Source organism: Helianthus annuus, chromosome 9 (genome assembly GCF_002127325.2).
Source record: "Helianthus annuus cultivar XRQ/B chromosome 9, HanXRQr2.0-SUNRISE, whole genome shotgun sequence".
NCBI classification, from domain to species: Eukaryota; Viridiplantae; Streptophyta; class Magnoliopsida; order Asterales; family Asteraceae; genus Helianthus; species Helianthus annuus.
This window is the reverse complement of record NC_035441.2, coordinates 180,056,384-180,128,472: the sequence shown is the minus strand read 5'-3', so window position 1 is coordinate 180,128,472 and position 72,089 is coordinate 180,056,384. Positions and strand designations below refer to the sequence as shown.

The window sequence follows — 72,089 nt, the reverse complement described above, 5'->3', positions numbered from 1 at the left end:
CACCACCCACTCTAGCCACTCCACCCAACCACCACCACACACTCTGATACGCGACACCAATGGTCCTTCACTCGAAACCTCAACATCTCTTCCTCCCCGTTCATTTCGGGTAAGTATTAATTCTCCCCCACACTAAAACGATCCGTTTTCTTGTTCCGTACATCATGTGCCTAAACAAACCCATAGTTTTTGGGTTACTCTGTGTGTTTTTGTCATTTGTGTGCAAAATGTGTGTGTAAATCACCACTCTGTCTCCATCTTTTCACCTTGCTAATATCTTTTTCTCTCTGCATTTGATACAACCCACAGAAAAAACAAAGTTTCTTGAAACAAAATGGCACCAAGAACTCAAGAAGAAGAGGAAGACCACCAAAGGTATCATTTTTAACAATTATTTTAGGGTTTTTTCAAGAGTTTTTAGATTAATAAACTGATCGATGATTACCCATTTGTGTTTCTTGAAATGAGGTTGCAGCCTCGTGATTCTCGAATGGATGCAGCCATTGATGCAATGAAGCCATTTGGGTTAACTAGAGAAGTGGTCACTGCTAAAAAGCGCCAGCTTCTTAAGGTATTATTAGCTATGTTTTTCTTTTCTTTTTTTTGTATGATTTTCAAGTTTTACCTTTTTTAGGGATTTTCAAGATCTTTTTATCTGCAGAAACACCTGAAATTGAGTATGGCTTATCATGATGGTTTGTTTGGGTGGATGAAAATCGATTGTCGAAGAATACGGCTCTGTGTTTTGGAAAGCCTAGAGTTTCTGTGAGGTAGGTTATAATGGAGGATTGAGATGGTGGTGAGGATGAAACTGTGTGAAGATATCGATAGAAGGGGTAATCTTCAATGCTTCAAGGTGGTGGTGGTTGCTGGTGGGGTGGTGGTTTTGTTAGTGGCAGGTGGATGGCGGTGACGGTGGTTGTGGTGGGGGGAGGTGGTGGGAGACGGTGATGCTGGTGGTAGGGAAGTTAGAGAGAGAGAGGGATAGAAATGTGATAAAGAGAAAAAAGTTATGTCTGTATATATGTATAATCTTTTTTAAACATGATTAATGTATTTATTATAAATTATTTTTATTTTTTATGATTATTATTTTAATATTTAGGGTAAAATGACCAAGATACCCTCATGTGGGGTCCAATTGGTCAGACTTAACCATGAAAATTAACTAAGTTAGAGCTAAAGGACATAACGTGTAAAGGTTTGTAAACATAAAGTACCTTTTCTGTAATTATTAAAGACAAAGGACACGGTTTGCAACAAGTGACATTCATAAAGGACGATTTTTGTAATTTACTCATAAAAAAACTATCCAACAGTTCATGATTAAATAACCCATTATATAGCAATTAACAAGCACTATAACAATTAACAACATGAATAATTGAACAAAAGTCAAAAGAAGGTAAACCTGGATAATCGGTTGAAGAACTTAATTTGAAAAACCCAATGATTTTCTATCTTTGAGTGAGGAAGAAGTTTGATCGATGTGGATTGTCAATTGTGGACGCTAAGTTTTACACTTTAACTAAGAAGGTAAATAGTCACCTTTTTAGACAACTAAAAATTGAAAGTTCAAAATTTTGACTAATTGGCCAGGTATGAACTGGTACCTGTATACCGACTTAAACAGGCATGACCAAATTTACCGGCGGTACAACTTCTTTGCCGTCTCCTTAGTAACCGGTATGATTCGTGTCGGCCAAGCATCCAGCATCCGGTTTAACCGTTTCAACCGGCCGGTTTAAACCGGTTTTTAAAACATTGATGGAAAGGATAAAAAATAATATTTTAAAAGTATGGAAATAGAATGAGCGTTTTTTTAATATATCACACCTTTCAGTTGGTCTAGGTCTAGAATAGCTTGGATATTTTTTCTTAAATCATAAATCTTCCCGAGTCAGATGAAGGGGACAACTCACACATTCACTAAATTTAATTATTTATATATTTGTTTGATTTTACATAGGTGATCTAGGATATTTTCATTCAAATTTGATCTGCCAATGATCCATAAATGGTATATTGCTTTCACCCATTCAATAATTTCATCTAGGAGCGTTAAATAGGTGGTACTTACTATTTGATGGATAAAAAACAACACAAACCTAAAATATTTACACAAAGATTAACATGACATAAACACAAAAATCATGTCCAACACATAAATCATGAGTCGCATATTTACACGTTGACATCGAGACGATCGATTTAACTTGATACTTTTAATTGTTTATTTATATATTACTACTATAAGATTATCTGTTCTATATACGCTTAAAAACAAAGGTTGGTGATTATGTGCTTTGTTATTTCTTTTATTCTTTTCAACTTTCTTTGTAGTTTACAACTTGACCCCTCATCTTCTGCATCCTTTTCAGCCTGGCCCCTAAACTTTTAAACTTTCAAGTTTAAATCTTTCAACACAAACCCTCAACATTCTAATATTTAAACTTAACCCCCCGTATTGTATATAGTATATGTCTTAATTTGAGTTTTTTTTTTTGAACGGTCTGTTTTAATTTGAGTTAATTGCCTGGATGGTGTATGTGGTTTGCCATTTTTCACATTTATTCCCTAACTTTTTATAATAGCATGTCTGCTCCCTGTGGTTTGATTTTTGTTACTCGGATAGTGTCCGGAATGGATGACCATTAGCTTATTCAGTTAAGTTTGTGTAAAATGACTTAAATACCCTTTATCATTTAAAACAATAATTAAATCATTAAAAAACATAAAGTGGGACCTATCCACCACCAACTTCATTTCAACCTCCATGAGTCCATCACCTACACCCGACCATCCAGCAACCCTTATGTTACCGGAAAAACGAGTATCACGATCATCATCAAACCACCAACACCACATATGAACATTAAACTTCATGGACAACTAAAATACTATTGCTAACGGCTGGGGAAAGGTTATAAACCCAGAACCCCCTGGTGTAAATTTATGTGATACAACCAGCTATGCTTGACAGAACTAAACCCAGAACATTAAGGGCATGTTTGGGTAAGCTTTTTGAAACAACTTATTGACTTATTGGCTTTCTGAAAAGTCATAAGCTCCAAAATGATGTTTGGCAATGAGGGTGTATGTGAGGGGAAAAGTGATTTTTTCAAAAAGTCATTCCTTGCTGACTTTTCCAAAAAAACCAATAAGTCAATAAGTTGTTTTCAAAAAGCTTAGTCAAACATGCCCTAAACTTTATGGACAACAAAAATACACTTGTTAAATGCACATTTTCAACTAAACTATAAGAAGCAATGTTGCTTTCCAACATAGAAAGACGTGATTAAGGATTGAGAATGAGGTGAGATTAAGGATTGAGAATGAGAATTTCTTGGATAATGAAGTGGTGGAGTTGGTGCAGTTGTGGGAGAAACAAATTGGGGTGGTGATAGATGACGGTGCCGGAAGAGGAAAAGGGGAAAGTTGGAGTTCAGGGTGACGCCGGCGGCGGTGATACCGCGTTGCGAGTCGCCGAGGAAGGGAGGGTGGGGGGAATGGTGATGGTGTTGCAGGTTTTAGAAAAAACGGGGGAAGACGAGGGGGCTAGGGTTGGGTTTAAGAAATTTATTTAATTTGTTTTTTCATATATATGTGGGGCCCATTTAATTATATTTCCTTTTAATTGTTTTAATTTTTTTTTCAATAGTAAGGGGTAGCGGCGCAGCTTTTCGCACGTTTACCAACTATCTCGATATAAATTAAAATGTTTGAAAAAAATAGTAAGGGCATTTATGTAATTTACAAACACTTAACTGAATAATTTAACGCACATCCAGTGTGGGGACTGTCCGAGTAACAAGTAAGCAAACCACAGGGAGCAGACGTGTTATTTTAAAAAGTTAGGTGATGTTTGTTTTTTCTGCGGGAAAAGGTCTACAGTCTGCGAACCACATCTGCAGGCATCTGCAGAAGAAGAGGTGGACCAAATGTCTACAGTCTGCAAGGAGAAGAGGGTTTGTTTTTTTATATAATATAAAACATCTTCTCACACTAAACACACACACAACACACACCATCTCTCTGATCTCTCTCTCTCTCTGCCTCCCTCTACCAGCACAACCACCGTCCACCTCCACCACAACCAACCACCACCACTTCAGCCACCACCACCCCGTCGCAACCACCACCACCTAACACTCACCACCACCATCTCCTCCTTCCTCCCCCACCAACCCCGTCGCAACCACCAAGCACCACCGCCACCACGAAGCCAAACACCACCGCCACCACGAAGCCAAACACCACCACTTCAGCCGCCGTCAACCAACATAAAAACGAAACCCTAATTTCACCATGGCTTCGATTTGGGGGTTTCTGAAGAGAGAGAGAGAGAGAGAGGGAGAAGAGAACGGTGGTGGTTATGATTGACGGCCATGGCTTCGATTTGGGGGTTTCTGAAGAGAGAGAGAGAGAGAGAGAGAGAGAGAGAGAGAGATCGACGGTAGGATTGACGGTGGTGGTTATGATTTCAGAGGTGGAGGTGGTGATTGTTGAAGGTGGAGGTGGAGGTGATGGGTGTCGGAGGTGATGGGTGTCGGAGGTGTGATGGTGGCAGCGGATGGAGGTGTCGGAGGAGGTGGAGGTTGTGGTGGTGCAGGTGGTGGCGGATGGAGGTGGTGTCTGGAGGGAGAAGATGAGAAGGTGAGAAGAGAGAGAAGAGATGTGCAGACCTTAGAAGACAAGGTTCAATGTCTGTTTGAAGCAGAGGTCTCGCAGACCTTTTTTAATGAAAGGTCTGCGAGAAAACAAACAAACTGCAGACCCTTATGTCTGCGCGACGCAGACATAAAAGGTTCTGAAGTGCTTCTAGCAAAAAACAAACACCACCTTAGTGATTAAAGGTGAAAAAATGACAAACCACAGGGACTATTCGGGCAATTAACTCTTTTAATTTTTTACTAAACCTTTGTTCATTAACTTTTTTGTAAAAAGAATAAATAACACCTCTCAAACTTTTGACATGAAACAGTATTAACCATCATTTTTTAGCAAATTATACATTCTCTTCTAACTTTTGGTAATTGAAAAAATGACATGCCAACCTTTTTTACTTAATTACTTGACTAACTTATTTTATTTCAATACTTTTACGACTCTACACCTATGACAAATGCATATTTGTTTTGTGTTGTGTTAAATATTCAAGCCGGTAGTTTTATCCTTAACTAGTACTTACAAACACACAAACATGTACAGTACATACAATACATGAAACATCAAATAAGCACAAGTTACAATCCATTATTGCATAAATGTGTTACAAATTTATAATATATAATATAATATTTGATAATTACATTTTGCACCTTCCATTATCATTACATACTCTTAATCCGCTCTTCTAGTGGGGAGACATCAATGACTCTTCTCTTTGAATTGTGGCCTTACATTTTCTTATTCTCAACTGTCTTTGATTGGTTAACACAAATATCAAGCATTTGCATCTACTTTCTTGCAATGAATATTCATTATTTTTTTTGTGGACACAAATATTTCACCTCATGAGGCCCACGTCAAGATTTTGAAAACCCATCTTGTTCAATCAGCTAGATCTGCTCATACTTAGAAATGATAATTCATATTCCATTTTCCTCCTTTTTCTTATCAATGCCTTATGTTAAAATTATATTATTTTAAGTTTTAGATCAGTTTCAGTTTGTGGTCGTCCATGTTATTTACTAGAGAGATGGAAAATTTATTAACTAAATATTTTGAGTAAATTGCCATTTTAGTCTCTGAGGTTTGTCCAAATTTGCATTTTAGTCAAAATAAATTTTTTTTCTTATCTGGGTCTCTGACTTTTCCCTTTTATTGTCATTTTGATCACATACCTTAACTCCGTCCAAAGACCCCATTTTTAACCAAGGGTATTTTAGAAATTTTCAATTTAAATCTTTCCAGATGCCATTTTGATCAATTAATCCTATGATTATTAAAAAAATAAACAAAATATTAATAATTAATTAATATATATACACACACGTAATTACACACTCTTTCTCATTCTTCCCCCCAACCTCCCCATCTATGCCTCTACCCTCCCCCCCCCCTCTCTCTGCATCTCCCACCCAACACCACCGTGCACCACCACTCACAACCACAACCACAACCACAACCACCACCGTTTCACAACCTCCACACTCTCTCATATCTCTCTCCCTCAACCACCACAACCACTGCCTAATCAAAACCCACCACCACCATCACTTATCCAGTCTACTCTACCGGTCGGATGAAGTTTATATGGGGTGAAGATGTTCTTGAATTCCGACCGGAAAGATGGTTATCCGATGACGGTAAAAAGTTTGAAATGAAAGATCAGTTCCGATTTGCGTCGTTTAATGCAGGGCCCAGGATTTGTTTAGGGAAGGATTTGGCTTACTTGCAGATGAAGTCGATAACGGCGGCGGTGTTGCTGCGCCACCGCTTCTCACTGGTTCCCGGCCATCGTGTTAAGCAGAAGATGTCGTTAACACTGTTTATGAAATATGGGCTTGAGGTGGACCTGCACCCACAGGGTCTGGCGCCCATTGTTGCAATTCTGATTTGGGGATGTTGGGGGTGGTGGGTTTTGATTAGACAGTAGTTGTGGTGGTTGAGTGAGGGAGACATGAGAGGGAGAGTGGGGGTTGTGAAACGGTGGTGGTGCACAGTGGTGTTGGGTGGGAGATGCAGAGAGAGAGAAAGAGAGGTAGAGGTAGAGAGGGGGAGGTTGGGGGAAGAGTGTGTGTAATTATGTGTTTGTATACTATTAACTAATTATTAATATTTTGTATGAGTTAAATGCCATTTTAGTCCCTGTGGTTTGGGGCATTTTGCCAGTTTAGTCCAAGGGTTTGAAATGTTGCCATTATAGTCCAAATAGTTTGAAAGGTTGTCATTTTAGTCCATTGGGTTAACTTCATCTCATTTTTCTGTTAACGAGAAGGGCAATTTGGTCATTTTATATGGCCGAATTGCCCTTCTAATTAGCAGAATTACATAAAAATGACTGAATTGCCCTTCTAGTTAACAGAAAAAAATGGATGAAGTTAACCCAGTAGACTAAAATGGCAACGTTTGAAACTATTTGAACTAAAATAGCAACGTTTCAAACCTTTCGACAAAACTGGAAAAATGGCCCAAACCCAGGGACTAAAATGGCATTTAACTCTATTTTGTTTTATGTTTTTTAATAATCAAAGGGTTTTTTGAATTAGAAATAAAAGAAAAAGAATGGATCAAAATGGCATCTGGAAAGATTTAAATTGAAAACCACTAGTTAAAAATGGAGTTTTTGGACGGAGTTATGGTATGTGATCAAAAAGGCAGGATGGGCATTTTAAAAAAAAAAGTCGGATGGGTAATGGGTCAAGATGGGTTAGAGCATTCACATCCAATCCACTAAAAATATACATACATTTCACTAAAAAACAACTTCTATATCAATATATTTCCACTAAAAACAAATACTTTTTCTCTCTCCTTTTCAATATATATTACATTTTTCTCTCTCTTTCACTCACAACCACTTTCAATATATATTAAAAAATTATAGTGGGTGAACAGTGTCCCCCCAAATATACAGATGAACAGTAATATTTTCTCTCTCCTCCACTCACAACCACTTTTTATACTCTTTACATTTTAAAAACCCCACACACTACATATGATGGACTGGATGGGAATGCTCTTAGGGTTAGGATGGGTTTGGGTTAATATAGGTTTGGGTAAAGATGAGATCAAAAAATAATTTAACAAATATAAAAAATATAAAAATTCTTAAAAAATAAAAAAAACTCTAAAAAATCTTAAAAATTCAAAAAAATTCTAAAAAAATACAAAAAAATCTAAAAACTCAAAAAAAAATCTAAAAAACAAAAAAAAGTAAAAAAAAAAATCTAAAATATCTTAAAAATTATAAAAAGAGTTAATTACATAGTTAGTCCCTGTGGTTTGCACAAAATAACATACTTAGGTACTAATAGTTTAAAATCACATTCTAGGGTATTAACTTTTCATTTTTTAACATTTGGAGGTGTTAAGCTTATTTGTAGGTTTAAAATCACATTCCATTAGTACCTAAGTATGTTATTTTGTACAAACCATAGGGACTAACTATGTTAATACCCTAGAAGTTAATACCTTCAAATGTTACAAAATGAAAAGTTAATACCCTAGAAGGTGATTTTAAACTATTAGTACTTAACTATGTTATTTTGTGCAAACCACAGGGACTAACTATGTAATTAACTCATATAAAAACCTTCTAACAACCAAAAAAATAAAAAAAACAAAACATATAAAAAAGCTAAAATTTCAAAAAAAAATCAAAAAAAAAAATAAAAATCTAAAAATAAAAACAACTAAAAAAACTATAAAAATCAAACATTTCCAAAAAGCCAAAAAAATTCTAAAAATTATTAAAAAATCTAAAAATAAAAAAATTCTAAAAAATAAAAAAAATCTAAAATATCTAAAAAAATCAAAAAAATCTAAAGAAATATATAAACTCTAAAAAATCCTAAAAAATAAAGAAAATCAGAAAAGTTGTAAAAAATTCAAAAAATTCTAAAGAGTAAAAAACATTCTAAAAAATCAAAAACATTCTAAAAAAATTTTACAAAAAATATTAAAAATTATTAAAAAATAAAAAACAATCAAAAAACTAAAAAAAATTCTAAAAAACCAAAAAAGTTCTAAAAAATAAAAAATTGTTAAAATTTCAAAAATTTCAAAAAAATAAAAAAATCTTAAAAAATAAAAAAACAACTAAAAATCAAAAAATTGAAAAAAAATCAGAAATATCTAAAAAGTAAAAAAAAAGAATTCCAGAAAATAAAAAAAATCTAATAATAAAAAAATGTAAAACTTTAAAAAAATCTAAAAAAAATAAAAAACAACTAAAAAATAAAAAAATTCAAAAAATAAAATCAACTATGATTTTTTAGAATTAGTGGTATGAATTTTTTTATTTATTTTTTATTTTTTTTTGAATTTTTAGAGTTTTTTATCTTTTTTATTTTTTAATTATTGTTTATTTTTTTATTTTTAGGTTTTTTTAATTTGTTTTTTATTTTTTTGAAATATTGGATTTTTTTTATTTTTTATATTATTAGAAATTTTTTATATTTTTTACAATTTTTTTATTTTTAATTTTTAATTTTTTTATAATTTTTTATAATTTTATATTTTTATATAATTTTTTATATATTTTAGTTTTTTTTTCAATTTTTTATAGTTTCTTTTTTTGAATTTTTCAAAATTTTTTAATTTTTTTAATTTTTTTTAGAATTTTTAGTATTTTTTATTTTTTTAGATTTTTTTAGATTTTTTATTTTTTATTTTTTAGATTTTTTTGGTTTTTTTAGATATTTGTTTTGAATTTTTAGAAGTTTTTAGATGTTTTATTTATTATTTTTGCAATTTTTGCAATTTTTTAATTTTTTAGATTTTTTAATTATTTTTAATTTTTTTTATTAGAGTTAATTATATAGTTAGTCCCTGTTGTTTTACAAAATAACATACTTAGGTACTAATTGTTTAAAATCACCTTTTAGGGTATTAATTTTTTTATTTTGTAACGTTTGGAGGTATTAACTTCTAGGATATTAACATAGTTAGTCCCTGTGGTTTGCATAAAATAATATACTTAGGTACTAATAGAATGTGATTTTAAACCTACAAATAACGTTAATACCACCAAATGTTACAAAATGAAAAGTTAATACCCTAGAATGTGATTTTAAACTATTAATACATTAGTATGTTACTTTGTTCAAACCACATGGACTAACTATTTAATTAACTCATTTTATTATTTTAAAAATTTTCATTATTTTTAAACGAATAACGACGGGAGAGTACTACGGCGGCGATTGGTGAAGTCACAATTGTGAAGAGATATCTTCGAGTAGCAATTAGTTTAGTGATTTTATGTAATACCTATCCTAACCCGCTTGGATTTTATCTCATACCCATCATAATCTACTCTTTTTTTATCCACCACTTCATAATCCATTCTAACCTAGTGATTAATTTTGTTTGGCCCATCTTAACCCATCTTAAAATAACACAAAATGAAATGGATGCACTTGTTTTGTCAGGTCTAGCTGGTGGTAAAGTGATGTATTTCTTAACTATATGATTACGGGTTTAAATGCTACAAAAGACATGTATGATGTGATTTTAGACATAAAAAAATAAAAACCCTAACTTGCTGGACCCATAGGCTTAATACTAATAAACCCAAGGAATAATCTACATAACTACATTCCAACACTCAAAGCATCCCTTGGAAGGTTGCTAATCATTTTATTGTATCTTACAACTGATACACTTCTTATCTTCTTTCTCAACAGTGCTAACCATTTCCATTGCATAAAACTCTATATATGTGATATTGACCGAATATTTGCTTTTGAATTGTTTGATTTTTATTTGACCCGGATAAAAAACATATATAAAGAGATAAGTAGTTTTCGAATTCAATTTTAGAAAAAAATATTGTGGTAGCTTGAAAAGTAGAAAATGACTTCCATGTAATGAGTTTTATTTAGCAAGAAAAGTTGGTGGAATAAAATGAAAAGTCCTAAAAAGAGCCGAACAACATTAATGGTTACTGTTCTTACAGGTACAAATGTTCTTACAGGTACAAATGATAGAAAAAGAAAGAGAAGACAGGTGAACCACTCACTATCGATAGAATAGATAAATAATGTTTTCTATAAGGAAAAAGAACATAAAAATAGTAAAGTGATCCATTAATGACCCGGGGTGCTGGATATGTTATAGCGGGTATCCCCTACTCACTGTTGGAAATATTAAAGAGGAACATACAAGTTGGTATGTTTCCTTCATCCCATATTGGTGGAGTGAATGAAGTTAGAGTGGTTTATAAGGGATTTCCCCTTATGGGCCTTCATAGTGTTAAATGGGTTGAGAATTGGATGAAGCCCACACGCGCGCCGAGCCGAGCCGCGAGCTCGCGAATGGTCGCGTTTGAGGCGTGAATGGTCGGGTTTGAGGCGTGAATGGTCGGGTTTGAGGCGCACGTACGCATCGTCGCTAGGAGCTTTTATTTTTAGCTAAGGTTCGGTTTCAGGTGGGTCAGATCTGTAAACCGAATGACATGAGATAAGAAGGAGATAGGGATGGATTCGAAAACAGTGGGGGGGTTATCCCATAGTAAATCGAATTCGTATAAGGATAATTATCTAGTAACCGAATTCATATGAGATAGGTAATTCGAATTGGTTATGGATTGTTATCTCACTCCCTAATTTTCTCATTCTCTGGTATAACTAAAACTATAAATAAAAGCTTCCTGAAACCTATTCTACACACATCAAATTCGCAGCTCTCTCTCTCTATTGTGTGATTTTGTTTTCGTTCCAGCTTCTGCGTTTTCTGGTTTCCATTGCTGTTGGAATACCAGATCAGTTATGCATTAAATCCTGGGAGTTTACGCTGCAGCTCACAGCAATACGAGCGCGTAAAATCCTTTAAGGACAGGAGTCATCCGTGCAGTTCAAGTTTTTCGTTTAAGAATCTTCGATCTCAAACGCCAGGTTGGTTTTAATTTTGTATGTTCTTTAAATTCGTCCGACAACGGGACAGTCTCCTTCTACCTTTCTTTAATCAGTTTGCTCAAGTTGGAACAAACTGATTTGGCTGATAACTCAGTAATTAATAAATTAACTGTTTGATTAAATTGTTTTTCAAAAATCTTAAAGGATTTTAATTTGTGTTTTAATCAACAGAATCAATGGACTCTGAACTACCAACAGCCAATCTGAGATTCATGAATCAAGAGTTTGTCAAGTTGGACAGATTCGATGGTCAGAACTATACCCGCTGGGCGGACAAGGTTAAGTTCATGCTAGTTGTGCTGAAACTTTACTATATCCTTGATCCTGACCTGCCTGCAATCCCTGATGACCCTCCTGGTGAAGCAGGAGAGCTCCCAAATGAAGATTTGGCAAGGCAAAGACTTATCCGTAAGGAAGCTGAAGATCTTTGTCTGGGCCACATCAAAAATTCTCTTTCGGATCGTCTCTATGACTTGTACGCGCCAATAAAAAGTGCTAGAGAATTGTGGAAAGCTTTGGAAGATAAGTACAAGGCTCATGAAGAAGGTACTAACAAATACCTTATTGCCAAGTACCTAGACTTCCAAATGGTCGATGACAAGTCAATCTTGGAGCAGGTGCATGAACTCCAAGTTCTTGTTAACAAATTGACTGCACTTTCTATTCCGTTGCCAGAAATATTTCAAGTAGGGGTCATTATTGCAAAATTGCCTCCTGGTTGGAAAGATTTCTCAAAGAGAATGATGCACAAGTCTGAGGACTACTCTTTGGATGAACTGTTGAAGCACCTTCGAATTGAGGAGGAAACGCGCAACAGGGACAAAAGAGGTAAAGTCGGATCGAGTGTGAATCATGTTGCTGGAGGATCTGGTCAAAAGGGAAAAGGGGCATCATCAAAGAATAAGAAGTTTACAGCACCAAAGAAGAAAGAATTCAAGAAGTCACAACACACTAACAACCATCAACCAAAGAGGTCTGGTAAATGTCATGCTTGTGGAGAAATAGGGCATTATGCACGAGGGTGTTCTCAGAGGAAATCTGGATCTACGATTGGTTCTACGAGTGCTATTGATGTTGAGAAAGTCACCAATCTAGTGGCCAATGTGGGTCTTGGTGAAGTTAACATGCTTTCTCAATATACATGCATTGTGGCATGTAGAGGATGGTTTTTGGATTCTGGAGCCACTGTTCATGTTTGTGGGAATCGTGGCTCGTTTCTGACTTATGCTCCTGTTCCTCAAGGAACAGTGGTGGTATGTGCTGATGGACATCGTGTAGAGGTTCGAGGTAAAGGCACGGTGCGGCTAAACTTCAGAGATGGTCAAGTGGTTACTCTTCAGGACGTGTTGCATGTTCCTGGTATCACCAAGGGTCTTGTTTCTGCTGATAAGTTTGATCGGAATGGTTACAAGCTGGTTATCAAGAATCTCCGTGTGAAGTTTTCTCTAAATGACATCTATGTGGGTCAAGCAAAGAACACGGGTTGAATGTATCGTCTTGACTTAGCTGAAGATGGGATTGGTGAAGAAGAAGATTCGGATCAAGGGGGCGTTTCTGTGATTGACGGGTTTGGGAATGAAAGTGATAGTGATAGTGGTGGTAGTGTTAGTTCTAGTATTGGTGAATGTAATGCAATTGGTTTTGATTTGAATGAAATTATGTCTTCTGATTATATCGCTTGTTCAATTTCTTTATGGCATAAACGTTTAGCTCATACAAATATTAAAAACATTGAAAAAATGCAAACTAAAGGTTTATTAAAATTAAATGATAAAGACTTTGAAAAATGCGAAACTTGTGTTAAATCAAAATTCATAAAGAAACCTTTTCCAAGTGTTCATAAACGCAATACATCACTACTAGAACTAATTCATTCAGATATTTGTGAACTGAATGGAGTTCTTACTCGTGGGGGTAAGAGATACTTTATCACTTTCTGTGACGACTCGAGCCGGTACTTATATGTTTATTTGTTGCATTCAAAAGACGAAGCTTTTGAGGCATTCAAAATATATAAGGCTGAGGTTGAAAAACAAAAGGAGAAACGCAATAAAATTCTTCGCTCGGACAGAGGCGAAGAATACTTTAACCGAAAGTTTGATGCATTCTGCGAAAAAGAAGGCATCATACATGAGAGAACTGCACCATATACTCCCCAACAAAATGGTTTGGCTGAGAGAAAGAACCGAACCTTGGTAGAGATGGCTAACTGTATGTTAAACCAATCGGGTCTACCTCGTAATATGTGGGGGGAAGCTGTGTTAACCGCATGTTATGTTCATAATAGGATCACTAGTCGTGTGATACCTACGAGTCCATATGAGTTATGGAAAGGAAGAAAACCAAACCTAGAGCATTTGAGGGTTTGGGGTTGTCTTGCTTACTATCGCGTACCTGATCCAAAGACACTCAAACTGGGAGAACGAGCTTTCAAGAGTGTGTTCATTGGATATGCTTCGCATAGTAAATCTTACCGATTGTTGGATGACGAATCAGGTATAGTTGTAGAATCCAGATGTCACACCCTGGCTTTGCGGAAGCGTGGTTAATTTGTGTGACTTCTTAATACCATAGCTTAATCATAACAAAGCTATATGAATTTAAAAACCATGCAAGTCATCCATTAAGTTTTTGAAAACATCATACAATACCATTGTTTTTAACATGCAACCATAACCTTGTTCAGTAACATTTCAACTTATAACAAAACATAAACGTGATTTAGGGATTGTGTCTTGTCCAGGTAAGAGACACAACCCTAAACCCTGATGACTTCATGACCAGTGCAGCGGAAAACGTTCCATACCGTGCCAGATCCGTTTAATTTCCTGAAATACATGTGAGTTGAAAAATCAACAATAATGTTGAGCGAGTTCATGTGTAAGTAAGTATGTAAAACCTTTGTGAGTATGAAAATAGTTGTGGTATGTAGCAGTGTAAGAGGACTTGTGATCATCAATGGTTTGCAAGGCCACTGACATATGTGAAGTGCAAATAGGGAGACTCAAACCTAGCAGATTTCGCCACGGCAAAGTATGTGGACAAAGTCACCCCACGGTCCGTTTCTAGTTTGGCCGGGGGCTGGGCTCGCTACACCCAGATAGATCTACCGCTCCTGTCCCTCGGTCCCTACATGAGGACTAATGGCCCCATGTTGTTCCTATCCACTCACATGATCGTATAACACCTCCTTACGTTAAACATACCGTTGAAAGTACTCGTAAATCATAGTAACATGTATTTCACCCCCGCAGTTAAGTAAACTGAAAACAGTTAGAGAAAAGGGGGACATGAACTCACAGTGAATGCGTATCTCTACCAAGTAATCCGAATATCCGAAGCTGTGCAACGACCTACAGGTGCTAATTCTATTAGACGGATGGCCGTGCCTTAGCTTTATAACTTATAGTTTTAGGAGACGGTTAGACAACCGTTTCGTGTACATACTTGGTATTTTACTTTCCTTCCCAAGGATGGGGGATTTAAATACATGTGTATTTATACTATCTCATTAAGTCCCACTTAATATATTTTTATTTCTTATTCCCAAATATAATTATTTTTCTCAAAAATAATATATTTTCACTTTACATAATACTTTCCAAAATAATACGTTGACAACATACGTGTCGGTGAATATTTCCGCGTAATGCGTAAGTTACGTTTTAATGATTAGGTGGTAATAGAAATTACCGTTGTAACTTTTATGCTTGTCGTATAAGCGTTGGTATTATTTTGGTTTGACAAGTTAGTAAATATTATTTTTACTCTAAAAATAATATTTATACATTTTCACAAAATAATCATAAACAGTGTTGTGAAAAATATATTTATCGAATAAATATTTATCACGTTTATTTTTGTGAAAATCCCACCTCCGATTATTTATAAATAAAGTTGTAGCGAAATATATTTTTGAAAACATGTCAAAGTAGTCTAACACTTGTAAATAATCCTAAGTGTTAGATTTTTAGAAAATTTCGCCAGAGTTTCCCCTGTAACTGGAGGTGGCCACGCTTTCAAGCGTATCATTTTCTTTTACAAAATCACTTCTTTTATTTCAATCAATCAATTTCCAACATAATAAACAAGTTTCAACACTTCGAATTCGTAGACTAATATGTAAGATCACAATATTACATGAACTTGTAGTTTTTCTAAAACTATTACGTAGATCTCGTTATATTTAGTGGATCTATGTATAAAATAGTTTATTCTTGCAAAAACCCCGTTTTTGGAACAAATCACTCTTTACAACTTCCGACAATTTTTATAAAAGTTGTTATTTTGTCGGATCTTTCATTTCACAAGTGTTTATACACTTGTAGACTATAAAAATCACATTTGTTAACCTGTTATACAACTTTTATAAAACATGATTTTCTCAACACCCGGTCCTACGAATATACCACTTGTACATACGTAGATCGGCTCGTTTTAAATACTATTTTTCATGTTAAGACACTTTTACACAAGTTCATGTTTCCCGTGTGGTGGAGTTTCACCTTTTAACCCTTGTACAAAAGAAACAAGTGTATGTCAAGATACGTGATCCTAACAAAGTCGGGTTAAACGATGATGAGAGCCACCACATCATAGATCGGGCTTTAACAATCAACATATTCAAATACTACAATATTTACACGCGTTATGTGCTTTTATCCAACGATTTTCACTTTTTAGTAGACTTTAAAGATTCATGAAGCGGGTTACCAACATTTAACCGATAAAAATCCTTTTAACCACTTTAAACATGACTAATAACGAGTTTTAAACAATATACCTCTAGCTCGGGGCTAGGGAAGATTCTAGTCGAAAACTGCGTGGATAAAAGCAAATGCTCGAGGTCCTTCAACTTCCGTTTGTTCCAAGCTTTGTCGTACGCGATCCTCAAGATTTGTATGCACTTGGAATGTAGAGACTTGAACCGAAAAACGGATGGGTGGTGGTGGGGGTTCTCGGCCGTGAGGGGGAGCACAAGGGAGAGAGGGAGTGAGTTGGGTGGTGGTGTGTGATATGTGTGAGAGAGTGTGCCTTTTATAGAGAGTTTAAGCGTTATCGTCCAACGGGTCTCGTGCTATCTAGATATTAGACAAAAGTAATAAAATAATAAAAAGAATTCGGCCTTGTCCCCCTTGGTTGGGCCGATTTGGTTAGGGTGGTGGGACCACCCGGTTTGATTCCAACTAAACAGTTAGTGTTTAGTTACGTTAAGTCGGTTACATAAGGGTCTAACCTCGTTAGTTGTTTATTGCGTTATGATACGGGTGTTAGGGTAATCAGGGACCCTAACTGGCTCAGAAAATACTAACAATAATTCTGGCAATATTTTTATGTTCCGGGTATTGTCCGGTTGTTCGGTTGGATAGGAATCCGTTAAAGTGCTTAAGATATCCTTTAAGCGTCGTAAGTAATATTTTTAGCGACACAATTTATTCAGCAAAGTGTCGGGAATAATTCCTTGTATTTTGGCACTTTATTAATTAGCTAGAAGCTAGTGTGTAAATAAAAGTGCTGTGTTCCGTGCTTAAAGTATGTTTTAGGCACATCCAAATCTCTACATCTTATCCCTAGAGACGTAATCATACAACCCTTGTATCCTTACACACACTATGGGTGTAGTAAAATAATTCTGGCTCATTCAGGCCTTTAGAGGCAGTGTCTGCCTGATGCTGGCTATATCAGCATGTTCATTGTGTATCCGTTTAGTGCTACTGTGCTTTTTGTGCATCAAGTTTGTCACTAGAGTTCAGTAAATAAATAATGTAGTGACAGGAAAAATCAAAGTATGATGCAGACATGTACATGTATCAACAATCAAGTAGCAGTTTATCAGAAATCTCAGTTAAGCACAGTAATTAGGCAACAATTAATAGCTAATTAAGTCGTACGGATACCTGGTTTTGTGAGGGTTGTCACACCAGAGATGTGGAATTCTTTGAGAACAAGTTTTCTAGAGATGATGAAAACTCAAATGGCACCACAACTTCTAGTACTTCTTAGAAAAGGGTTCAACCCTCACCAATAGTTGAAGAACCAAGGAAAAGTACTAGAGTTAGAAAAGAGAAAAATTATGGAGATGATTTCTTTTCTTACCTGGTTGAAGGAACTCAAAAGAAAGTGACGAGAGAGGTCATTTTTGCTGTAAATTTGGATGATGATCCTAAAACTTTCAACGAGGCAATGTCATCAAGAGATGCTCCTTTGTGGAAGGAGGCAGTCAATGATGAAATGGATTCCATTATGGGAAATGGAACTTGGGAGTTAGCTGATCTACCCAAGGGAAAGAAACCTATTGGATCCAAATGGATTTTCAAAAGGAAGTATCATCCAGATGGATCCATCTCTGCCTATAAAGCGAGATTAGTCGCTAAAGGGTATAGGCAGAGAGAAGGGATCGACTATTTTGATACCTATGCACCTGTGGCTAGAATAGGTTCTATTAGAACTCTGATAGCGGTGTCTACTTTGAAAGGGCTTTACATCCATCAAATGGATGTAAAGACAGCATTTCTAAATGGGTATCTAAATGAGGAGATTTATTTGGAGCAACCAGAAGGGTTTGTGATGCCTGGACAAGGGAACAAAGTGTGTAGACTTATTAAATCTCTGTATGGTTTGAAGCAAGCTCCTAAACAGTGGCATGAGAGATTTGACACCACTGTGACTGCTTTCGGGTTTCGACACAACAGTGCTGACAGATGTATTTATACTAAATGCGAACCCGGTTATACAGTCGTGATTTGTCTCTATGTTGATGATATGTTGATCATCAGCACTCACCTTGAAGGTATTTCTGAAACTAAGAAATATTTGTCCTTGAACTTTAAGATGAAAGATCTAGGAGAAATTGATACCATTCTTGGGATCAAGGTGAAGAGAACTGGAAGTCAGATTTCTCTTAGTCAATCTCATTACATAGAGAAAATTCTGACTAAGTTTCAACACTTAAATATTAAAGAGTTTAATACTCCGTTTGATCCAAGTGTGAAACTTAATGTGAACTCTGGAAGAGCAGTGGCTCAACTGGAGTATGCGAGTGCTATTGGAAGTATGATGTATGCAACGCATTGCACTCGTCCTGATATTGCTTTTGCTGTAAGCAAACTGAGTCAGTATACTGTTAATCCAGGGACAGAACACTGGAAGGCAGTGGGTAGAGTACTTGGATACCTGAAAAGGACCAGTAACTTAGAACTGACATACACGTCTTCTTCCAGAATACTTGAAGGTTATTCTGATGCAAGCTGGATTGATTGCACCAATGATTCAAAATCTACAAGTGGGTGGATTTTCACTCTAGCAGGAGGAGCAATTTCTTGGGCGAGCAAGAAACAGACATGTATTGCCCACTCAACTATGGAAGCTGAGCTCATAGCGCTGGCTGCGGCTGGTAAGGAAGCAGAGTGGATTAGAGATCTACTTACTGACATCCGTCTGTGGGATGTGCCAATGCCGTCTATTCCCATGTATTGTGATAGTGAGGCCACACTATCTAAAGTGTACAACGCAGTGTATAATGGGGGATCAAGACGCATAGGTCTTCGGCACAATTATGTGAGACAACTGCTTGAAAGTGGTACCATCAAGGTTGTCTATGTCAAGACAAGTAAGAACTTGGCAGATCCATTTACTAAACCTCTGACGAGAGATTTGGTTTTGAATACCGCGAGAGACATGGGTCTAAAACCACAATAGAATCGTTTGTGATGGAAACCCAACTTGAACTTAGTGCTCCTATTTCTCAAGTTTAATGGGTAACAACGAAGTCACTTAACGATAGAAGGTACTATCAAATTTGATAGATCCATGTGAGGTATGATAGTACGTCGTTGCCGAGAACAAGGGTGAGCTTATGCTCTTAACAAAGTTTTGGAGGCATCCAAGTAACGTGGATGATGTAAAACTTTGCCTATATGATCTAGGGGTGGTGCCGCCTCGAGTGAAGATTAGTGGTTTATCTTCTAAAGGGTCATGAAAAGGATTTATAGCGCACGACCATATTCGCGCTCAGTGAGAACGCAAAGTCAGCTGGTGATGTGTGGGGGTAAACCGAAGGGGGCTATCAGGTTAATGGTTTAATTCCATAGGACACTATCTAATCTGTCTCTTCTTGTTTATCAACATAAACTGGGTTTAATCTTCGTGACACCTAGTGACATCATTAGTCTAAGTGAAAGGAAACATTCCAACTTGGTGGGGGATTGTTGGAAATATTAAAGAGGAACATACAAGTTGGTATGTTTCCTCCATCCCACATTGGTGGAGTGAATGAAGTTAGAGTGGTTTATAAGGGATTTCCCCTTATGGGCCTTCATAGTGTTAAATGGGTTGAGAAGTGGGTGAAGCCCACACGCGCGCCGAGCCGAGCCGAGAGCTCGCGAATGGTCGCGTTTGAGGCGCGAATGGGCGCGTTTGAGGCGCACTTTGCACTTCGCACGTACGCATGAGGAGCTTTTATTTTTAGCTAAGGTTCGGTTTCAGGTGGGTCAGATCTGTAAACCGAATGAGATGAGATAAGAAGGAGATAGGGATGGATTCGAAAACAGTGGGGGGGTTATCCCATAGTAAATCGAATTCGTATAAGGATAATTATCTAGTAACCGAATTCGTATGAGATAGGTAATTCGAATTGGTTATGGATTGTTATCTCACTCCCTAATTTTCTCATTCTCTGGTATAACTAAAACTATAAATAAAAGCTTCCTGAAACCTATTATACACACATCAAATTCGCAGCTCTCTCTCTCTCTCTATTGTGTGATTTTGTTTTCGTTCCAGCTTCTGCGTTTTCTGGTTTCCATTGCTGTTGGAATACCAGATCAGTTCTGCATTAAATCCTGGGAGTTTACGCTGCAGCTCACAGCAATACGAGCGCGTAAAATCCTTTAAGGACAGGAGTCATCCTTGCAGTTCAAGTTTTTCGTTTAAGAATCTTCGATCTCAAACGCCAGGTTGGTTTTAATTTTGTATGTTCTTTAAATTCGTCCGACAACGGGACAGTCTCCTTCTACCTTTCTTTAATTAGTTTGCTCAAGTTGGAACAAACTAATTTGGCTGATAACTCAGTAATTAATAAATTAACTGTTTGATTAAATTATTTTTCAAAACTCACGACCCATAGATAAATAATGTTTTATAAATATATTTAAAACCCAACTTAAATACATACAAGTCTCACACCAAATTATAATAACAACTCAAGCATACACTCTCGCATACTCTTATTCATCTTTGTACACTAAAAACAAATGGCAAGGAGACTATAGAACGAAGATGAAGAACTAGCTTTGATCAACTCTTGGTTGCACGTGACCGAAAGTAGACTAAGAGGCATCGAATTTAGAGTAGACTTATTTTAATAATTCAACCAACGTGTAGGCGAAACCGATCACTCTTCGCACCAAGCTTGGGTTAAGTTTCATATTATATTCAAGAAGGTTTGAAATTTCATCAACTCTACAACATTACGGGGGCCAACGGTCACGGTTTAATAGAGGCTCAAAGGATTACCCAGACCCGTCGTGAATTCCTAATTAGATACAACGAAGTATTTACTTACATCGAGCCTTGGCGATTATTAAGAAACCATCCCCGCATGCCACAACATGTGCATCCGGATGCTGACTTTGACGATTCTTCAGGGGTTGATGATTATTATTTTCAATTATCTAGTTTGTGTCTGTTTTATTATCTAGTTTGTGTCCGTTTAATTATGTAGTTTGTTTAAGCTTTATTATCTAGTTTGTGTCCATATAATTATATAGTTTGTTTACGTTTAATTATCTAAAATATACGGTTATAATTTTAATTATGCATTTTGATATTTTTATTTCTGTAAGTTTTATATGAATTGAGAATAAAACCCAAAGATCAAAAAAATCAAAATACCAAAAGGCCAGAAAGATAAATTGAGAAAGAAGAGAAAGAAAGTTAGAGAATATTTGAAGAAGTTTTTGTCCTCGGATTCGACCATGGATTCAGATAATAGTTCTAAAGATTAGTTTTACTCTACAATGAGTGATCAATCAAGTAAAACGAATTTATCTTATACAAATCTGAGGACATGAGAGAGAACGCTGGAGAAGAAAATTGTCCATCAAAGAGTTGACAGACAAAAAATAACCAAGCTTCAAGCAAACGTCTTTTTAGAAGTAGTGGTTGTTCGCGCAGATAATAAAGAGAAGAAAACCCCAACATATCGGTAGTGATTGTAGAATCACAAATACTCAATTACTGTTAAGTGCAACTTAAAATATTTGAGGTTTTGGCAAAACATTTTGACTCACAAAAGTAATTTACAAAAAGGTGACAAAAAGAGAATGTACTCACTTTGTTTACTTAGGTAAAACTAAGGCTTCCTGGTTATTATCTATTAAAATTAAACAATGCACACATGTTAATAAAATAACCCAAATCACATTAACTGTACAACTCGAGACAGAATTCCAATGACTGAGTCAGACAGAGCCTTGACATGCATTACGGAGTCCTATATCAATCGGGTGTAACACGAGACAGAACTCCAACGACTGAGTCAGGCAGAGTCTTGACATGCGTTATGGAGCCCTAGATCGATCATGTAGGGTAACTAATAGGGTTATAATACTTACAACGAGGCAGAGCTTCGCTTTATAGGGGTATTATATCCCGAGTATAAAAGCTATCAAAGGTTTGAGAGAAAATAAAAAAATGAACGGTTTGCAATGAGACCTGAGTCCCTATTTATAGGCTGATCCGAAGGCGGCTCGCGGCCCGCGTAACCTTCTTCTAACTCTATCGCGGCCCGCGAGGAGGGTAGGTTAGGATCTAGCTTTGACTAGTCAGCAGACTAGCCTTGACACGCATAGGAAACGTGGCGAAATGCCTTGACTGGCAATCCAAGCCAGTCGAGGCCCGCGACAGATTTGGCTAAGGGGGTCGCGCCCCGCGAGCGACTCTTAGATTTTGTTTTTCTTGATTTTTATAAATATTAAGGTATTTAGGGTCGTTTAACGCGGATACGAGGTATGATAGGAACGTTTAGGGTCACGTTAAGGGTTCTATGAGGGTCGTCATAAATATCCTCACCGGTTCAGTTCTATCAAAATACTTCTTTACTTTTTAAATCTATCTTCCATACTTTATTACACACAAACCTTACTTAGTCGGCCCATTACCACCAAAACTTTTTGAAATCATAAATTCTACCATCCTAGTTTTTTCACAAATAAACAATTTTCTACAAACATGTGATTTCAGTAAAACGCCTTAAAACTGATAAAACTAGGGCTATCCAAAAAGCTCGCGGCTCGGAGCTCGCTTGGATTTAGCTCGGAAAAGCTCGCTCGATATGGCTCGGTTTGAAAGTGAGCCGAGCCGGCTCGGCTCGGTTAGAAAGTGAGCCTAGCTCGGCTCGTGACGAGCCAAATTGGATCAGTTTGGCTCGCTTGGTAGCTCGGCTCGGCTTAGCTCGAATTATTGTACTTATAATATATTTTATTTTTATATACATCTAATATATTACAAAAAAGTGATTATTATTTAAATGTATTTAGGCTTGTAGTTTGATACCTATGACATATTTAAAGGTTGATTGTCGTGCTAATGAACAAATATTGTATTTACTTGAAATATAAAACTTATTTTGCGCTGTTGAACGTGATTTTGGCTTGTAATGTATTAGGTTGAACTTATTTTGAATATGTTCTTTTGAGGTATTGAATAATATTTTAGAATATTGATTTTTGAGAGCTATGTATTAATTTTTATTTTTAAAATCGAGCCAAACCAAGCCGAGCCAAGCCAGCTCGATTTAAAACCAAGCCGAGCCTGAGCTTTGATTTTCAGCTCGGTTTATAATCGAGCCGAGCCCGAGCTTGCCCTAGCTCGGCTCGGCTCGGCTCATGAACAGCCTTAGATAAAACTTTTCTACAACCAACGGTGCGGGCCACACACTCTATTTTATACAAAAACTTTTCTTAGGTAACATCCTTTAAAAAAAAAATTCCCATCGAGTTATTCAAACATAGCCAAACTCACTTTGCCTACACACACATGCACGTTTTTGCTCTTATATACGTTGGATACCTCAATTCACCTTAGTCAAATGAACTATCTTTTACAAACATACCATTTCGTCCTTCTAAAGTTCCATATATTTTCAACACACGTCAAACTTCAAAATCTCGATTTTAGTCAACCATTTTTTCCAAAATGCTTTTTCCAAAGCCTTCTTCTTGAATAAATTTTGAGACGAAATTTCCTAAAGGTGTGGAGACTGTAACGCCTCGCTTTTTAGAACTTTCCTTATTTAGAAAGTTCGTCTCACGGAAACTCATATTCTCTTGTCATCGTATTTCATTCCCTATTATTCTAATCTGAGGCTTTGATCGTAACAAAACTTAGTCATTTTACATAAATTACACATTTATTCTACACACTTGTTTTACATTCAACATAGAGTAAACTGCCATTTTGGTCCCTGAGGTTTGGTTACTTTTGCCACTTTAGTCCAAAACTCAAACCTTTTGCATCTGGGTCCCTGTGGTTTTAGTTTTATTGCCATTTTGGTCCAAAAATGAAATCAGGTCATACTTGTCTTATAAAATCCTGCAATTTTGTCATTTTCCTCAGGGGCAAATCAGGTCATATTTGTCTTATAAAATATGGTATTTATTTATAAAAAAAAATGATCATTTTGCCCCTGCGGAAAATGACAAAATAACAGGATTTTATAAGACAAATATGACCTGATTTCATTTTTGGACCAAAATGGCAATAAAACTGAAACCACAGGGACACAGATGTAAAAAGTTTGAGTTTTGGACTAAAGTGGCAAAATTAACCAAACCACAGGGACCAAAACGGCAGTTTACTCTTCAACATATAAACACGTTTGATACACATTCGCCTTTCACGCACACTTGTACTTATTTTATACACAAACACTCGTAATTACGCATTCTGATACTTATTATACGTAGAAATATTCTTATACGCACTCACAATACTTAATCTGTTGTTTATTCATTTATGAATACTTGCGCATAGGCTTGAGCTTACGTTGGATTAATCACACTCTATACCGCTCGATCGTATAGGCCCATAGGAGTTGTATAGCTTGGGGTTGGTGCCGAAATTTGACCTGAATAAAACTAACCCAAATCCGATTATGGTGTTACCCGATTAAACCGAACAAGATGGAGCCCAAATCCTGAAAGTAGTATACGGTCGGTAACTGTAAGGATGGGATAAGCATGGTTGTAAAAATCCCGACTAGTCTCCGATTAGTCGTCGATTAATCACTAATCGGAGGTTCACTAATTAATGGTCGATTAATCGCTAGGCAGTCAACGGCGGTGCTATTCTAGCCAAATTTTGGCCAAACGCTGGCTAAATTTCGACCAAACCTTATAAATTCCATCCAATTATTAAAAAAAAAACGGGTCAATGAGGGGGTTAAAAGATGCCTACTTTAAAAAAACTACATATAAAAAGGTGTGTGTATATGTATAACTAAAAACCATTTATTAAGTATTGTGACATGAAAAATGGTCCACTTGTTCTTGTGTAAAATTTTTAGAATTTAATTGTTTACAGAAAATTCATGAAAAATCAAATAGTGCACGTAACTCTTATTCGTCACTTTCTAGCGACAGTTTACAGTAAAAATTGTTTAAAAATCCTCGTTAACTATTTTAACGAAAATCTAGTTGGAGAATTTGGGAATCTCCTACTACTACCTACTGTATAATTTCACATATTAATTCAAAATATGGATTGAGTTATGACATTCGTAATACTCTACAATTTCTGTCGAAAAACGCAGCATGCACCTTTGACACGAAAAAATTCATTTAAAATATCAAAACTCATCAAAAAAATTATGATTCTAGTGGGGTTTGAAAGCTATTTCCTAGAATTACATTTTAGAATTAAGAAACATACATTTTTGATAATTTTTGACCCCATTATAGCCGATACAATTTGGCTGTAAAATCTGGACAGAATATGTTTTCTTTCGGCTTTCATAAAAAAATTATGATAAATTTATGATAAAAATTACGATAAATTTATGTGACATGAAAAATTGCCCACTTGTTTTTGTGTAAAATTTTTAGAGTTTAATTGTTTACAAAAAAATCATGAAAAATCAAATAGTGCACATAACTCTGATTCGTCACTTTCTGGCGACAGTTTACGGTAAAATTTGTTTAAAAATCCTCGTTAACTATTTAACGAAATTCCAGTTGGAGAATTTGCGAATCTCCTACTACTACCTATTGTATAAATTTCACATATTAATTCAAAATATGGACTGAGTTATGACATTCGTAATAGGCTACAATTTCTGCCGAAAAACGCAGCCTGCATCTTTGACACGGAAAAATTCATTTAAAATATCAAAACTCATCGAAAAATTATGATTTCAGTGGGGTTTGAATGCTATTTCCTGGAATTACATTTTAGACTTAAGAAATACACGTTTTTTATAAATTTTGACCCCGTTACAGCCGATACAATTTGGCTGTAAAATCTGGACAGGATATGTTTTCTTTCAGCTTTCAACCAAAACATGTTTATGACATCAAAAACACTATTTTCAGCAATCAAAAGCCTAATAACATCACATACATGAATTTGACATCAAGTTTCATTATCAAAACCACACATAATCAAAACCCTAGCATGCATACGTGATCATCAAGTTATTAGATTATCAAGAATCATTATAATACATGTTTCTAGCAAACCCTAACACATAAAATCCATGTTATCATGCATCAAGAATCCAAGAAATCAATGAAACGCAGCCATGAATAACGAATTATGAGTGTGTGTTAGAGGGATTACCTAGAGCGATAGAGATGAAGATCAAGAACCCGAAAAGATGAATATCAAGAACCCAATTTAGCAAGTATTGTTGTACATTCTATTTTCAGACACTTGTACTCATGTTGTATTCTATCTCGCTTCATTTTATACTCCGAGACAATTGATCATAATGAAAACGCAAGTATTTTATTCTTCTTCACGATATTTATGTTAGACTTGTTTGCATATTTATACTCACAATTGACATTTTAAACTCAATATTATGCATGTTTCATAATTGCACAACACACATTTATGCTCGTTGCACATAAAACCAGTTAAAACATATAATACTTGCGTAAAACCGGCTAAGAACTTTCAACCGAATGACGGCTGTCGGACACGTGGCAATCATGGGTTGGTTGACTAAAAATGATTTTTTAAGGGAAAATCTCCAAAATAGTCTTTGACCAAACATTTTTTCAAAAATAGCCACTGAGCCGTTTCAAGCAGCTGAAACGACTTAAAAATTCTTTCTAGTTGTCACGGCCCCCGACCCGGTTTGACCCGTTTCAGGAGCCGCGGAACAGAAATCCCGCGGTATTTAATTTAGGCGACAGCGGAAGTCTTTTTAAAACAGGATCTTTAGTATTTAAAACTGCTCATCATATAATTTAGGGATAAAACCCAGTAATTTACAATAATGTGATTTCAATGGAAATCTTTATTTTCCAAAACATGTTTCTTTATTTATTTACACTGAGCCACTTTTCTAAGCTGGTAGTGCTTCCTGGCACTTTTCTTTGCTCACAACAGATTACCTGAAACATGTTTGAAAAAGGTTTTGTCAGCGGAGAAATACTGAGTGAGTTCATTCAGTTTTTAGGAAATGACTCATAGTTATAAATTACAGCATAAGAGCGATTACAATGGTTCATATCTTATTTTTATCTGGCTTTCTGTCACAATGGTGACAAGTCACAATGGTGACGATGGTCATACCACTATTAGGTTAATGAACTCTAATAGTGACGTTTCTCCCTAGTAGGTCAATGAACCTAACTGGGAGAAATAGTAATGTGCACAATACCCCACTAACCAATAAATCAAGATATCCATGACTTAGTCCTTGTAATTATAACACTTTGAAAATAATTTGGAGTATTGTAAAACAGTTGATAAAAAGAAGAATGACTCACATTGCAGATTTAACGAGCAGTGTATAAGCCTACTGATTAGCCTTGATTATTTCTAATTTAACAATAATGCACACAAAACAGGATTAGTGATCAATACAGCAGTTACGATAATTCCCCGAGATCAATTTTGACAATGAATGTCCAAGTGCAATACTTCGGCTCATTTATCAAAATGACAAACGATAAAGTATAGTACTTCAACTCGTATATCGAATTATCGACAACGACAAAGTACAATGCTTCGGCTCATTATCGAATTATCGACAACGATAAAGCATAGCCCAATGTGGGCGGCACTTAGACATTCTTTGAATGTATTGATTCTGAAAACTGATTCGTAATAGCGATCGAGTAATCACCCTGTTCTGCGGCAGCGATTCGATAATTGTGTGTGTGTGTTGGACTGTTTTGCTTATAACTCGACCTACGTAACTCCGCTTTTCGTCGTTCCAGTGCCAAAATTCAAGTCCCAACCCCTGCTATTTATACTGAGATTTTGACACCGTCGCGTAGCGCGAGGGGGTACCCCCTTAGGCGTCGCGCTACGCGAGTGACCACCCTATTTTCATAGAGTAGCCCTTCGTGCGTGTAGGCTTGCTGTGTTGTCAGTTTCTTAAAATTCGATTTTTATATTTAGTTATGAAGATAATCGTTGGCTAGGGTTTATCCCCCCCTGAGTTTTAGGGGCCCTGATCCTGATTCTGAAAATTCTGAAAATTTTAGGGTTTGTGTAGAATCACTTGGGTGCCTCAATTAGAGTTTCCTTAATAGCTAATTACTATCCTAATTAGGGATTTTAGTGACAGTTGTTACATCCTCCCCACCTTAAGAAAAATCTCGTCCTCGAGATTCACTGAAATAGATGAGGATACTTGCGCTTCATTTCTGACTCTAATTCCCAAGTGTATTCTGGTCTTCTTTTCTGGATTCCCATTGGACTTTCACTAACACTAGTCATTTGTGTTTGAGAAACTAAATTTTCTGATCTTCTATTTGTAGGGTTTTCTTTTTGTTTGGGTTCTTATTTAGAATTAACTGTGTTAACTTAGTTAAGGATATAAGAATCCTTAATAAACTGTCTATAGTATCCGGCTAAATTTACAAATACCTACTTTCCATTTAAAGATTGCGAACTCTTCCATTGCTATCTTAGCAGGATCTAAGTGAATATCTTCATGATTTATCATGTGACCTTACGTGGTTTATTTCCTATAATCATAAATACTTCTCCGGCGGTTACCTGGATTTTCTATAAAATTCTTATCACAGAGAATTCGAGTAGGATTGGCTACTAATCAATCTATTTCTAACACAACATTAAACTTGGCTAATTTCATAGGAATTAGGTTAGCGAAGAATTATATGACCTGAAAGTTATATTTTCCTTTTTGCATGTTTTGATTGTAAAGATTTGTCTTAGGTTGACAGAATGAAGTATTTTATAAAACTTTGGTGTGCATCAGAGTCAGTTAATACTTTTTGTGTAAACGTTGTAACCTAGGACGTACCGGCTATTACATCTGGAATGAGCTCTGTCTCCTGAGCAGTCAATTGAAAGGCTCTTGCATTCCTTTTTGCTTCTTCTGCAGGTTTGGCTTTAGTGTCAGATGGTTTGTTCAGTTTTGGACAATTTGGCCTAAGATGTCCAGTTTCTCCACAGTTGTAACAAACTGAAAATTTCTTCCTTCTGCAGTCTTCTTCCTGATGCCCTGGAATTTTGCAAAAATTGCAGTATCCTTTGCATCTTCCAAAATGCTTTCTTTTGCAAAAATTGCAAAATGAACTAGTAGAAGATTGCCCATTCCCTCCTTTCTTAAAATCGTTATGGTTATCCGAACGGATTACCTGGGTAATCTTTTGGGCTACTTCCTTCCTTCTATTTTCTTCTCTTGTCCGTACTAGTTCGTCAGTCAGAGTATTGGCTAAATCTACCGCATCATCAATCGTGCGAGGTTTCGCAGCCTTGACGATGTTACGGATTTCAGAAATCAATCCCCAAATATATCGAGAAATAAGTACTGGCTCTGGCGAAGCCAGGGTTGGTACTACTCGAGCATATTCGAAGAATGTCGTAGTATACTTTCGACAATCTACATCAACCATTCGGTGGGTTAAAAACTTGTTTGTCATTTGTTCCTTTTCATATTCGGGACAGAATTTTCTTTCTACCAAGCTTTTAAATTCTTCCCAGTTCATAGCATACGCCATCCTTCTTCCTTTTGATTGTAACACCGTATTCCACCATTCTAGCGCTCCTTCTTTGAAAAGGTTTGACGCGTACATGACCTGATCATCCTGAGCACATTTACTTATGGCAATTACTGCCTCAGTTTTCTCTAACCAACGTAGTGCCGCAGTTGCTCCTTCATTGCCTGCAAACTCAGATGGTTTACAAGCAAGAAATTCCTTGTAAGTGCAACCAGGCGTTGCAACTTTCATTTTCTTAGGGAGCGGCGCTGGTTGTGGTTCATTGTCATGATTAACATGATCATTGCCTCCGTTTACGCTATTACTGAAGTTATCTTCAGAAATACGTTTGCTAGGAACGGGTTGTTGTGGTTCTATTGGATCTTTAACAGCAGCAACGATGGCTGGAATAGCGTTGGCTATCCCTTGAGCTATCATTGTTGGAATAGTGTTGGCTATCCCTTGAGCAACGATATTTTCTATATCCTGCCTAGTCATATATTGATCCCCCGGTTGTTGTTCAGAATCATTAGCCTCATTAACTGGTTCTTTATTAGCGTTTTCCATTTGACAACTAAGTTATAGATAAATAATTAGTATACAAAATATTATACTTAATTGCACATAATCACGTATACGAACAAAATTTGTAAATTTTCTAAAATTTCATGCTTCAACTGTTTTATTATTTATCTTACACATACTGGTTTTACTATTACTATTACAATAACAGTTTCATAAATCCCCTATCCTTTTTTAAACGATTTTCTAGTAACTGTATTCCCTCTTATCGTATTTCCAGGAGATCTGTTTCTCAGTCTCTTGGATTCTATTTCCAGTATCTATTAGTTCTTCACCAAAGCGAAGTTCAGTCTTATTCTTGTTACTCATTGGTGGATTTGGTAAAGGTTATAGATGGAACTTTAAGGAAAAAGCTTATAGGGATGGTTTTGTAACTGTATTTCATTAATTAACCATTCGTTTATTTGCGAGTGGATTGAAGGGTTTGGAATAGATGGTTCTACATTCATTGGTAGTTGTGTTTCGAGAGAGCGATTAAAAATATTTTCATTAACAGGCTTAATAGTATTATGGCTTGCCATTATAGAATCTAACTCTTCCTGAGATGGTAACTTTTCAATTTGCCTAGAACTTTCCCCAATTTCTATTTCCTTGGGCGTGGGTTTCTTGGGAGGTAAAGCATCGAATTCTATAGGTTCTTTTATATCTGGTATATACCTATTGAAATCTCTGGAAACCTCTACTCTTACTGGATAGAGATTTAAATTCTGAAGGGCCTCAGACAAGTTACTCATGCTGTTTAGCAAAATAGACATAGTCAGAATTCATAAAATTTATAGAAAACTTTTTAAATCTGTGTTCCTACTGGGTATTATTGAAATTTACATCATACGAGGTTTTATTTTTATGATTTTCTTGATAAGACTTCTAGATTGTAGATAATAAAGGTACTAATACTTGGGTCAAATTATTTAAGAATTTGCATGACTTACTACATTGACTAGCATATAAAGATCTGCTCATACTGTACACAATTAGTCAGATAAATAAACAAATAATCACAAAATAGCAATTAATGGAAATTAAGTATTTTCTAAATACTTAATTGGCTTAAATCAGTGGCTTGAGAAGTGGCTCTGATACCACCTTATTTCTGTCACGGCCCCCGACCCGGTTTGACCCGTTTCAGGAGCCGCGGAACAGAAATCCCGCGGTATTTAATTTAGGCGACAGCGGAAGTCTTTTTAAAACAGGATCTTTAGTATTTAAAACTGCTCATCATATAATTTAGGGATAAAACCCAGTAATTTACAATAATGTGATTTCAATGGAAATCTTTATTTTCCAAAACATGTTTCTTTATTTATTTACACTGAGCCACTTTTCTAAGCTGGTAGTGCTTCCTGGCACTTTTCTTTGCTCACAACAGATTACCTGAAACATGTTTGAAAAAGGTTTTGTCAGCGGAGAAATACTGAGTGAGTTCATTCAGTTTTTAGGAAATGACTCATAGTTATAAATTACAGCATAAGAGCGATTACAATGGTTCATATCTTATTTTTATCTGGCTTTCTGTCACAATGGTGACAAGTCACAATGGTGACGATGGTCATACCACTATTAGGTTAATGAACTCTAATAGTGACGTTTCTCCCTAGTAGGTCAATGAACCTAACTGGGAGAAATAGTAATGTGCACAATACCCCACTAACCAATAAATCAAGATATCCATGACTTAGTCCCTGTAATTATAACACTTTGAAAATAATTTGGAGTATTGTAAAACAGTTGATAAAAAGAAGAATGACTCACATTGCAGATTTAACGAGCAGTGTATAAGCCTACTGATTAGCCTTGATTATTTCTAATTTAACAATAATGCACACAAAACAGGATTAGTGATCAATACAGCAGTTACGATAATTCCCCGAGATCAATTTTGACAATGAATGTCCAAGTGCAATACTTCGGCTCATTTATCAAAATGACAAACGATAAAGTATAGTACTTCAACTCGTATATCGAATTATCGACAACGACAAAGTACAATGCTTCGGCTCATTATCGAATTATCGACAACGATAAAGCATAGCCCAATGTGGGCGGCACTTAGACATTCTTTGAATGTATTGATTCTGAAAACTGATTCGTAATAGCGATCGAGTAATCACCCTGTTCTGCGGCAGCGATTCGATAATTGTGTGTGTGTGTTGGACTGTTTTGCTTATAACTCGACCTACGTAACTCCGCTTTTCGTCGTTCCAGTGCCAAAATTCAAGTCCCAACCCCTGCTATTTATACTGAGATTTTGACACCGTCGCGTAGCGCGAGGGGGTACCCCCTTAGGCGTCGCGCTACGCGAGTGACCACCCTATTTTCATAGAGTAGCCCTTCGTGCGTGTAGGCTTGCTGTGTTGTCAGTTTCTTAAAATTCGATTTTTATATTTAGTTATGAAGATAATCGTTGGCTAGGGTTTATCCCCCCCTGAGTTTTAGGGGCCCTGATCCTGATTCTGAAAATTCTGAAAATTTTAGGGTTTGTGTAGAATCACTTGGGTGCCTCAATTAGAGTTTCCTTAATAGCTAATTACTATCCTAATTAGGGATTTTAGTGACAGTTGTTACACTAGTCAACCAACCCATGATTGCCACGTGTCCACTTGAGATATTTTTATTGTTTTCTTAGTCGAGCCTTTTAAACATGGCTTAAACCTTTTCGGTGTAGCGGCTTGAGAACTTTCAAAACGGCTTGAGAACTTTCAACACGGCTTGAGATCTTTCAACACGGCTTAAGATCTTTCAACACGGCTTGAGATCTTTCAACACGGCTTGAGAACTTTCAACATGGGCTTGAGATCTTTCAGTGTAGCAGCTTGACTTGGCTTAAGATCTTTCAACACGGCTTGAGATCTTTCAACATAGTTTAAATATAAATGAATAATTAAAAATATAAACGAATAATTAAAAAAAAATCTCAATTAAATGTGAGAACTTGAAAATCTCAATTAAAAAAATCTTAAAATTTTAACTTGAAAATAAAAAAATCACCAGGTTAAAACCCCGTATATTACACGGGTTAAATAAATGTAATTTTTATACTAAATAATAAAAAAATATAACTTTAAAAACCCCGTGTATTACACGAGTTGAATAAATATAATTTTATATATTAAGTAATAAAAAAATTATATATTTAAGAATCTCGTGTATTGTACGAGTTGAATAAATGTAATTGTATATACCAAATAATTAAAAAAGTTATACCTTTAAAAATCTGTGTATTACACGGATTAAATAAATGTAATTTTGTATACTAAATAATAAAAATGTAATATCTTTAAAAAACTCGTGTATTCTAAAAAATAATTTCTTTAAAAAACTCATGTATTGTAACCGTGTAATACACTTATTCAACTCGTACAATACACGAGATTTTTAAAGCTATATTTTTATTATTTAATATAAAAATTAAATTTATTTAACCTGTGTAATACACATGGTTCTAACCTAGTAATTTTTTATTTTCAAGTTGAATATTTTTTATTTTCAAGTTAAAACTTTCAGATTTTTTTTTAATTGAGATTTTCAAGCTCTCACATTTAATTGAGATTTTTTAATTATTCATTTATATTTTTAATTATTCGTTTTTATTTAAACACTGTAAACTGTCATTTTGGTCCCTGTGGTTTGGGCACTTTTGCCATTTTAGTCCAAATCTCAAACTTTTTACATCTAGGTCCCTGTGGTTTGCATTTTGTTGCCATTTTAGTCCAAATTTCAAATTTGACCAGATTTCCCATTAATGACCTGTTATTTTGTCTTTACCCTCAGGGGCATTTTGATCATTTTAGATTTATTATCTCTTTATTATAACTCAATTATAATAAATCTCTCTCTCTCAACATACAGACATCTCTCTCTCTCTCTCAACATGCAACTGTGCTCTTTCTCTCTAAAATTATATATGTATATGTTTTTGCAATATAGAACCTGCATCCCCTCTCTCAACCCCACTTTCTACATTTTTCCACCACCAACAACTGCCATCCACCACCACCACCACCACCACTCTCAACACTATCATTGTTCTCCACCGCCCCATATGCCATTGCACCACCCGCCGCACCACTCCCAACCACCACACACAATACCACCTGCGACGGCACCACTCCCAACCACACCTACCGCATCACCTGCCACTGCCCCAGATCTGATGAAGAGAATGAGGGGGGCGGCGGCCACCACGGCCGATGACCACCAAACCAACAACCACCATCAAACCTACACCGCCACCACCCTCAACCTCACCGCTAAACCTTCACCGCAACCAACAACCACCACTCTCAACAACCTGAAATCCGAAAACCGCACCTCGGTTTGTTTTGTTTTTACAACCTTAAATCCGGCACACAAACCCTCTATCCAGAAGAATTTTTTGAGGTGGATGACGGTATGGTTTCGATCAATCAGATTGGGGGGTTTTAAAGATGGTGTTGTGGGATTTTAAATTGGGGGGTTTTAAAGATGGAGTTGGATTTTAAAATTTCAGATCTTTTATGGTTAATTAGATTGGGGTTTCAATCAGATTGGGGTTTTAATCAGATCTTTTATCGTCATAGCGGCGGAGCCGCCGTCATCGGAGTTCCTTTCTCTCTCCTCTCTCTCTGATCTCCTGAACATACGTGTGTGTAGGCCTGAAATCGGAGTGTCGGCTGTCACCGGAAAACGGCGTTGGTCGCCGGTAAACGAGGAAGGAGGTGTGGGTGTGACTGTTGGATGGGACGACGCCGGAGTGGCGGTGGTGAGAAGGGGGAGGAGGTGGTGGTGGTGGTGCTATAGAGAGAGAGGGAGGAGGTGGCGATGGTGGTGCTATAGAGAGAGAGAAGAGAGAGAGAGTTGATCTGGGTTTTATTGCTAAAAAAAACTAAACATTTAAATGAATTTACAACAAATGAAATTTAAAAAATAACCAAAATGCCCCTGCACTAAAGGACAAAATAACCAGTTTTAAACAGTCAAAATAGAGGGTTTTTGGATTTTGGACTAAAATGGCAACAAAATGCAAACCACAGGGACCCAGATGTAAAAAGTTTGAGATTTGGACTAAAATGGCAAAAGTGCCCAAACCACAGGGACCAAAATGGCAGTTTACTCTTTAAACTATGTTGAAGGATCTCAAGCCGTGTTGAAAGTTCTCAAGCCGTGTTGAAAGATCTTAAGCCATGCCAAGCCGCTACACTGAAAGATCTCAAGCCGTGTTGAAAGTTCTCAAGCCAAGCCAAGCCGTGTTGAAAGTTCTTAAGTCGTATTGAAAGATCTCAAACCGTGTTGAAAGTATTGGAGGAGCCCTATCCCACATCGAAAGAATAATTGGTATCAGAGCCACAACGTGTAATTGGTTTTAGAGTGGAACCCCATAGACTTCAATATGGTATCAGAGCCACGGCTCTATGTCAGCTCCGGTTAAGGCCACGTGTACACCTCTTGATAGACCGGGTTACACGTGCGGGAGGGTATTGGAGGAGCCCTATCCCACATCGAAAGAATAAGACCTTCCGGTTGTATTAATAAGATCTTGGGTTACTCCCTCTATCACCAATTGGTTTTAGAGTGGAACCCCATAGACTTCAATAGAAAGTTCTCAAGCCGCTACACTGAAAAAGCTTAAGCCATGTTGAAAAGGCTCGGCTAAGAAAACAGTAAAAATATCTCAACTGGACACGTGACAATCATGGGTTGGCTGACTTGAAATGATTTTTTTAAGCCGTTTCAGCTGCTTGAAACGACTCGTTCAGATGGCTATTTTTGAAAAAATGTTTGGTGAAAGACTATTTTAGAGATTTTATCTTTTTTAAGCTTCATTGAGCCGCTAAAATTGACTATTTTAAATATTTTGAGTGATCAATGGCTAAATTGAAGATTTTCCCTATAGTAAAAATGGACCACTACTGGTATGGTAAGCGAAGGGAATAATCGTACAACAACTGGGGTTTTGTGACGGTGACTAGTGACCAGTGATAAGATAAAGGTGTGAAATTTCCAGTAAAGTCCTTGTAAAGATAGGGAGGGAGAATCTAAAGTAGAACAGGTTAAGATATTAAGATATTATATAGGACTTGCTACTTTGATTATGTAAGACTCTTGCTACTTTAGGCCAAGAAAACAATTTGTTTGAACTAACTGGTTGAACCCCCAAAGGCTGAGACTAAGCTAAATTTGTAATCCCAATATCATATGACTTGTCCTTTTCGATCACCTAAGGGTGTAAGGGGTGCTCACCTCTTAGGTGAGTCCCCCCTTTTACACGTAACCAACCAGAATAAGCCACGTCAACTCCCCTCTAACACTCCCCTAATACCCCTTTTTGATGGCGGCACTCCCCTATTAGGTGAGTTGGTTTTTTTTTTTTAAAAAAAAAAAAAAGGAAACTTTTGATTGGTCAAGCTCTCCCTCTCTCCTCCCCTCTCTTCGGCAGCCACTCACCCATTTCCCACTCTCTCTCTAACTCACCTATTCATTGGCAGCCCCCCCCTAATAGGTAAAAATGGTCACCGATGGGGTCCCCGAAGGGTGCCCCGATCACCCTACGCAAACCAACCTTTGAATTCTTATAACATAAAATTTGAAGCGTTTGTTAAACTTGTTAGAATATTATTAATTACTAGATCACTTTGTTTTAAAAAATGAGATTTATTCTAAAGAAATAATACCTATCGATGGGTCGTGAACTTCATTTATAGAAGAAGAAGAAGCAATTATGGTACTTTGAGAAAATTATGTGATCGTCTTCTATCGCTTGGATAGAGCGTATATTATGTGTCAAATTATTCTGGCTTACTCGTTATTATCATTGAATCAAGTTTAAAGTGTTTTTTTTTTTTTTTTTTTTTTTTTTTTTTATATAAGTTATGCGGTGTTTTTTTTGTCGATCGCATCAAAATATATCATTTTGACATTTTATACAACTCACACTTTTTGTACTATTACATAAAGCATACATACCTTTTCATACAAGCATGTGTAAAATATTTTCATCCAAGTATTAACATCTCACGATTTGAAAATATACTTGGTGTGACAAATTGCTTATAAATGTTTCTTTTAAATGCAGATAAATTGACCATATTCACATTTTATCATTCTTATTGTACATAGATAAGTTGAGAAATTTCACAAACTTATATAGGAGGGACAAACAACATTATATACGTCAGTTGTAAATGTGGATTATATTAAATAATTCAAAATAAAGCATAAAATTTTTACCATACAATATTAAAATATTGACATGTGCTTGAAGCATCGACGGATTAATGAATTAATGTTTATAATCCTTGACTCTTTGTAGCGGTCGTAGATTGAGGTCGATAAAATATAGCATGTATCAATTACCCATTATTTAGTAATTTAGTGGTATGATGTACGTCTTTCTTAAAAAATATGAGGTTATAAGTTCAAGTTCTTATCAGTGCAAGATAAAAATAGAATTAAAGTGTAAAAAGAAATTTGATTTTAAAAAAAAAATAGCATGTATAATCATCATATGCCCACTCTATTAATCCTATATAGTTATTGAGGTTGTAGGGTGTGGCTCGGGGAGAGTCAGCTGGCGTCGGCGCCGAAGGGGAACACCGCCCACTTCTTCGGTTTCGGTGGGCTCAAGGATTTCTATCACACTTATCCACGAATGCATTCTCTCTCTCTAATGTAGGACGGTTTCGGTGAAGGGAAGACACCATCCCCTTATGGGATGGAGAGGAAGGTAATGTGAGGTGAGGGTGATATGATGTGGCGGATGGGGATGATCGGTGAGTAAGTAACCACACCCTATAGATAGCCTGACTGCTGATTTATCCCTTGTATGCACGCATACGGCATACGTAGATAATATACTAGAATGAAAACCTATTTTGTGTAATTAAAACAATATTTTTGTTTTCTCGATCATGAGCTTACTTTTATAAACTGAAATCAACTTCACAAACTTATGTCTATATGTTACAAATGTGAAATTAGTCTACTAACTTGGCCAAACTTCGATCCTTGCAACGATTAGACTAAAATATTGTTTGATAAATACTTGCCAAATAGGCTTTAAAACTTGTTTTCGTGGTGCTTTGTGTCAAATAAACACCCCCTGTTTAGGGATGGGGTGGTCATCACTCACTTATCACTCACTGTTTCCAATCAAGTTCTGCCATGTTATCAATTATTTTTTCCATCATTCATAACCTTTTTTAGTGGCAATGGTCATCACTCACAACACCCCAACAATAAATCCCCACACCCCCTCACATCCATTTATCACTCATACCCATCACTCGTTGATTTTACCACCGCCAAACATTCCATCACTCGTGGAATTAATTGGTGGCGGTGGGAATTTGTTGAAGTCCACACGTGGTAGAGGGTGCATCACGCACCGCCCCAGTCCCCTTATACTTGAAACCTATAGTAACAAACGAAAAACATAACCAAGACAAAGTTAACAAAAAGCATAACCAAGACGAAATTAACCATTCAAAATAACAAAATTGTATCCTAAATTCTTAAATCCTTTGATTTATTTGAAGTTTACGTACGGAAAAATAAATTAAAAGTTTGAAACACTTTTGTAATTAATCAAGACGAAAATTGAGGCAATGAAAAGAGGATGAACAAGAGCCGTCGATCAAAAGGAACAAAAAGGGGAGAAACCCTAGAAGCAATAGGAGATCAAGTATTTTATTGGGCCACGTGTCTTCTTTTATAGAAAGTTTTAAACCCTCCCAACTTGCTTTATCAGGAAACCCAAATATAATTTCCACAAACCACGAGGTAAGAAAAATACGTGCCTTCTCTACCTTAACCACAATCATACACTTCTCCTATTCTCATTGGCTCCCCTCAAATCGCTGGTCCCGCACAAATGCTCGACCGAACCGTCACGTGGGCCCCTCTCTTTCTTTATATACCTATCCTATCAAACTCCCATTTTCGTCAACCAAAATTCCATCAAACACTCGCCTGAGAATCAAACATTCAAACTCCCAGTAGTTCCGACGACCATATGAACAACGGTAAAGGTGGTTGCTGTATAGCGAAGTACCCAGGATCTGGGGGTAATGGGTTGTACATGTCAAAGGTGGATAAGATAATGCTCAAGTTTAGGCCGATCGCGCCGAAACCGGTTGCGACCGGCTCCGGTTCGGGTGGTTCTGGTGCGGATAATAGCGACGGGTATGTTAAATGTGTAAGAAGTAAGAGAAAATATGTTAGGGTTAAGAAGAGCAAAAACGATAATTTTAAAAGACAAAAAAGCAGTAGTGAGAAAACGAAGGTGAAGGTGAAAGAAACGCCGGTGGTGACGCTGCCGTTGTTGCCGGAGAGTCCAGATCGGAAACTGGACGAACCGGTTACCGGTTTTTGTTCAGATCTGTTGTTATCTCCGGTCAAGAGTAGTTCAACCAAGAATGATGATAATAATAATAATAATTGTGATAAGAAAGTAGTAGCATCCACACCAGTGTGGTTAAGGTTTGACGGAAAAGAAGAAATTAGGGTTTGTTCTAACGTAACAAAACCATCACCACCACCGCCGCCGCCTCCGCCACGTGTCCCGAAAGTGGTGTCGTACGTGACGGTGGATTGCGTGACGGACACGTGGGTGGATTGGGAAGCGTTAGGGTGTACGGACGAGGAGATAAAGATGAATATGGAGAAGGACACGTGTCCAGGGTTTTTTTCAGATGGTCAAGATAGAGTGGTGTGGATGAACACAGCATACAAACAGTTGGTTGGTGAAGATGACGTGGCGGTTGTGTTAGTACGGAAAGACAAATGGCCGGTTACATTCACATACGTCCCAGCTTTCACTTGCAAGGTGAGGGTAACGTTTGTTGGTTCTCAAAGCCACCGGAAAACTTGTTTTCCGACGTTAACGCTGCCGTGTGACGTTTGGAGGATGAAGTTCGGTACATGCGCATGGCGGTTGGACGTTAAAGCTGCTCTTAGTTTGGGTCGGTAAACCGTCTTGATCCAACAACAATTAGTGAGTTGTAATTATTTTATATGATATTGCTGATGATATATATATCTTCTTCTAGGTTTCTTGTACAATTTAGTGTATGTTTTGACCCGGATATATGTTTCTTGGTGTCTTTACAGATCTTGATAAAATGATTAGGCAAAACTAATTTTAAGAAAACCTTACTGGAATCGTATATGCGTGCGTTGGTGTACATAAATACGTAAGAGTGTTCTGTAAACAAATAAAACAACCAAAAAAAAGATTCACTTATAGCGCTTGGGGGTATGATAAGATGAAGGCAAACATTTTCTCGATCTCATAAGATAGAAAGATTGTTCTAGTGACACCAGGCTTCAGGTAACATATCATATTATATTATTTAAGTGTATTGTACAAATATTTTACGCAGTTCTCATTGTAATGTATTTAAAATTGGTTTTGTAAAACGTGTGACATGTTAAATGGTTACGCTAAAAGAACAAGAGTTGGCATTCAAAAACTTGATATAAATTTATATTAGATATTTAAGGTAGGTTTAGTCATGATAAACTTAAGTTTTTTTATGTATAAATAAAGACATGTTTCCGAAAAAGCAATAAAATCTTTTTATAGCATAAAATGTTAGTATTTAATTATTGTTTTAGTACAGGTGTACGAATAGAGACGTGTTACGGTTGGAAGCTACTGTTCATTCACGATATTATCACATCACAGCTCAACATGTCTCACCTTTATCATCATATATTCTGGCTATTTATATATTAATCATTGGTTACTAATTTTAAACTTACTTGAAGGAAGTTAATATTCACAAGTTTTTTTTTTCCTCTATGTTTCTCTATACATAGATATATAGAGAGAGATATACATTGAAAAGGGATGTCAAAATAAGATGTATGAATATGAGAATAATGAGAGCCTATCAAAACCATAATTTGATAACATTTAACATGTAGCTAGATAATATTTTTCAACGTTGTAATCTATAATGTAAAATCCACAACTATCCTAATACCCACTAAATCAACACTCCTTTTATCTACCCTAAAAGGAAAGGCTACCTCTTTACTATATCCACAATCACACACACTCATTTCATCATCTTTTTTCAAAGAACTCTACTCGAGATTCATACCCGCCTAAGCTACCCTAAGGGGTGGTGACGGTGTATTCGCTTCAGGTTACTACCCTAGAACCCCTACCGACAGGACGCCCTTTCCTTCTTGAACGTTGTTTGGTTTACAGGGACAAGAATAAATAAAACTGTATCCATATTAAAAAAGTAGTTGATTGGGTTTGAATTTTTAAGAGATATTGGATTTAAATAACCCTAACTATCATCAATTGGCCAATAACACTTCCAACTTTCGGTTTGTACACCAGCACTTCCAACTTTCAACTTATTGGCCGATAACACTCTCTAACTAACTGAACCTTAACCCAATTAGTTTTTGCTAATGTGGCATCTGATGTGGCCATTTTGCTGACGTGGCAGTTGGTGTGGCATTTTTTGATGATGTGGCAACTGATGTGGCATGTGAGATGGCAATTTTCATGACGTGGCAGCTGACATCAGCTAACTATGTTAGGGTTCTGTTAGTTAGGGAGTGTTATCGGCTAATAAGTTGAAAGTTGGGAGCGCTGGTGTACAAATCGAAAGTTGGGAGTGTTATTGGCCAATTGGTGAAAGTTGAGATTATTTAAATCCAATATCCAAATTTTTATATAGAGTTATTGGATTTAAATAACTTCTACTTTCACTAACTGACCAATTGGCCTATAGCATTCCCGACTTATGAATTGTACCACACCACTTCCAACTTTCAATTTAGTTTTCTCTCACACTTCTAAACTAACTAAATCCTAACCCAACTAGTTTTTTTACTGACGTGGCACTTATATAGTGGCATGACGCTTATTAATGACGTTGCATCTGATATGACACTTATTTAGTGATGTGGCACATGGCATTTTCACGTTGTAGCATCTGATGTGGCACTTGCTTAGTGACATGACAGTTAGTTTGAGAGTGCAATAGGAAAATAAGTTGAAAGTTAAGATTGGCGTGATACAATTCATAAGTTAAGAATATTACCGGCCAAACTTTAAAAATTAAAGTTATTTGAATCCAATAACTTTTTAAAAAAATTAATTAAAATGATTTTTTAAAAAGTAATTAAATCACTACTAGAAAACTTCATTCTTTCCTACAAAAGTTTCCTACAAATTTTCCACAACTGAATTTTTTTTACAATTTTCCTACAATTTTTTGACCAAAAAGAAAAACTAAAAAAAACCCAAAACGTTTCCACAAATTTTCTACAAAATTGCCACACAAACTTGGCAATTTTCTAGTAGTGAATCGAGAGTAATAAAAGCTTTACAAAACAATCTTGTAGTTAAAATACTCAGTTTTGGATCGATCCTTGGCTTTCTACAGAACCGCTGAAATATACGTTTCCGAGCTTGTTTTGCCTGGAACAAGATAAACGCTGCAACGTGGCTGATAGAATTCCAGATTGTAATGGGTCGCATGCCGTCTGTTGGAATTGGAAACATTATCCAGCCACTGAGATGGAAATAGAGGAGTTAATTCAATGCCATCGGCTCCTTTCGAATGTTTCATTAAGCAATCAGGTAGACCGATGGGTTTGGAGGCAAGAAGACGGAGACGGATACTCAGTTAAAGACGTGCGAAATTGGATAAAAGGGGAGGTTCTTTCTGTCAATAACTCGGTCTATCAATGGTGCAAGTGGATTCCGAACAAGTGTAATATTTTTATGTGGCGGGCTAGTCTAAACCAAATTCCTACCAAAGATGCGCTTCTTCATCGTAATATTTACGTTGAAAATGGTTTATGTGGGCTATGCGGTGAAGTTGAAGAGTCGGTGGACCACCTGTTCTCCGGGTGTAGATTTGCGAGTGGTATGTGGGACGCTATCGCTTCATGGTGTAATATTCCGAGGTTTTTCGTTTTTTCTTTATCCGATGTGCTTCTTGTTTTGAACGATCTGCCTTACACTGCGAAGAAGAAAGATATCATGTATGGTATAATTATTATTGCGTGCTGGCGGATTTGGAAGGCTAGGAACGATAAGATTTTTAACGGCTCGGTATCAAGCGTTACTCTTTTGGTCGCGGATGTGAAGTCTTTGGCGTTTCTTTGGTTTAAGTGTAGGCATAAAGAGGGTTGTATAGATTGGCGAAATTGGTGTAATTTTGTATTGTCGGTGATGTAATTTTCCCGTTTTCCGTTAGTCTCTGTCTTGAAGATTAACGGTCCGGGCCGTGTGTTTTAATGATATTAGCCTTCCAAAAAAAAAAGTTAAAATACTCATATTTTGTATTGCACTCTTGTAATAAATCGAGAGGAATAAAAGCTTTACAAAACAATTATAATTCAGTATTTACAAATTAAAAACTAGGTGTAATTAAGTTGACACCAATGTTTAAATCGGATTTTAAATCATAATAGATTGGACTTAAAAATAGTTTATTCGATTATACCGGGTTCAATCAGATTGACTAATTAATCCTATAATTCAATAAAAATACAACTTTAACTCAAAAACCAATTCAAAAATACATGATTCTTTAATAAAAGTTAATCTATAATAAAAAAAATAATCAAATGGAACTCCATTTTCTAAATTAAGTTATATAAATAAATTGTTTAAGAACAAAATATATAAATGATTCAGATTATAAATAAATCGTTTAAGAATAAAATATACAAATGATTCAGATTATAAATAGTCTCAGAATCAAATAAATATTAAAATTGTTTTATACACAGTATCACTATATGCATTGCAAATTAAGAGGATTCACGTCTCTTTCATCATTTTTACCCTATAATTACCCTAAAAATAACTTAATTTTCTTTCTCTTCTTTCAATTAAATAATATTTTTTACACTTTTATCATTACATTTTATCTCTTTCAATCACAACCATTTTTAAAATATATTAAAATATTATAGATGATGAACATTATCCTTTCAAATATACAAATAAATAATAACTTGATCTCTCTCCTCCACTCACAACCATTTTTTATAATATAATGAATCATCTCCTAGAATTTGTGGAAGGGATGTGAATGCTCTTAGAGGGTTGTATTATTTGGACACATTGATGTCTGTCTTATTTTGACACTCTAGACCAGTATAGATCTATACGAGTCGTATAGGGTAATTTCAAATTCCAAAGTCAGACAAGGCCTGCTAACGATGTCACATCAAAACCCTATACAAGTCGTATAAACCTATACGAATCGTATATGGTACGAGGTTGTATGAGGTCTATAGTGACACAAAGCTATTGGGTTTGATGCGTACGTCAACCCTACATGACTCGTATAGAGGTATATGAGTCGTATAAAGGTCTCGTGAATGATTGCTTTTGGCATGCATTCTCCCTTCTTATTATAAATGAAGGTTCATTCGTCGATCATTTTTTTTTCAAATAATTTCACCATTTCATCTTTATTCTTCCTCTGTAATTCCAACACGAGGACGTTAGTGATGTATTGGTTTAACAACAACTATATTTTAGGCGAATCATCATGCAACACGAGCACGTTTGTTTCAGAGAGCAGTCTGGTATAACATTTATTCACTTGTTTTTTGTTTTTCTTTATGAAATATTTACCACACTGTTGTTTAAGGAGAGCTCTGTTATCCCTGATTCTTACGAGATAAGAGTGAATGATGATCACACGGAGGAGGTCATGTCCGACGTTCATTCTTATCCCTAGGAACCGTTTTTGCCAGATGAAAACGAGGTAAACGTTTATTTACTTATTTGAATTAGGATTTAGATTTACCATCACCTTTTAATCATTAACATGTTTCCGTTTGCTCCTATTTACGTAATACTACCTCCGAGTATCAGTATATACAAATGTCATCTAAGACTATCCACTATGGTGACCAAATTGCACAAACGGTTGCCACATGGCAAATAAGACAAAATTGTAGGAAATTATTTTAATTAAATAATTGAAATTTATGGACAACCAGGTTGGTATGGCAACCATTGGTTGCAACCAACAACCAACATAATATTAATTCTTTATTCATTTTTCTATTATTTAATTCTATTTCTTTATAATATTTAATTCTTTTTCCTTTTTTTTATTATTTAACTTCTATTTGTTTATATAATAAAATATTAGTTTAGGTTGGGTTGTAATAGTGAGTGAAAAATTGGATTGGGTTGGATTATGTAGGTGGAAGAGAGAGAAATTAGTATTTTAATATAAGACTGGGTTGGGTTGGGTTGTGATAGTGGATAGTCTAATAAAAAAACATACCGCATCTGTGCATTTGGTGTTACTTTGTATTTAAATAGATGCAAATGTTTCTGGTATGAACTTGTATGCATATGATTTACTGTGATCTACTTGGGGAGCTAGGAACTTTGGTTAGTAGGAGCTACCAAAGTGGAACTTACTGGTTGCTGATCATCACAAGAACCCCAATGGGAACTCATTTCCCCCTCTTCATCATAAGGAGTAATTGTGTTCTCAGAACTAGTGGATAGAAGTTTTAAGACAATAAAAAAATTAATGATTCAAATTTTTATTAATATTTGTTTTTCTTTAATTTTTTTAAAGAGAGGGGTAAATAAGTAATTTCATATTGAGTTAACGGTGAAAACTAACGGACATCCATTCCAGGGACCATCCGAGCAACAAAAAGTAAACCACATGGAGCACCGGCGTAATTTCCAAAAGTTGGGGACTATATGTGTTACTTTACAAAATCATCAGGACTATCCGAACATTTTACTCCATATCTATATATGGTATCTTTTTTCTATCTTAACAATACTTATTAGCCATCCCACACCTTTAATTCACCTAAAGTTTGACTTTCTTAGGCAACATTGGTCTTTGGAACCTCTCAAGTTATATAATATTATCTTTCCCTTATGTGCTTTCATCCTTTTTTATTATTAACATTTTTAGTGTATGTTTTATTACATGCACAAATCTGTGGGTGTTTCTTTCATACTAGTCAGTAGTCATATAGATGAGTTACCTAAGTGGACAAAGAGAAAAGACAAAACAAAAGTAACCTCAACAGGCATAGCATAATTTCAATGTCCATCAAAACCTTTAATGGGTTAGACATTATGACAAACCTTCTTTGAGAGAATGACCCAAACTTAAGATCAAATTCCTTCATCCAGGACTCTGATATCAACTTCCAGACTATCATTCTGTTTTTCTATGATTATTTGTGTTTTTTGTTTAAAGTTTGTTTATCATTCTGTTTTTCTATAATAAAACATACACTAAAAAGGAAAGCCCATAGGAAAGTCCTCAATTTCCATTAAATTGTAGAAAACCAAAGGATAAAAAAGAAAATAAAAATATGTAAAATATGTTATGTGCAACGTCAACAAGCAAGAACACAACAACAATAAGCAAACACCCAAGCTGGATTTTGACAAGTTAGATTAGGTACCCTTGACATCTTTTCTTTCTACATTTGTTAGCTGTAGAACGATAGTTCGCAAACGAGAATCTTTTCCTATGTTTGGGATCCGAACTAGTAAATTCTCAAAAGTAGCATGATCAGGCATAAAATATCGGTTGATCATTTCTTCAAGAAATATCTCAGCCTCTCCACACTCATTTTTCTTCAATATGTCTTGAACAATTATATTGTATGTGATTTGGCAAACACCCATGCTCTTCCATCTTTCTAAGCTTCACTAACTTTACTCAATAACCCTTCTTGGCATTATAGGTCCTAGCCATTGGTTTCAATTCTTTCTGAAAAGTTCATCAAACAGATCCTTGGCCAAGTTAGGCTTCCCACATTTGCTACAAGTCTACAGCCATCAATCAATATAGTATACAACCCTACATCTTTCATCAATTCTTTGCTTCCCAACAGACGGAAGATAGCCAATGCATCAAAACACCGGGAGCTGTTGCACATTCCATGGAACATGATACCGTATGTCAAAACAGTGGGAGTCAGGCCCTTTGCTTGCATCTTGTTAAAGAGTTCCCTAGCAGCCGTAGGATTCCCTGATTCAAACAAACCTTGTAACATGCTACTGTAACTCTGTAAGTAATAACATTCGGAATCAAACCCTTGTCGCAAACAAACGGAAAGATTATACAAACAAACATAAGACAACAACCAAATAAAGATGAGAATCGAGAAACAACTCAACAAGATATTCACTAGGAATTGGTAAATAAAGAGGGAGGGGCTGGGTTTGTCCCACATCGGGTGGTTAAATGAGTTAGAAAGTGAGGGTGCGTATACATAAGCAGCCCAGCTGCAATGTTGAAAGGCATGCAGCTATGCAATGAGCACAAAGCGAACTATTCTTTCGCCTTTTACTAAAGAATACCGTGTGCTCGTTGCTCTAAAATAGCATACGCCTATTTTTGGAGAGTTTCTTTCTTTTTGAAAGAACTCCAACAACACAGTTCTAATTTTACTAAAGGTCTTCTAAAGTGTAGTAAAACTGCATATTTTATCAGATTTAACAAGATAATCGAGTAAGTTTATTACCTGTTCTTACAAAGATGCTGGTTCAGATTAGGAAAAACAAAAACCGTACTGCAACATGTTATATTTATGACATTGAATCAATGAAGAACAAATGGTAGTAGATAGAGAAAAGATGAGACCATGTTGTGATCACGAGCCAGTGGCTCATATATATGACTGAACCAAGCATCCATTGAGAGGTAAAAGCACGACCAAGTTCGTCTTGGGATCTTATTTTCTTGCAAGTTGTCAACCATTTGGATCACAAATTTACAAAATTGGGTTAACACAGAGTTATCTTTGTTATCAACTATATATAATCCCAGGTTTCAACTTACGAATTCTGGTAAGGGTCAATAGACCCCAAGACAACCCTCTCCCCGAGTTGAGCCCATGCACTATACAAAGAAAGTGCTTTGTTTCGTTGCGCTAAATGCAAAACATACAGCTCTTGAAAGTATTTTTACCTAAGTGAGATCATTGATGACTACAGTACGAAACTACAAGTCCAACATATTTCTACTAAGAAATAAACCACCTGGATTCATCATTTCTGCTCTTGCCATTTCTCCAGCAAGAGTAGCTTGTTGATATCGATAATTTTAACCAGAAACACTTCCCCAACAATCTTGGAGCCGCCTTAACCATGTTGATCCTCTAGCTTACACTTATGTGGCTTTCAATAAGAAAAGTGAAGAAACAGTGTCCAAAACATCAGTTGGTAACATGATCGATCGCATATCATGTCATGTTTAGTGAAACCATGAAACCAAATGCGCAAGAAAGAACCCTTGTATTAACAGAGTTAGAGTCGACACTCTCAAAGGAAATATTTCCCTCCACATCTTCAAAAACATCTATTTCCGATGAAATCAAACCAGTGAATACTGAATACCAGATGGCTATGATTTAAATAAGTGGTTGGTATGTTCTTCAAATCACTAATCTTCTAAACACATGTCATCAGGAAGGGTATATGTAGCTTTTGTGTTTATATTAATAAATTAATGATTGAAAGATTATAATAGAAAACTAAACAAGGAGTTAAACTTGAATTTAAAACTTCACAAATAAAGTGAAATAACAACAAATACAAACATACAGGATACTTGTTCGGGTTTGTCCCACATTGGCTGATTGAAGAAATTAGGAAGTGAGGCTGTGTGAATATAACCAGCCCAGCTACAAGATAGAAAGGCACGCAGCCATGCAATGAGCACAAAGCGAACTATTCTTTCGCCTTTTACTAAAGAATACCGTGTGCTCGTTGCTTTCAAATGGCATACGCCTATTTTTGGAGAGTTCTTTTCCTTATGAAAAGACTCCAACAAAACATAGTTTTCTTAATACTTCCACTAGTTGGTTTTGTTATACATAAAGTTATTCCCAAAAACATAATTTTTATATGTTCAACTTCAACTGAGTACAATTTTGAAAGCAAACATGTAAACGAAATCATTAAATGTCTCTACTAGTAGAATTTGTTCGGTTGAAGGATAAACATTTGGTCAAACCCGTTCTACAGTCATAGCACGTGTGAAATGTTCGGTATTGATCCATCTGGAGCAGATCTAAAAGTTGAACGCATTTCTACAAAGCGATAAACCACCTGAGTTAATCAATTTCTGCTCCCGCCACTTGTCAAATAGAAGTTGCTCACTGTTTTGAAGTTCACTGTATTTACTCATGTCGAATCTTGATCCTGGTTGACATCTAGTTTCTTTCAGTCGCGTTTTGATAGGAGAAACATCGGTGATATCATTAGGAAGCCCTTCCCCAACAGTCTTGGAGCCGTCTTTATCATGTTGCGGATCCTCTAGCTTACACTTATGTGGCTTTCAATGAAGAAAGAGTATCATTAATATATGTAAACATGTACATTGATAATATGATATATGTTAATGTACGGTCACTTACCTCGTCCTTAACCTGAGAAAACTCCAATGGAAGATCATCGAAACTTATTTCGGAAAAACATGAACCTCTCTTGGTGTTAACAAACTTGTGTCTTGGTGGCAGAATAACATCTGCTTCAAGCTCCGAACAACGGACTGGTTCAAACTAAATTTGGGAATTGAATTTTCATAATCTATCTATGGGACTTGTGAATTAACAACATGATATTGAACTATATACAGAATTGACTTCAACCATCGAATCCAACACCATAAATACAACTATCGCGTCACTCATTTTAGTCATAACTTCTTTCATTATTCAACCAAATATGTTAGTATTTCGTTTCCAAAGAATATCATTTAGATTTCAATTTCAACGAATAAAACATTACAATAAATTCATCATCAAACAAGAAACCATTCTAAGCACTAAAATCCACATAACATAATAGCAAAAATAAATATAAGTACTTAATAAATATAAGAAGACAAACGAAATTCATAAAGTCGACAGCGATTGTGCCAGTGAAACTGACCATTTGATTATTTGTGTCACCGGAATTAGAAGCTTAGATGCCGGAGCAGCAGTGCGGTTGTGTTTTGTATTTGAAACAGGCAACAATTCGCACAAAGATGAAAGATCCAACAGAATTCAGAAATCTGCTCCCGGAATTTTTGCGCAATTCAAAACTTGATATTTTTTAAGTTTTTTTTTTTTTTTTCTTTCTGGTTTTGTTGACTTAAAAACATTTGTGGCAGCACTAAACGACCGTTGGTCCCTCATTTAAACGAAGTTAAAACTGTAAGTTATATAAATTAAATTAAATCATAATTATAGATTTATAGGTGAGTGAGTTATATGCCATTGAAAAGTATTTAATCCAGCCTTAGGGTGCACGGGCACCTTGGGTGACCCCATGCGGTGAGTGGTTTTACCGTGCGGGTACACCGCCACCAACAACATTTTACCGCTCGGTAATGGCTTGGCTCGGTGGGTGGTCACCGATTGAGAGAGAGGAGAGAGAGAGAGAGGGGGTGATTGGTTGTTAATGTGGGTCCACCCTTTTTCCACCAATTATATTTTTTTCTTCTTTTTTTATAAAAAAATAATTGTGTGAGTGGAGTGATGCCAACGTTTGAGTGCAAAATAGGGACTTAAGAGGGGAGTTGACATGGAATAACCTGATTGACTGTGGTAAGAGAGGTCACTCCCCACTTAGAGGAGTGCCCCTTACACCCTAAAGTGTTGTATACGGTAAAAAAAAAAAGGAGTACATTTACATAGTAGATAGAATTAGATAGCGTAACTTTCTCCTTTATTATACTACTTCTTTATAAATCCATGTGTTACACAAGTTTAGTAAAAAAATAGTTAGTAACGAAGAATAATGAAGGTGTATAGTCCTAAATTCTGCGTAAGGCATGGAGGGCTTTACCCAGACTTAGCAAAACAATATTCAACTATCACTAGAACATGCGCAAATGCTCATATTGGCGCATGCGGCGTAGTGATAGCTAAGGAAAGTACAAATAGTACAGGTGGCAGGGGTTGTAGCCAATCAGCGTGCGTCAAGCTTTGCCCAGACTACTCCCACGATGATCAATCGTGCAGGAGACAAGAAGGACAAAAGGACAATGACGTGTAACCAATCAGGTTGCGTCGTTCATTGCTCTATGATCTCCATTCACAACTGGTGAAAAACTCAACAGCAAGGACAACCGTCAAGCCACGTGACACCAATCATCGTGCGTCAACGTCCCAATCCTCTACAAACATTAACGGTCGTGTAAGAGGGGGACAAATCAGATATTCCTTCATGGCGACGTCTGGCCCAAGGCCCATCAGCCTATCTTCTATTTCACACTCTTCGGCTATAGATATCAGCCTTCAACCACAGGTTTAAAAATCGGCTCTCTTATTTACTCACACTCAACACACTCGTTTATTGTTTTTAAACGATACTTATTCTCACGTTAAAGGGTACTTACTGTACTTTGTTTTGAAGATCATACTCCGACCATTACCGAGGAAAGACTAAGGAGTAACCAATCTTAATAAAACCATTCCCATAAGCACAAACTCTTTGATTTAGATTTGGTGTTTCTTCAAATAATAAATTATAAATTGATTGAGATTCTTGAAATTGCAGATAAATACTTTAAGTAACAAAGAAATGATATTGAAAATGAAAAAGGTGAAATAATACTTTAAGAGATAAAGAAATAATGTTGAAAATGAAAAAAAAAAGTGAAATAAGAGAAACGATAAAGAACTTTGAGCTAACAGAACTATTATACATGGCGCAACCAATTAATTACTTATCATACAAAAGCGAAGGGTCAAGTTATTCTACAAAGCCTTCTAATTGTAAGAAGTGTAAGAAGGATTTATAGAGTGACAAGTGTCCAATAACCTAAAACTAAACCCACTACATCACCACCAAAAACCTAAACACCCACCCCCACCCCACCCCACCACGACCCAAAAAACTAACCCCCCCCCCCCCGGCAAAAAAAAAAAAAACAAAAAAAAAACTATACCTCATCAAAAAACCCCCAAAAAACCTAAACCCCCCCCCCCCCAAAAAAAAAGAACCTAAAAAAAATCTAAAAAAAACTAAACACCCACCCCCACCCAAAAACCTAAACCCCCACCCCCCTCGGCAAAAAATATATATCTATATATATCTATATATATATATATATATATAGGTAAAGGTTCCTGTAAAAAAGGCCTAAAGTGTGAGAAAGGTGAGAAAGAATCTCAGCCATTAGATCATTCCATATTAATTAGATTAGATCAAGGTTATATTAGTAATTATACCAATAAATCTAATTAAGGATAAATCTTTTGTAACCGATTTTTCTGAGATTTTTTAGGGAATTCGATTTTGAATATAACTATCATCTAAATCATTATAAAATCTCATCATCTAAATCGTTTTAAAATCTCATCCTCTAAATCATTATAAAATCTCATCCTCTATACGCATACAGATTCCATACGCATACAATCTTTAATCTGATTCGTATTTTCTTTCTTCATGGAGAACAACGATCAAGGTAATTCTGTATGATTTGTTTTTTTTTTTTTTGTTTATTATGTAATTGTAATCAATATTCAGGAACACCAGCTTGTTTAATTGTAATTGTCAATTTTTCAATCATCTGGTATGTTTCGAATTTTCAAGAACACCAGTTCGTAACTTTGTATGGTGTTTTTTTGTATGGGAGTTTTTGCATATTAGGTGTGGTGTTTTTGCTCTGTTACAATGTATAGTGTATGGTGTTTTTGCATGTGTGTTACTTTACTATATGTAATTTTTGTAATGACACAACGTGTAACCCTTGCAGGGTGTTTTATATGTGCATGATGTTTTTTGTGTATATTTAGTGAAGTTGAAGTTGGTTTGCGTTTTTTTTTATATCAGGCATGGTGTTTTTTTACATGTGATGTTATTTACAGGGTTTTTCATGGTTTTTTTTCATGTGATGTTATTTACAGGTTTTTATACGTACATGGTGTTTTTTCATCTAAATGGAGGGTGTTTTTTATAACAGTTTATTTTTATAAAGTTGATTTGTTGTTTTGTGGTGTTATTTTCTACGTATTATTTTGTGGTGTTTTTTTATTCTATAATCATTCAATTTTACTTTTTTCGCAGGCTTTCATACTTATCAGCCGGTTGGGAAACTACATGTGTCTCCAAACTCCGGTAAGAGGACTTATTTACCAGAGGTAGATGAATCGCTTAAGCCGAAGGATAAGATGACCTTTGATACGGTGAACAATGCATTCCTCTTTTATCAGAAGTATGCAATGGCTTCAGGGTGTTTTATTATGTATGTTTCAAGTTTAATGGTGTTATTTGTATGCACACATAATTTTTTTGTTAACCAGTGCTGTTAATTTTTGTTCAGAGTGTTTTATTATGTATGCTGCAAGGTTAATGGTGTTATTTGTTTTTTATACATAATTAACAATACACATTCTTTTTGTGACGAAAATCGCAATATAAATTCATTAAAACACCAGAATAAAAAGGTGTAAAACAGAAACAACTTACGATTGTAATCAGTCTTTACATAGTCAAATTATACCATAACCACAACTTTGCCAAAACGCTAACACATCATATAATCTAAATTTCCCTAAAAGTTTGTCTTCTAACAAAAACTTTAACTTTTTTTTGTTGTCCACCTACACGGCAGCCCCCAACCTTTCAGCAATCTGATCGATTTGCATTGTCTTCCATACTCACCCTTTCATCCTCGTCCAAAAGTGCGTATTCTTGTACTTCTCGTTCTGCTTGGCCCCGTTCAAACAACTTTAACACCATACATGCAAACATAAATCATATCTTCACCTGGCAAGCATACAAAACCATATTATGTTTAACAACACCATATAACACCATATAGGCAAGGAACAAAACACCATGTAACATTATAAATAACACCATACATATTTTAATTACTTAGTATGTTTAAAAACACCATACAAACCATATTATGTTTAACAACACCATATAACACCATATAGGCCAGCAACAACACGTATAACACCATTCAAATCAAGAATTTCATATTTTCAACCCCAAGCCTAACAAAACACCATGTAATATTATAAATAACACCATACATACAGCCATAAATCTTATCTTCAACCGAAACTACTTAATAACACCATATAACACCATAACTGTAAACAATTGAATAAATAACACCCTACATATGTTTAAAAACACCATATAATACCACATTTTTTTAAAAAAATACCATGCATCACCATATCAAACTAGACATGAACTATATATCATGATATTTAAAAAACACCCTGCTCATCAACAACCAACATAAATAAAACACCTTTATATAAAACACCATATATCCTCATTTATACAAACAAAACACCATTACCATCATCATATTCACAAAATTATCAGAAACCTCTGTTTCACACAACAACCCAACAACAATGTAAAATAACACTCTATGACAATCAGAAATCACAATTATCATCAACCATGTTTTCAGAACCCTAGTTTTTTTTATTAACACCATTAAATCAGTTCGTTTGGGATTAAATTCCAAACACATTATGTTATATCCCCAAATCATCGAAACAAAAAAAAAAAACGAACCTTTTTGTTTTCTAACTAGGGTTTTTGATTTCTTCTTCGCCGGCGTTTTTTCTGGCCCAGTGTGTAGTGTTCTCCGAGCGGTTGAAGAACACTCACTTATCTTCTTCATCCTGGTTCCCAATATGTTTTTCTACAATTCTGATAAAAAACGGAAGACAAAACACAATGACACTTGAACGAGATAACTACGAGTTGAAGAATCTGCTATTCAGGGTTGATTGGATTTGAAATCGGATCAAATCTTTTTGCTGAAGAACACCCTGATTTATGGTCCGTATCTTTCGCAATTTGTGGAGGTTTGGAGTTATAAGAGATACGGTTATTGTTTTGAATAATGGTGAAAGCCCTATAATACCCCTAAATAGTCAAATCAGTCATAAATTTTCATAATACTATTTACAAGATTGCCATTAAGATCTCAACCATTAGATTAAAGATCTAATGGCTTAGATTCTTTCTTACCCTTCTCACAAAAAACACCTTTTTTACAATAACCTCACCCTATATATATATATATATATATATATATATATATATATATATATATATATATATATATATATATATATATATATATATATTTTAGGGTGGGTGATGTGGGGGGGGGGGGAGGTGGGGGTTTAGGTTTTTGGTGGTGGTGGATGTTTAAGTTTTTTTTTTTTTTTTTTTTTTTTTTTTTTTTTTGTTTGTAGTGGGGTTTTTTTTGTGTAGTGGGTTTTTTTAGGTTATTGGACACTTGTCACTCTATAAATCCTTTTTACACTTCTTACAATTAGCATCATTTGTATTTGATCCTAATCCCAAAAGGGAAATATTATTCTCCATATATAGGGTGTTATGTAACCATATCATACACACAATCAATAGAAAGAACTATCCTTTCTAATTTAACTGTTATGTATGATAACGTTATCATGTACAACTTGCATTCTAAATTTACGTAATATTTTTCCAAGTATCTTTTATCTTGTTTAATGTATTTTTTTTTTAATTGTGATGGTGCATCAGACAAATTACAAGCAAACAAATACTAGTTCCGAAGTTCAATTTGATCAGACCCAATCCTAAAATATCTTTAGCTGCAAAGGTGGTCCCGGAGTTTATCTTGATTCTTGGCATGGTTGGGAAGATTTATTATGTTGGTCCATTAAAAGAATTATTACTGGTCATTTCGTCCTCATGCTGTCATGCTGTCAGGCATATTTACATTTTACAATTATATTTGAATAACGTTATAAGGCTGCACCACTCCCCCATACCATGCTAGCTATTGGGGCGCTATTGATAACCAGCCAAAGCATTAAACATGGGGGCGCTATTGTAGAGAATGGGAAAGAGGAGGCTCCATCCCAAACCATGCCGTGAAGCATACGTGACGCAATAGAGCCCTATCACCTTAGAAATCATACGCGCAGCCTAATTGAAAAATGAAAGGCATACAAATGAAAGTTTAATACATAATATGATCGAAAATGTTTAGTTCTCAAAGAATCAAAGTACCCACGTATAATTCTTCAAACATTAATCATCAAAATACAAGTAAATAGACTTTCAGTAATTGTTTTTAAGCTTTACTTATTTTGATGATTATTGAAAGGCATACAAATTATACTTCTTGATGATTATTGATTATTTTGTGGACAGTGGCGGAACCAGAACGATTTAGTTAGGGGGTCATCATAAGCTTATATTCTATACTGGTTCAAATTAGGGGGTCCATCTCTAACTTTGTTCTTCAAAAACTCAAAATTTATAAATAAAAATTCAAAAAGTTCCGGTGACCGGAGGGTCAACGGACCCTCCTGAACCCCCGCTGGTTCCTCCCCTGTTTGTGGCTTTCAGTAACACGTTCCCGTTTAAGTCTTGTGAGTGAAGACATTCTTTCATTTTTTGTTCTTTTAAAAACTTATATTATATTTCAAGTTTGAAGTTATCCTAGATCAACTGAACACATCCAAAGACTCTCACACCCCTAGCGGCCGGCCTAAGAAAACCTTTTGGCATATATTTAACCGATTCAAGAACCTAAAACCGGACCTTTTAACCCCGGTTCCTCGGTTTATTAACATCCCTTCTTATAAACCCGCACCCCCAACTTTCAAATCCATAAGTCTCAAATCAATAAAGCTTTTAAGCACTTGAGTAATCCTACATGTTGACCGGACAGGTTTGGCGCATACGTCTCAAAATGTAGCATAAAAAACAAACATAAAACAGAGGAGATTCACTCCACAGTATAGCCCTCAGAAACAACATAACACCCAAAAAAACCATTTCACCTACAGTTTGGTTCATCAAAACCCTAAACATAGGTAGGATCAAAACACCTTATTCGCCTTCACCCGGCAGCACTTTATTACCAGATAACAGATAACATCCCGTAAACTTACTTTGCCACAGACGCCATGTGAACGATCAGATCAACCACACGAGAACTGCATAATAATAAATAATAAAACATTTATAAGTTTATCAATAAACATGATATTTAAGTGGCTAAAAGATGAGATGATATGGAAAGAGAAAGAAAATACCTGTAACCCCACTCGTTATCGTACCACGAAACAAGCTTTACAAAATGATCATTCAAAGCAATTCCAGCCTTAGCATCAAATATGCTAGACCTGTAACATCATCATTTCAGTTTTTATTCTTCTTTACATGAAACAAATGAATGGTAGACAATTGTTAAAAAGAATCTTGCCTGCTGTCTCCCACAAAGTCGGTGGAAACAAGATCCTCGTCAGTGTAACCCAAGATCCCCTTCAGTTTTCCTTCAGATTCCTCCCTGTAACCCGACCCCAATTAAAATTATCAGAACCATAAATAATAATATACATGTTAGCAGATGATTACTTACTTGATAGCAGCTTTGATTTGATCATAGGTGGCAGCCTTCTCCAACCTCACAGTCAGATCAACAACAGATACATCAACAGTTGGAACTCGGAAGGACATTCCAGTCAACTTGCCGTTCAATTGAGGGAGCACTTTTCCCACAGCCTATTTAATATTTATATTAGACAAAAACGTTATAATTTGCCAGATATTAGCAGAATTTGAAACTTGAGTCGTTGAGTACCTTAGCAGCACCAGTGCTGCTCGGAATGATGTTGAATGAAGCAGCCCTTCCACCTCTCCAGTCCTTGGCTGACGGTCCATCAACGGTCTTCTGTGTAGCTGTATCGTAAATAAATAATAAACGGCTAAAAGTTGAGGCTCGAAAAGCAGCAAACTGGACAGGACAAATCAACTGTGGAAAAAATACCAGTGATGGAGTGCACGGTGGTCATAAGACCCTCAACGATGCCAAACCTGTCATTTATAACCTGCATCATACAAACAGAATCAAATAAACCGGTAGTATATTGAGAAATACAAGCATTGAAATTGATTATTGACTAATAAACAAGAACCTTGGCCAGAGGGGCAAGGCAGTTGGTGGTACAGCTGGCATTTGAGACGATGTGAAGGTCAGGTGTGTATTCCTTCTCGTTCACACCCACAACGAACATGGGTGCATCCTTACTGGGGGCGGAGATGACGACCTTCTTAGCACCACCCTATAACATATGTGCAAAAGAACAATATAAGAACATGATATTATGAAATATAAGTGATCTTATAACTTCATAGCACGCATGATACCCAAACATTACAAAACAGTTGAACTAGTTTACCCTATAGCCATTTGTAATAAATTACAAAATCACCCCATCTTCTACCACACTATTTTTTACCATGATTAAAAAAACCACAAGTTTTCTATCACCATGATGAAAGCACAAACAAAGCGGATATATACGGCACAATAGTTATAAACATATTAAAACCACATATCACAGAATACAACACATAAACGTATGTATGCATATCGGATACCTTCAAATGAGCAGCGGCTTTGTCCTTGTCAGTGAAAACTCCGGTGGATTCGACGACGTACTCGGCTCCAGTTTGGGACCATGGGATCTCTTCAGGGTTCCTTCAATTATTTCAAAACATAATTATTCAACAAATTATAAAAACACACTATAACACTAACTTTAAAAAAAAAAACAGGATGTGTGAGAGATGTACCTGGAACCGAAAACAGCCACCGGTTTCTCACCGAAAAGAAGGGTTTTGTCATCCTTCACTTTAAGCTCATGGTGTTTCCACGCACCATGAACACTGTCATACTTAAACATGTAAGTCTGCACAAAAAAATACAATCAAAATCAAAATTCAAACTCAAAACCACCATTGACTAACAGATCCACAGCCTACTGAACCAAATTCAACATTATTTTACACAGATCAATATCTAAAACCCTCAAAACCCCAATCTAGTACTATAGATACAATAAAATTATGAAAATTATTGTTACAAACCATGTACTCCACAGAGATAAATGGATCGTTAACAGCAACAAGTTCAACATCATCTCTCTGCAAAGCTACTCTAGCCACCAATCGACCGATTCTTCCAAACCCTAAATATCAGTTCAGATTAAATTATCACAACACATAATTCCAGATGAACAAAAGTAGAAACTAAATTCTACGAAATTGTAAATAGATCTATTACCGTTGATTCCGATCTTGATCTTGCCTAAACAACACCAAAAAAATAACAATAACAAAAAAATTATTAAGTGAACACATACATACAGTATGTTGGATCATAATCATAATATTGAAAAAGAACATGAAGTGAAAATTAGTAAAATTAGCGTACCCATGACGCTTGTAGAAGATACTGGAAATGGATGTTGACGAAGAGAAGAGCAATGGTGAAAGGGGTGAGGTTTTGTTGGGTTTAATATAAGGTGAGAAACCGGTCACCGGGAAAACCGGTGGGTTTAATGGGTATGATCAGGTGTGGTGCGGGTGCATGGGGGTAGTGGGTTTAAATATGATAGACCGATAAGGTGTGGTGTCTGGCGTGCGTTAGATTGGATTGTGCATATTGAGCAAGCCGCATGGCCCGCATGATGTTTCGGGAATGAGATAAAAAGTAGGCTACAAAAATAAAAAGACAATATTAGTTAAAAAAAAAAGTATTTGTATTGTATATTTTCGCAAGTGGAATTAACCATGCTTCGTAGCGGAATTTCGGTCTTTATCAGTTTGGTTTGATACGGTACCACTACTCAAAATAGCAACCGGAGAAGATACGTTCAGGATATATATATAGGGGAAGGTTCATTGAAAAACACTAAAAAAATGAGGAACAGCGAAGAACTGACTCAAACGAACTCCGATTGAACTCATTACAGAGGCGATGGAACCGACTCGTCGAACCCTAATGGCGTAACGTTCACAATGGTGTAAAACTATAATGAGATATACCGGGCTAAGATTCGAGGTACAGGAACAAGGGCCAAACCAACCACCCAAGAATGGAATCGTCGAGCGAAAACACTTGACAACCTTCTGAAAACAGTTTTTCTCGCCACCAGACCTTTCTCCATCAATTAGTAATCTGAAGCCGTCACTAAACACATTCCTTAAATTATAGCCATTTTTTGAGTGTTTATTTTTTGGTGTCTGATCTGAATATATATCACCATTGCTCTTAATTTTCTTGACTGTATGTCTCTTAAATGTCAACATATACACGTGTGATTTAGTTTACGAATATTTTTCAATGCCGAGAACCTCGATCAGATAGTAAAAAAAGCGTAAGGTTCACAATGGTGTAAAACTAAAATGAGATATACAGGGCTAGAATCGAGTTACAGGAACAAGGGCCAAACCAACCACCCAATAATGGAATCGTCGAGCGAAAACACTTGACAAACTCCTGGAAACAACTGTTCTTGCTACCAGACATTTCTCCATCAATTAGTAATCTGATGCCGTCACTAAACACATTCCTTAAATTGTAGCCATTTTTTGAGTGTTTATTTTTTGGTGTCTAATCCGCATATATATCACCATTGCTCTTGATTTTCTTAATTGTATATCTCTTAAATGTGAACATATACATGTGTGATTTAGTTTACGAAGATTTTTCAATGTCGAGAACTTCGACCAGAGAGTAAAAAAGGCGTAAGGTTCACAATGGTGTAAAACTAAAATGAGATATACCGGGCTAGGATTCGAGTTACAGTAACAAGTGCCAACCCAACCACCCAAGAATGGAATCGTCGAACGAGAACACTTGACAACCTCCTGGAAGCAGCTTTTCTTGTCACCAAACCTTTCTCCATCAATTAGAAATCTGATGCCGTCACTAAACACATTCCTTAAATTTTAGCCATTATTTGAGTGTTTACTTTTTGGTGTCTAATTCGCATATATATCACCATTGCTCTTGATTTTCTTTACTGTATATCTCTTAAATGTCAACATATACACATGTGATTTAGTTTACGAAGATTTTTCAATGCCGAGAACCTTGATCAGAGAGTAAAAAAGGCGTAAGGTTCACAATGGTGTAAAACTAAAATGGGATATATCGGGCTAGGATTCGAGTTACACGAACAAGAGCCAAACCAACCACCCAAGAATTGAATAGTCGAGCGAAAACACTTGACAACGTACTGGAAGCAACTATTCTTGCCACCAGACCTTTCTCCATTAATTAGGATTTGATTCCGTCAATAAACACATTTCTTAAATTGTAGCCATTTTTTAAGCGTTTATTTTTTGGTGTCTAATCCGCATATATATCACCATTGCTCTTGATTTTCATAACTGTATATCTCTGAAATATCAACATATACACGTGTGATTTAGTTCAAGAAGATTTTTCAATGGCGAAAACCTCGATTAGAGAGTAAAAAAGGCGTAAGGTTCACAATGGTGTAAAACTAAAATAGGATATACCGGGCTAGGATTCGAGTTACAGGAACAAGGGCTAAACCAAGCCCACAAGAATAGAATCGTCGAGCGAAAACACTTAACAACCTCATGGAAGCAGCTTTCCTTGCCAACAGACCTTTCTCCAACATTTAGGAATCTGATACCGTCACTAAACACATTCCTTAAATTGTAGCCATTTTTGAGTGTTTATTTTTTGGGGTCTAATCCGCATATATATCACCATTGTTGTCGCTTTTCTTGACTGTATGTCTCTTAAATGTCAACATATACACGTGTGATTTAGTTTACAAAAATTTTTCAATGCCAAGAACCTTGGTCAGAGAGTAAAAAAGGCGTATGGTTCACAATGGTGTAAAACTAAAATTGGATATACCAGGTTAGGATTCGAGTTACAGGAACAAGGGCCAAACCAACCACCCAAGAAGAGAATTCTCGAGCGAAAACACTTGACAACCTCCTGGAAGAAGCTTTTCTTGCACCATACCTTTCTCCATCAATCGGGAATCTTATGCCGTCACTAAACACATTCCTTAAATTGTAGCCATTTTTTTAGTGTTTATTTTTTGGTATCTAATTCGCATATATATCACCATTGCTTTTGATTTTCTTGACTGTATATCTCTTAAATGTCAACATATACACGTGATTTTGTTTACGAATATTTTTCAATGCCGTGAACCTCGATCAGAGAGTAAAAAAGGAGTAAGGTTCACAATGGTGTAAAACTAAAATGGGATATACCGGGCTAGGATTCGAGTTACATAAAAAAGGGCCAAACCAACAACACAAGAATGGAATCGTCGAGCGAAAACACTTGACTACCTCTTGGAAGCAGCTTTTCTTGCCACCAGACCTTTCTCCATTAATTAGGAATCTGATGCCGTCACTAAACACATTCCTTAAATTGTAGCCATTTTTTGAGTGTTTATTTTTTGGGGTCTAATCCGCATATATATATAACCATTGCTCTTGATTTTCTTGAATGTATATCTCTTAAATGTCAGCATATACAAGTGTGATTTAGTTTACGAAGATTTTTCAATACCGAGAACCTCGATCAGAGAGTAAAAAAGGCGTAAGCTTCACAATGGTGTAAAACTGAAATAGGATATACCAGGCTAGGATTCGATTTACAGGAACAAGGGTCAAACCAAGCACCCAAGAATAGAATCGTCGAGCGAAAACACTTGACAACCTCGTGGAAGCAGCTTTTCTTGCCAACTGACCTTTCTCCATCAATTAGGAATCTGATACCGTCACTAAACACATTCCTTAAATAGTACCCATTTTTTGAGAGTTTATTTTTTGGGGTCAAATCCGCATATATATCACCATTGCTGTTGATTTTCTTAATTGTATGTCTCTTAAAAGTCAACATATACACGTGTGATATAGTTTACGAAAATTTTTCAATGCCGAGAACCTCGATCAGAGAGTAAAAAAGGCGTAAGGTTCACAATGGTGTAAAACTAAAATGGGATATACCGGGCTAGGATTCGAGTTACAGGAACAAGGGCCAAACCAACTGTCACGGCCCCCGGCCCGGTTTGACCCGTTCCTGGGGCCGCGGGACAGAAATCCCATGGTATCTGATTTATGCGACAGCGGAAGTCTTTTATTACAGGATCTTTTCACCGTAAAATGCTCGTTTAATATATTACACAAAGTTTTTAGGGATAAAATCCCATAATTTACAATAAGTTGATTTCACACAGAAATCATTATTTTCCAAAACATGTTTTATTTATTTATTCACAATGAGCCACTTCTCTGAGCTTGTAGTGCTTTACTGCATTTTTCCTGGATCACATAGATCACCTGAAACATGTTGGAAAAAGGTTTTGTCAGCGGGGAAATACTGAGTGATTCATTCTGTTTTCTAAAACGACCCGTTAGTTATAAATTACAGTATTAAGAGCGATTACAATGTTTCTGATATCAAACCAACTACCCACAGTATTTGTCACTTGACCAACCATTGGCTAGCCCATTTGTCCAATGGTGTCTGTGACTGTGGTCAGATCACCCCTTGGCCACCCGTTTGTCCAAGTGTGACAGGAAACAAGTAATGTATACAAAACCCCACATACTGGCTGTAATATGGTGATTACAAAGACTTAATCCCTGTACTTATAACTTTGAAAATAACTTTGGAGTTTTGTACAACTTACTCACAATCTGTGAGAAAACAGTTTTAAAAGAAGAATGACTCACTTTGCAGATTACGAGCAAGATATAAGCCTACTGATTAGCCTTGATTAAACCTAGTTTAACACAATGCACACACAGGCAGGTTAGTAACTAATACAGCAGTTACGTCAATTCACGAGATTAAACCCTCACAACGATTAATCAGTGCAATACTCGATAATTCAATCGGATTCACAACAAATAACAGAGCATAGTCCGAATTCGAACAGCACTCTAATATTCAAGTCGAAATCACGACGAATAATCAAAGTACAAGCTCAATTTGAGCAGCACCCGGACTATCGTTGGATAGTTATAATCGATCGGACGTTGAATCGTAATAGCGATCGAGTTATTACCCTGATTGCCGCAGCACCTCGTGATCGTGTGTGTGTGTTGTGGACTGTAATCGATCTAACTCGACGTACAGACAGCGATTCTACGTCGCTTTTGTTTCAACAGTTAAGTGCCAAGGTCGGCTATTTATAGCCAGAAATTCGACTCGCTTACGGACCGTATGACCTAACCCTTACGGTCCGTAAGGCTGACCGGTAGGCTTACGGTCCGTAAGGCTTAACCTTTACGGTCCGTAAAGGATGCAACCTATTTCCTAGCTTAGCTGAGTTCGGGTCTTAGCTTTGGTGAGTCAAAAATTCAGCCAATCAGCCTTTAGCAACGATTTTAATTAGATAATTATCAATTAGGGTTTGCCCCCCTCGAGTTTTAGGGGCCTTGATCCTGATTCCGATTGTTCCGGAAATTTCAGGGTTTATGCCAAATTATTTGGGTGTCTTAATTAGGGTTTTCTTATTGGATAATTATTATCCTAATTACGGGTTTTAGTGACAGTTGTTACATCCTCCCCACCTTAAGAAAAAATCTCGTCCTCGAGATTTACTGGAATAGATGAGGATATTTTCGCTTCATTTCTGATTCCAGCTCCCAAGTGTATTCTGGCCCTCTCCTTGAATTCCATTTGACTTTGACCAACACCAGTCGTTTATGCTTGAGAAATTTGACTTTTCGATCTTCGATCTCTAATGGTTTCTCTATGAATTTCAACTTTTCATTTACCTCTACATCTTGAAGAGGGACTACCAGGGATTCGTCTGATAAACATTTCTTGAGATTGGATACATGAAATACATCATGTACTCCAGCTAATTCTTCTGGTAGTTGTAAACGATAAGCTACTGGTCCTATTCGTTGAATCACGGGGAATGGTCCAACATACCTTGGACTTAGCTTTCCTTTCTTACCGAATCGTACTACTCCTTTCCAAGGAGAAACTTTTAAAAGTACTTTGTCCCCGATTTGAAATTCTAAAGGCTTGCGACGATTGTCTGCATAACTTTTCTGACGATCTCGAGCCGTTTTCAGTCTTTCCTTGATCTGGGTTATCTTGTCAGTAGTTTCTTATACAATTTCTGGACCTGATAATTGACTTTCTCCTATTTCTGCCCAACATATTGGAGTTCTGCACTTGCGTCCATACAGTGCTTCGAATGGTGCAGCTTCGATGCTTGAATGATAACTATTGTTATAGGAGAATTCTATTAATGGCAAATGGCTATCCCAATTACCACCAAAATCAATTACACATGCTCGGAGCATGTCTTCTAAAGTTTGTATTGTCCTTTCACTCTGTCCGTCTGTTTGTGGATGATATGCAGTACTTAGATTTAATCGAGTTCCCATTGCTTTCTGAAAACTTGTCCAGAAATGAGAAGTAAAACGACTATCTCTATCTGATACAATAGAGAGTGGGATTCCATGTAAAGATACCACTTCGTCCACGTACAGCTGCGCTAATCTTTCCATGCTAAAGGTTTCTTTCATTGGTAAGAAATGAGCCGACTTGGTTAATCGGTCTACAATTACCCAAATCGCATCATTACCTCTTCTGGTTTTGGGTAACTTTGTAACAAAATCCATTGTTATGAGTTCCCATTTCCATATAGGCATTTCTAGCTGTTGTAGTAATCCTGAGGGTTTCTGGTGTTCAGCCTTAACTTGTGAACAAGTTAAACACTTGGATACGTATTCGGCTATATCCTTTTTCATTCCTATCCACCAGAAATTATTTCTTAAATCTTGGTACATCTTATTATTTCCTGGGTGCATGGTATACCTAGATTTATGAGCTTCTTCTAAAATCTTATTTCTTAACTCTCCTCGCTTAGGTACCCAAATTCGTTTCTTATGGAATTTCCAAATTCCATCTTTTCCTTGTTCTAATTCCTTTAGGTAACCTTTCATTCCTTCGGCATCGTCCTTGATTGCCGTTCCCTGAATTTCTTTGATTTGTTCCATTAAATCTACTTGTAGACTTAACCTAAGAGCACTGACTCGTTTCTGTTTCTCATGGTACTTACGACTTAAGGCATCTGCAACTACATTTGCCTTTCCTTCGTGATATTGGATATCACAGTCGTAATCGCTTAGCATTTCCATCCATCTTCTTTGCCTCATGTTTAACTCTTTTTGCCCAAATATATATCTTAAACTCTTATGATCTGTATAAACAGTAAACTTACTTCCATACAGATAATGTCTCCATATCTTAAGGGCAAAAATTATGGCTCCTAATTCTAGATCATGAGTCGTATAATTCTCTTCGTGCTTTTTCAATTGTCTTGAAGCATACGCAATTACCTTCTTGCGTTGCATTAACACACATCCGTATCCTAATTTTGAAGCATCACAATATACTTCGAAATCTTCGGTTCCTTCTGGTAAAGCTAAGATGGGTGCATTCGTCAATCGATGCTTTAAAATCTTAAAAGCTTCTTCTTGTCTAGGTCCCCATTCAAACTTAGCAGCTTTACAGGTTAACTTAGTTAAAGGTACGGCTATCTTAGAAAAATCTTTGATAAATCGTCTATAGTATCCAGCTAAGCCTAGAAAACTTCTTATCTCCATTGCTGTCTGTGGGACTTTCCATTTCGTAATTGCTTCTATCTTAGCAGGATCTATATGGATACCTTCGTGATTTTCCACATGACCTAAGAATTGTACTTCTTGCAGCCAAAATTCACATTTCGAGAATTTGGCATAAAGCCTTTCTTTTCTTAACAAGGTTAAGAGAACGTGTAAGTGTTTACAATGTTCTTTTTGGCTTTTGGAGTAAATAAGTATATCGTCGATGAAAACGATCACAAATTTATCCAAGTATGGTTTACAGATTCGATTCATCATGTCCATGAATGCTGCTGGGGCATTTGTTAATCCAAAGGGCATGACTGTAAACTCATAATGACCATACCTAGTTCTGAAAGCAGTTTTAGGTATCTCTTCTTCTTGTACTTTCAACTGATGATATCCGGATCTTAAATCTATCTTAGAGAAATACCTAGCTCCTTGCAATTGATCAAAAAGATCATCAATCCTAGGTAGTGGGTATCGATTCTTAATCGTAACCTTATTCAATTCTCTATAATGGATACACATTCTCATCGATCCATCTTTCTTTTTCACAAACAACACTGGTGCACCCCAAGGGGATGAACTAGGTTGTATGAATCCTTTGCTTAATAATTCATCTAATTGCTTTTTCAATTCTAGCATTTCGGTAGGTGCTAATCTATATGGTGCTTTGGCTATTGGTGCAGTACCTGGAATTAAATGAATTCTAAACTCTACTTCCCTATCAGGTGGTAATCCAGGTAATTCTTCTGGAAAAACATCGGGGTATTCTGAGACTATCGGGATATCCAGAAGTTTCTTATCTTTAGTGTCAATGATTACTGAAATCATATACACCATTTCCTGCTTTCTCGAATAACTTGCCAATTTCATTACTGAAATAAATTTCAGTGGCTTTCGAGGTTTATCTCCAGTAATTAAAATTACCTCTCCTGAAGGAGTTTGAGTTTCTACGGCATTTTTATCACATAGGATTCGTGCATGGTTGGCTATTAACCAATCCATTCCTAATACTACATCGAATCCGGCTAAATTCATTGGTAACAGATTTGCAGAAAACTTATGGCCTAATAGTTCTATTTTTCCTTTTTGCCAAACTGTATCTATTTTCACAGAATTTCCTTCTGCTGTTTCGACTGTAAAAATCTGCCTAAGAGTGGTTAAAGGTAATTTAAGAGCTTGACAAAATGAAGTATTAATAAAACTTTGGTTTGCACCAGAGTCAAATAATACTTTTGCAAACACATCCTGTACTAGGAACGTACCAGCTATCACATCTGGAATGAGTTCGGCCTCCTGAGTGGTCAGCTGGAATGCGCGTACATTCTTCTTGGTTGCTCCTTCAGCTGTTTTAGCTTCGTTGTCTACTGGTTTAGATAGCTTAGGACATTCGGATTGGAAATGTCCCCTTTCTCTGCAGTTATAACAAATTCTTGTTTTCTTCCTGCAGTCTTCTTCACGATGTCCTTTTGCCTTGCAAAAATTGCAAACTATATTGCATTGTCCATAATGCTTCTTTTTGCAATTTCTGCAGAAAGGAGGTGATGAGGATTGCCCTGTTCCTCTTTTCTTGGTATTACCCATACGAAATCCTTGGGTAATCTTTTGAGTTATTTCCTTCTTACGATCTTCTTCTCTTGTGCGCACCAATTCAGCCGTTAGGGTGTTAGCTAATTCTACAACATCGTCAATGGTACGAGGTCTCGCAGCTTTAACGATGTTTCGGATTTCACTAATTAGCCCCCAGATGTAACGGGAAATAAGTACCGATTCTGGCGAAGCCAGTGTTGGCACTACCCTTGCGTATTCAAAGAATGTCGAAGTATAGCCCCGGCAATCTACCCCTGTCATGCGGTGACTTAGGAATTTGTTTGCCATTTGATCTTTTTCATATTCGGGACAGAATTTTCTTTCTACAAGACTCTTAAATTCTTCCCAACTCATGGCATAGGCTATCCTTCTTTCTTTTGCCTGGAGGATCGTGTTCCACCATTCTAGTGCTCCTTCTTTGAACAGATTTGATGCATACATCACTTGATCCTCTTCGGCACATTTGCTTATTGCAATTACTGCTTCGGTTTTCTCTAACCAGCGCAGTGTTGCAGTTGCCCCTTCGTTACCTGCAAATTCAGTGGGTTTGCAAGCAAGAAATTCTTTGTAAGTGCAACCAGGTGTTGCAGCTTTTATTCTTTTTAGAAGTGGGACTTGTTGCGGATCATGATCGTTATGATTACCGCCTCCATTTATGTTGTTACTGCCGTTGTTTTCCAGAGTACGTTTACTATGATTCAAGTGTTGTGGTTCTGCAGGTTTTTGAACAGCAGCCACAATTTCTGGAATAGCATGGGCTATCCCTTGGGCGATAAAGTGCTCGATATCTTGTCGGGTTATCTTCCTGATCTTGCTCAGATTGATTTACTTCATTAATTGGTTCATTGTTAGCGTTTTCCATCTGCTAATTAGTAGGATTTATTAGTGTCTAATTTATTAATAACAAAATTAGCACAGATGAATACATAAGTTATTACAACATACAAGCATAACCAAAATTGTCGATTTCTCGACTTTCATTTTGTTATTGTATATTGTATATGCATCCGTACACACCGTATCTTACAAAGTTTTATTGCCCATTTTACAAAGTTTTAGGTTACTTATTTACACTATTATACAATATGGCTTCCTGACTTTTTCGTGGTTTGACTGATAGTCCTAGTAACGATGTTCCCTCTCATCGTATTTCCAAGATAGTTGCTCTCCCATTTCTCTGATCCTATTACCTGTACCTATCAGTTCTTCACCGAACTGACGAAGTTCAGCTAGGTTTTCATTACTCATGGGAGGATTAGGGATTGGTTCTGGATCGAATTGTGGAAGGAAACTATAAGGACTATTAACTATGCTTTGGAATTGCCAGTCATTTGTCCACCATTCCTCCAGTTCGCCCAGTGGTCGGGTGTGGATTAAAGGTTCTGGAACAGATGGCGCTATATTTAAGGGAAATTGAACTGTAGCCGGGTAAGGGTACAAATTATTGCGAATCGGGCTTATGACATCACAGTTTTCTAGTAGGCGATCTATTTCGTCCTGGAACGTGATTTCTTCTGGTTGTTTTGAACTCTCTCCAATCTCTATTCCCTTTTGCTTAAGATCTATTCCTATTTCTTTTTCTGGTGGTTTAGAACTTTCTCCAGTTTCTATTTCCTTTCCCTTGTTCAGGCTCACAGGATTTTCTATTTTAGGAAGTCTCCTAGTGGCTGGTTTCCTACGGCGTACTTTCCTCCACCCTACGTATCTTCTCTTCTTTTTAGGTTTAGCTTTTTCCAGCGGTGGAGCTTGGAATTCCACAGGTTCTTCTATGTCAGCAATGTAACCAGTAAAGTCGTAAGAGACTTCGATAGGCACTGGATATAAGTTGAGATTCTGAAATGCTTCCGATATCTCACTCATGCTGCATAGCATATATGCAAAATACAAGAATGCAATGTTAAAACTTTGGAACAAAGTTTAACAAACAAACACTGAAGTTTTATTGCATATTAATTTATACAGAGGACAGCAGAAATAAACACACTAGGATTTTATTTATTTACTGGATAGCGATTTTTCTTACTAGCCCCGACTTATCAGATATTTAGAGATTGCATTTTCTGCTACAGTAGCTAGCATATAGAGATTTGCCCATTTTTCGTCTAGTTTGTCTTCCCAAGGTGAACTATTACCCAATTCCTGGACTTCTGGGTTAAACCTAACTTTCTTGGTTCGGGGTTTCTTTTTCTCCTGACTCTTTTTAAGTATCGAATCCCTTTTCTCTGGGGAAAGAGGATTCTCATAGTTTGCCTTGCGGACAAAGATTCCTTCTTCTAGTTTTACTGGGTTTTTAGAAGAAGATGCGATATCTAATTTGTGGTAAATAGCAGACAGCTTTTGTTTACCCATACTGTAACTAACAAATAATCAGTTAATAAAACATATAATCACAGAATGACAGCTAGTAGGATTAAGTATTTGGTTAAATACTTAATTCAGTAATAGGCTTAAATCAGTGGCTCGATCAGTGGCTCAATAGTTATTAATTAGCTCTGATACCACCTTATTTCTGTCACGGCCCCCGGCCCGGTTTGACCCGTTCCTAGGGCCGCGGGACAGAAATCCCGTGGTATCTGATTTATGCGACAGCGGAAGTCTTTTATTACAGGATCTTTTCACCGTAAAATGCTCGTTTAATATATTACACAAAGTTTTTAGGGATAAAATCCCATAATTTACAATAAGTTGATTTCACACAGAAATCATTATTTTCCAAAACATGTTTTATTTATTTATTCACAATGAGCCACTTCTCTGAGCTTGTAGTGCTTTACTGCACTTTTCCTGGATCACATAGATCGCCTGAAACATGTTGGAAAAAGGTTTTGTCAGCGGGGAAATACTGAGTGAATCATTCTGTTTTCTAAAACGACCCGTTAGTTATAAATTACAGTATTAAGAGCGATTACAATGTTTCTGATATCAAACCAACTACCCACAGTATTTGTCACTTGACCAACCATTGGCTAGCCCATTTGTCCAATGGTGTCTGTGACTGTGGTCAGATCACCCCTTGGCCACCCGTTTGTCTAAGTGTGACGGGAAACAAGTAATGTATACAAAACCCCACATACCGGCTGTAATATGGTGATTACAAAGACTTAATCCCTGTACTTATAACTTTGAAAATAACTTTGGAGTTTTGTACAACTTACTCACAATCTGTGAGAAAATAGTTTTAAAAGAAGAATGACTCACTTTGCAGATTACGAGCAAGATATAAGCCTACTGATTAGCCTTGATTAAACCTAGTTTAACACAATGCACACACAGGCAAGTTAGTAACTAATACAGCAGTTACGTCAATTCACGAGATTAAACCCTCACAACGATTAATCAGTGCAATACTCGATAATTCAATCGGATTCACAACAAATAACAGAGCATAGTCCGAATTCGAACAGCACTCTAATATTCAAGTCGAAATCACGACGAATAATCAAAGTACAAGCTCAATTTGAGCAGCACCCGGACTATCGTTGGATAGTTATAATCGATCGGACGTTGAATCGTAATAGCGATCGAGTTATTACCCTGATTGCGGCAGCACCTCGTGATCGTGTGTGTGTGTTGTGGACTGTAATCGATCTAACTCGACGTACAGACATCGATTCTACGTCGCTTTTGTTTCAACAGTTAAGTGCCAAGGTCGGCTATTTATAGCCAGAAATTCGACTCGCTTACGGACCGTATGACCTAACCCTTACGGTC

At 36.3% G+C, this 72,089-nt stretch overlaps 4 protein-coding genes and 2 non-coding genes across 6 annotated transcripts; 4 read left to right on the top strand and 2 right to left on the bottom strand.

Moving 5' to 3' along the window:
• Positions 1-39,052: 39,052 nt before the first annotated feature.
• On the top strand, positions 39,053-40,475 carry LOC110879884. Its single transcript, XM_022128415.2, has one exon. It carries the CDS (start codon positions 39,339-39,341, stop codon positions 40,293-40,295), a length of 957 nt encoding a protein of 318 aa, XP_021984107.1. The 5' UTR covers positions 39,053-39,338; the 3' UTR covers positions 40,296-40,475.
• A 2,397-nt stretch (positions 40,476-42,872) lies between these two features.
• Positions 42,873-43,538, top strand: LOC110876885. The gene has a single exon (XM_022125042.1). The coding sequence runs from the start codon at positions 42,873-42,875 to the stop codon at positions 43,536-43,538; it is 666 nt and encodes a 221-aa protein (XP_021980734.1).
• A 4,086-nt stretch (positions 43,539-47,624) lies between these two features.
• LOC118482517 lies at positions 47,625-47,744 on the top strand. The gene has a single exon (XR_004868551.1). It is a non-coding gene; the product is annotated as a U5 spliceosomal RNA (small nuclear RNA).
• Positions 47,745-49,024: 1,280 nt separating this feature from the next.
• On the top strand, positions 49,025-49,144 carry LOC118482539. The gene has a single exon (XR_004868573.1). It is a non-coding gene; the product is annotated as a U5 spliceosomal RNA (small nuclear RNA).
• On the bottom strand, positions 49,026-50,477 carry LOC110875057. The gene is made up of 3 exons (XM_022123307.2): positions 50,256-50,477; positions 49,739-49,882; positions 49,026-49,656 (listed from the first exon to the last, which is right to left on the bottom strand). Exons 1-3 carry the CDS (start codon positions 50,256-50,258, stop codon positions 49,393-49,395), a joined length of 411 nt encoding a protein of 136 aa, XP_021978999.1. The 5' UTR covers positions 50,259-50,477; the 3' UTR covers positions 49,026-49,392.
• A 6,491-nt stretch (positions 50,478-56,968) lies between these two features.
• LOC110879883 (glyceraldehyde-3-phosphate dehydrogenase, cytosolic) lies at positions 56,969-59,809 on the bottom strand. The gene is made up of 12 exons (XM_022128414.2): positions 59,581-59,809; positions 59,431-59,454; positions 59,235-59,335; positions 58,941-59,056; positions 58,746-58,845; positions 58,280-58,426; positions 58,132-58,192; positions 57,946-58,043; positions 57,724-57,866; positions 57,568-57,651; positions 57,398-57,487; positions 56,969-57,298 (listed from the first exon to the last, which is right to left on the bottom strand). The coding sequence occupies exons 1-12, from the start codon at positions 59,582-59,584 to the stop codon at positions 57,250-57,252; spliced, it is 1,017 nt and encodes a 338-aa protein (XP_021984106.1). The 5' UTR covers positions 59,585-59,809; the 3' UTR covers positions 56,969-57,249.
• Between the last annotated feature and the right edge of the window lie 12,280 nt (positions 59,810-72,089).

Coding starts and splice junctions, on each gene's coding strand:
- LOC110879884 (XM_022128415.2), top strand. CDS start 39,339: ATGAACAACGGTAAAGGTGGTTGCTGTATAGCGAAGTACCCAGGATCT.
- LOC110875057 (XM_022123307.2), bottom strand. Junction 49,657..49,738: donor TTTCTCAGGTTAAGGACGAG/GTAAGTGACCGT, acceptor CTTCATTGAAAG/CCACATAAGTGTAAGCTAGA.
- LOC110876885 (XM_022125042.1), top strand. CDS start 42,873: ATGGAAATAGAGGAGTTAATTCAATGCCATCGGCTCCTTTCGAATGTT.
- LOC110879883 (XM_022128414.2), bottom strand. Junction 58,846..58,940: donor GTGGCTGTTTTCGGTTCCAG/GTACATCTCTCA, acceptor AAATAATTGAAG/GAACCCTGAAGAGATCCCAT. Junction 57,652..57,723: donor CAAATCAAAGCTGCTATCAA/GTAAGTAATCAT, acceptor GTCGGGTTACAG/GGAGGAATCTGAAGGAAAAC.